This window comes from Lathyrus oleraceus, unplaced genomic scaffold, assembly GCF_024323335.1.
Source record: "Lathyrus oleraceus cultivar Zhongwan6 unplaced genomic scaffold, CAAS_Psat_ZW6_1.0 chrUn0055, whole genome shotgun sequence".
In the NCBI taxonomy this organism is placed as follows: Eukaryota; Viridiplantae; Streptophyta; class Magnoliopsida; order Fabales; family Fabaceae; genus Lathyrus; species Lathyrus oleraceus.
The window spans coordinates 18,423-90,511 of NW_026112446.1; the positions used below are offsets into that span (position 1 = coordinate 18,423).

Sequence of the window (72,089 nt, forward strand, 5' to 3'; positions counted from 1 at the left end):
AACAAGATAGTAAATAGAAAGAAAAAAATTATATATAATTACAAAATGGGTCATCCTAACTAGTGTTATAAAGACACTCTTTAAGAATTTCAAATAAAAAAGTATATTTTATTAAAATTATTTATTTTAATCTCAAATATATACATTTTAAACATTTATATATATATATATATATATATATATATATATAAGTTTTGGGATTTAGAGTGTTACACACAACCCTTAACATAAGAAGAAAGAAGCCAAAAGAAAATTCAAAGGCCTCGTATTACACTTGCAATCCACCTAACAATGAGAAATGTTGTTCCAAAAAGAGTTATACCAATCTCACAAAAGAACGTTGGTCGATCCTCCCAAAAAAACTTACTATAATTAACAACCACGACTCATAGTTGTTAGGATAACAAACATCATTGAATTCTCATTAATAGGATTTACTAATATAAATAAAATTTAAAGAAAAATAAATAAACATTCAGTAGTTCAACCCGAAGAACAGCAAATGCAACCGATTTGACAACTAATAATATCGAAGATTGGTGTTGATAGCATTTTCTTTAAATCTCAAATGATCAAAATCAATACTTTTGATACTGAAGTGGAAGAAACTCTTCCTCATCCTCCAATGGAGTAGATGAAGGACAAGAAATTGTTTATCTTATTTGTTTTAACGGTTGTTCACTCGATCTTAACAATCATCTGTGAGTTCACATCTCAATCTACAGTCAGTTTGTTTTTGTTTTTATGTAAACTATCTATTATTTTTCAGATGTTTATAATGTGAGGTTGCTAGATTAATTTTCTATAATATTGATTATATTGATGGCATAGAAAATAAATTTAATAGATATATTTTATCGCTTGAATAAAATATAGTCATGATTTTAATTTTATTATTTTAACTAAATTTGGAACTCTATTTTAAAATTATAATAATTACAATGTCAAATGTATTATTTTTTTTCCAAAAGTTATATCTATATTAAATATAACAAGATAGTAAATAAAAAGAAAAAATATATAATTACAAAAAGGGTCATCCTAACTAGTTCTATAAAGACACTCTTTAAGAATTTCAAATAAAAAAAATATATTTTTTTTAAATTAATTATTTTAATCTCAAATATATTAAATATATACATTTTAAATATATATATATATATATATATATATTTATATAATATATATATAGATATATATATATATATATATATATATATATATATATAAGTTTTGGGATTTAGAGTGTTACACACAACCCTTAACATAAGAAGAAAGAAGCCAAAAGAAAATTCAAAGGCCTCGTATTACACTTGCAATCCTCCTAACAATGAGAAATGTTGTTCCAAAAAGAGTTATACCAATCTCACAAAAGAACGTTGGTCGATCCTCCCAAAAAAACTTACTATAATTAACAACCACGACTCATAGTTGTTAGGATAACAAACATCATTGAATTCTCATTAATAGGATTTACTAACATAAATAAAATTTAAAAAAAAATAAATAAATATTCAGTAGTTCAAGCCGAAGAACAGCAAATGCAACCGATTTGACAACTAATAATATCGACGATTGGTGTTGATAGCATTTTCTTTAAATCTCAAATGATCATCATCAATGCTTTTGATACTGAAGTGGAAGAAACTCTTCCTCATCCTCCAATGGAGTAGATGAAGGACAAGAAATTGTTTATCTTATTTGTTTTAACGGTTGTTCACTCGATCTTAACAATCATCTGTGAGTTCACATCTCAATCTACAGTCAGTTTGTTTTTGTTTTTATGTAAACTATCTATTATTTTTGAGATTGTTCATAATGTGAGGTTGCTAGATTAATTTTTCTATAATATTGATTATACTTGATGGCATAGAAAATAAATTTAATATATATATTTTATCGCTTGAATAAAATATAGTCATGACTTTTAATTTGATTATTTTAACTAAATTTGGAACTCTTATTTTAAAATTATAATAATTACAATGTCAAATGTATTTTTTTTTCCAAAAGTTATATCTATATTAAATATAACAAGATAGTAAATAAAAAGAAAAAATATATATAATTACAAAAAGGGTCATCCTAACTAGTTCTATAAAGACACTCTTTAAGAATTTCAAATAAAAAAAATATATTTTTTTTAAATTAATTATTTTAATCTAAAATATATTAAAATATATACATTTAATATATATATATATATATATATATATATATATATATATATTATATTATATATATATATAATAAGTTTTGGGATTTAGAGTGTTACACACAACCCTTAACATAAGAAGAAAGAAGTCAAAAGAAAATTCAAAGGCCTCGTATTACACTTGCAATCCTCCTAACAATGAGAAATGTTGTTCCAAAAAGAGTTATACCAATCTCACAAAAGAGCGTTGGTCGATCCTCCCAAAAAAACTTACTATAATTAACAACCACGACTCATAGTTGTTAGGATAACAAACATCATTGAATTCTCATTAATAGGATTTACTAATATAAATAAAATTTAAAGAAAAATAAATAAACATTCAGTAGTTCAACCCGAAGAACAGCAAATGCAACCGATTTGACAACTAATAATATCGAAGATTGGTGTTGATAGCATTTTCTTTAAATCTCAAATGATCAAAATCAATACTTTTGATACTGAAGTGGAAGAAACTCTTCCTCATCCTCCAATGGAGTAGATGAAGGACAAGAAATTGTTTATCTTATTTGTTTTAACGGTTGTTCACTCGATCTTAACAATCATCTGTGAGTTCACATCTCAATCTACAGTCAGTTTGTTTTTGTTTTTATGTAAACTATCTATTATTTTTGAGATTGTTCATAATGTGAGGTTGCTATATTAATTTTTCTATAATATGATTATACTTGATGGCATAGAAAATAAATTTAATATATATATTTATCGCTTGAATAAAATATAGTCATGACTTTTTTTTTGATTATTTTAACTAAATTTGGAACTCTATTTTAAAATTATAATAATTAATGTCAAATGTATTTTTTTTTCCAAAAGTTATATCTATATTAATATAACAAGATAGTAAATAAAAAGAAAAAATATATATAATTACAAAAAGGGTCATCCTAACTAGTTCTATAAAGACACTCTTAAGAATTTCAAATAAAAAAAATATATTTTTTTTAAATTATTATTTTAATCTAAAATATATTAAATATATACATTTTAAAATATATATATATATATATATATTATATATATATATATATATATATATATATATATATATATATATAAGTTTTGGGATTTAGAGTGTTACACACAACCCTTAACATAAGAAGAAAGAAGTCAAAAGAAAATTCAAAGGCCTCGTATTACACTTGCAATCCTCCTAACAATGAGAAATGTTGTTCCAAAAAGAGTTATACCAATCTCACAAAAGAGCGTTGGTCGATCCTCCCAAAAAAACTTACTATAATTAACAACCACGACTCATAGTTGTTAGGATAACAAACATCATTGAATTCTCATTAATAGGATTTACTAATATAAATAAATTTAAAGAAAAAAATAATAAAAACATTCAGTAGTTCAACCCGAAGAACAGCAAATGCAACCGATTTGACAACTAATAATATCGAATCGAGATTGGGTTGATAGCATTTTCTTTAAATCTCAAATGATCAAAATCAATACTTTTGATACTGAAGTGGAAGAAACTCTTCCTCATCCTCCAATGGAGTAGATGAAGGACAAGAAATTGTTTATCTTATTTGTTTTAACGGTTGTTCACTCGATCTTAACAATCATCTGTGAGTTCACATCTCAATCTACAGTCAGTTTGTTTTTGTTTTTATGTAAACTATCTATTATTTTTGAGATTGTTCATAATGTGAGGTTGCTATATTAATTTTTCTATAATATTGATTATACTTGATGGCATAGAAAATAAATTTAATATATATATTTTATCGCTTGAATAAAATATAGTCATGACTTTTAATTTGATTATTTTAACTAAATTTGGAACTCTTATTTTAAAATTATATAATTACAATGTCAAATGTATTTTTTTTTCCAAAAGTTATATCTATATTAAATATAACAAGATAGTAAATAAAAAGAAAAAATATATATAATTACAAAAAGGGTCATCCTAACTAGTTCTATAAAGACACTCTTTAAGAATTTCAAATAAAAAAAATATATTTTTTTTAAATTAATTATTTTAATCTCAAATATATTAAATATATACATTTTAAATATATATATATATATATAAGTTTTGGGATTTAGAGTGTTACACACAACCCTTAACATAAGAAGAAAGAAGCCAAAAGAAAATTCAAAGGCCTCGTATTACACTTGCAATCCTCCTAACAATGAGAAATGTTGTTCCAAAAAGAGTTATACCAATCTCACAAAAGAGCGTTGGTTGATCCTCCCAAAAAAACTTACTATAATTAACAACCACGACTCATAGTTGTTAGGATAACAAACATCATTGAATTCTCATTAATAGGATTTACTAACATAAATAAAATTTAAAGAAAAAATAAATAAATATTCAGTATTTCAACCCGAAGAACAGCAAATGCAACCGATTTGACAACTAATAATATCGACGATTGGTGTTGATAGCATTTTCTTTAAATCTCAAATGATCAGAATCAATACTTTTGATACTGAAGTGGAAGAAACTCTTCCTCATCCTCCAATGGAGTAGATGAAGGACAAGAAATTGTTTATCTTATTTGTTTTAACGGTTGTTCACTCGATCTTAACAATCATCTGTGAGTTCACATCTCAATCTACAGTCAGTTTGTTTTTGTTTTTATGCAAACTATCTATTATTTTTGACACTATTCATAATGTGGGGTTGCTAGATTAATTTTTCTATAATATTGATTATACTTGATGGCATAGAAAATAATTTTAATATATATATTTTATCGCTTGAATAAAATATAGTCATGATTTTTAATTTGATTATTTTAACTGAATTTGGAACTCTTATTTTAAAATTATAATAATTACAATGTTAAATGTATTATTTTTTTCAAAAAGTTATATCTATATTAAATATAAGAAGATAGTAAATAGAAAGAAAAAATTATATATAATTACAAAATGGGTCATCCTAACTAGTGTTATAAAGATACAACCGATTTGACAACCGATAATACCAACGATTGGTGTTTATAGTATTTTTTAGAATTCTCAAATGATCAGAATCAATGCTTTTGATACTGAAGTGCAAGAAACTCTTCCTCGTCCTCCGATGGAGTAGATGAAGGACAATAAATTGTTTGTTTTATTTGTGTTTGATGGTGGTTCAATCGATCTCAACAATCATCGGTGAGTTCACATCACAATCTACCGTTAGTTTATTTTTGTTTTTATGCAAACTATCTATTATTTTTGTTATTTGAAATAAATCGATACCGCCAAAACGATACCCTAATTGAAGATGAGCGTGCGATGACAGATATTGTATGAGGTTAATATTTTTGTTGCGTGTTTGTTAAATTTTTTATTTATTAAAGATTTTGTCGGTGGTGGCACCTTAGATTTTCGTGTAAAGTTTAATATATATAAATATAAGAATTTAGGGTTTTACATACAACCCTTAATACAAGAAGAAAGAAGCCAAAAGAAAATTCAAAGGCCTCAAAAGCAAAAACTCCCAACAATGTTAAATGTTGTTACAAAAAGAGTTATACCAATCTCATAAAAGAGCGTTGAGCCTATAAACTTTCGATCCTAAAAAAAACTTTGTCTAATTAACAACCACGACTCATAGTTGTTAGGATAACAAACATCATTGAATTCTCATTAATAGGATTTATTAACATAAATAAAATTTAAAGAAAAATAAATAAAAATTCCGTAGTTCAACCCGAAAAAAGGCAGATACAACCGATTTGACAACCGATAATACCGACGATTGGTGTTTATAGTATTTTTTAGAATTCTCAAATGATCAGAATCAATGCTTTTGATACTGAAGTGCAAGAAACTCTTCCTCGTCCTCCGATGGAGTAGATGAAGGACAATAAATTGTTTGTTTTATTTGTTTTGATGGTGGTTCACTCGATCTCAACAATCATCGGTGAGTTCACATCACAAACTACTGTTAGTTTATTTTTGTTTTTATGCAAACTATCTATTATTTTTGTTATTTGAAATAAATCGATACCGCCGAAACGATACCCTAATTGAAGATGAGCGTGCGATGACAGATATTGTATGACGTTAATATTTTTGCTGCGTGTTTGTTAAATTTTTTATTTATTAAAGATTTTGTCGGCGGTGGCACCTTAGATTTTCGTGTAAAGTCTAATATATATAAATTTAAGGATTTAGGGTTTTACATACAGCCCTTAATACAAGAAGAAAGAAGCCAAAAGAAAATTCAAAGGCCTCAAAAGCAAAAACTCCCAACAATGTTAAATATTGTTACAAATAGAGTTATACCAATCTCACAAAAGAGCGTTGAGCCTATTAACTTTCGATCCTAAAAAAAACTTAGTCTAATTAACAACCACGACTCACAGTTGTTAGGATAACAAACATCATTGAATTCTCATTAATAGGATTTTTTAAGATAAATAAAATTTAAAGAAAAATAAATAAAAATTCCGTAGTTCAACCCGAAGAAGGGCAGATACAACCGATTTGACAACCGATAATACCGACGATTGGTGTTTATAGTATTTTTTAGAATTCTCAAATGATCAGAATCAATGCTTTTGATACTGAAGTGCAAGAAACTCTTCCTCGTCCTCCGATGGAGTAGATGAAGGACAATAAATTGCTTGTTTTATTTGTTTTGATGGTGGTTCACTCGATCTCAACAATCATCGGTGAGTTCACATCACAATCTACCGTTAGTTTATTTTTGTTTTTATGCAAACTAGCTATTATTTTTGTTATTTGAAATAAATCGATACCGCCAAAACGATACCCTAATTGAAGATGAGCGTGCGATGACAGATATTGTATGACGTTAATATTTTAGTTGCGTGTTTGTTAAATTTTTTATTTATTAAAGATTTTGTCGGTGGTGGCACCTTAGATTTTCGTGTAAAGTTTAATATATATAAATTTAAGGATTTAGGGTTTTACATAAAACCCTTAATACAAGAAGAAAGAAGCCAAAAGAAAATTCAAAGGCCTCAAAAGCAAAAACTCCCAACAATGTTAAATGTTGTTACAAAAAGAGTTATACCAATTTCACAAAAGAGCGTTGAGCCTATAAACTTTCGATCCTAAAAAAAACTTAGTCTAATTAACAACCACGACTCATAGGTGTTAGGATAACAAACATCATTGAATTCTCATTAATAGGATTTATTAACATAAATAAAATTTAAAGAAAAATAAATAAAAATTCCGTAGTTCAACCCGAAGAAGGGCAGATACAACCGATAATACCGACGATTGGTGTTTATAGTATTTTTTAGAATTCTCAAATGATCAGAATCAATGCTTTTGATACCGAAGTGCAAGAAACTCTTCCTCGTCCTCCGATGGAGTAGATGAAGGATAATAAATTGTTTGTTTTATTTGTTTTGATGGTGGTTCACTCGATCTCAACAATCATCGGTGAGTTCACATCACAATCTACCGTTAGTTTATTTTTGTTTTTATGCAAACTATCTATTATTTTTGTTATTTGAAATAAATCGATACCGCCAAAACGATACCCTAATTGAAGATGAGCGTGCGATGACAGATATTGTATGACGTTAATATTTTTGCTGCGTGTTTGTTAAAAATTTTATTTTATAAAGATTTTGTCGGTGGTGGCACCTTAGATTTTCGTGTAAAGTTTAATATATATATAAATTTAAGGATTTAGGGTTTTACACACAACCCATAATACAAGAAGAAAGAAGCCAAAAGAAAATTCAAAGGCCTCAAAAGCAAAAACTCCCAACAATGTTAAATGTTGTTACAAAAAGAGTTATACCAATCTCACAAAAGAGCATTGAGCCTATAAACTTTCGATCCTAAAAAAAACTTAGTCTAATTAACGACCACGACTCATAGTTGTTAGGATAACAAACATCATTGAATTCTCATTAATAGGATTTATTAACATAAATAAAATTTAAAGAAAAATAAATAAAAATTCCGTAGTTCAACCCGAAGAAGGGCAGATACAACCGATTTGACAACCGATAATTTCGACGATTTGTGTTTATAGTATTTTTTAGAATTCTCAAATGATCAGAATCAATGCTTTTGATACTGAAGTGCAAGAAACTCTTCCTCGTCCTCCGATGGAGTAGATGAAGGACAATAAATTGTTTGTTTTATTTGTTTTGATGGTGGTTCACTCGATCTCAACAATCATCGGTGAGTTCACATCACAATCTACCGTTAGTTTATATTTGTTTTTATGCAAACTAGCTATTATTTTTGTTAGTTGAAATAAATCGATACCGCCAAAACGATACCCTAATTGAAGATGAGCGTGCGATGACAGATATTGTATGACGTTAATATTTTTGCTGCGTGTTTGTTAAATTTTTTATTTATTAAAGATTTTGTCGGTGGTGGCACCTTAGATTTTCGTGTAAAGTTTAATATATATAAATTTAAGGATTTAGGGTTTTACATACAACCCTTAATACAAGAAGAAAGAAGCCAAAAGAAAATTCAAAGGCCTCAAAAGCAAAAACTCCCATCAATGTTAAATGTTGTTACAAAAAGAGTTATACCAATCTCACAAAAGAGTGTTGAGCCTATAAACTTTCGATCCTAAAAAAAACTTAGTCTAATTAACAACCACGACTCATAGTTGTTAGGATAACAAACATCATTGAATTCTCATTAATAAGATTTATTAACATAAATAAAATTTAAAGAAAAATAAATAAAAATTCCGTAGTTCAACCAGAAGAAGGGCAGATACAACCGATTTGACAACCGATAATACCAACAATGGGTGTTTATAGTATTTTTTAGAATTATCAAATGATCAGAATCAATGCTTTTGATACTGAAGTGCAAGAAACTCTTTCTCGTCCTCCGATGGAGTAGATGAAGGACAATAAATTGTTTGTTTTATTTGTTTTGATGGTGGTTCACTCGATCTCAACAATCATCGGTGAGTTCACATCACAATCTACCGTTAGTTTATTTTTGTTTTTATGCAAACTAGCTATTATTTTTGTTATTTGAAATAAATCGATACCGCCAAAACGATACCCTAATTGAAGATGAGCGTGTGATGACAGATATTGTATGACGTTAATATTTTTGCTGCATGTTTGTTAAATTTTTTATTTATTAAAGATTTTGTCGGTGGTGGCACCTTAGATTTTCGTGTAAAGTTTAATATATATAAATTTAAGGATTTAGAGTTTTACATACAACCCTTAATACAAGAAGAAAGAAGCCAAAAGAAAATTCAAAGGCCTCAAAAGCAAAAATTCCCAACAATGTTAAATGTTGTTACAAAAAGAGTTATACCAATCTCACAAAAGAGCGTTGAGCCTATAAACTTTCGATCCTAAAAAAAACTTAGTCTAATTAACAACCACGACTCATAGTTGTTAGGATAACAAACATCATTGAATTCTTATTAATAGGATTTATTAACATAAATAAAATTTAAAGAAAAATAAATAAGAATTTCGTAGTTCAACCCGAAGATGGGCAGATACAACCGATTTGACAACCGATAATACCAACGATTGGTGTTTATAGTATTTTTTAGAATTCTCAAATGATCAGAATCAATGCTTTTGATACTGAAGTGCAAGAAACTCTTCCTCGTCCTCCGATGGAGTAGATGAAGGACAATAAATTGTTTGTTTTATTTGTTTTGATGGTGGTTCACTCGATCTCAACAATCATCGGTGAGTTCACATCACAATCTACCGTTAGTTTATTTTTGTTTTTATGCAAACTAGCTATTATTTTTGTTATTTGAAATAAATCGATACCGCCAAAATGATACCCTAATTGAAGATGAGCGTGCGATGACAGATATTGTATGACGTTAATATTTTTGCTGCGTGTTTGTTAAATTTTTTATTTATTAAAGATTTTGTCGGTGGTGGCACCTTAGATTTTCGTGTAAAGTTTAATATATATAAATTCAAAGGCCTCAAAAGCAAACGCAACCGATTTGACGACTAATAATATCGACGATTGGTGTTGATACCATTTTTTTTAAATATGAAATGATCAGAATCAATGCTTTTGATACGGAAGTGGAAAAAAATCTTCCTCATCCACCAATGGAGTAGATGAAAGACAAGAAATTGTTTATCTTATTTGTTTTAACGGTGGTTCACTCGATCTTAACAATCATCTGTGAGTTCACATCTCAATCTACAGTCAGTTTGTTTTTGTTTTTATGTAAACTATCTATTATTTTTGAGACTGTTCATAATGTGAGGTTGCTAGATTAATTTTTCTATAATATTGATTATACTTGATGGCATAGAAAATAAATTTAATACATATATTTTATCCCTTGAATAAAATATAGTCATGATTTTAATTGGATTATTTTAACTGAATTTTGAACTTTATTTTAAAATTATAATAATTACAATGTCAAATGTATTATTTTTTCCAAAATTTATATCTATAATAAATATAACGATAGTAAAGAAAATGAAAAAAAAATATATATAAATATTTTAATCTCATATATATTAAATATATACATTTAAAATATATATATATTATATATATATATATATATATAATATATATTATATAATATATATATAATATAATATATACAATATATATATATATATACAACCCTTAACATAAGAAGAAAGAAGCCAAAAGAAAATTCAAAGGCCTCGTATTACACTTGCAATCCTCCTAACAATGAGAAATGTTGTTCCAAAATGAGTTATACCAATCTCACAAAAGAGCGTTGGTCGATCCTCCCAAAAAAACTTACTATAATTAACAACCACGACTCATAGTTGTTAGGATAACAAACATCATTGAATTCTCATTAATAGGATTTACTAACATAAATAAAATTTAGAGAAAAATAAATAAATATTCAGTAATTCAACCCGAAGAACAGCAAATGCAACCGATTTGACAACTAGTAATATCGACGATTGGTGTTGATAGCATTTTTTTTAAATCTCAAATGATCAGAATCAATGCTTTTGATACTGAAGTGGAAGAAACTCTTCCTCATTCTCCAATGGAGTAGATGAAGGACAAGAAATTGTTTATCTTATTTGTTTTAACGGTGGTTCACTCGATCTTAACAATCATCTGTGAGTTCACATCTCAATATACAGTGAGTTTTTTTTTGTTTTTATGCAAACTATCTATTATTTTTTAGACGGTTTATAATGTGAGGTTGCTAGATTAATTTTTCTATAATATTGATTATGTTTGATGGCATAGAAAATAAATTTAATAGATATATTTTATCGCTTGAATAAAATATAGTCATGATTTTTAATTTGATTATTTTAACTGAATTTGGAACTCTTATTTTAAAATTATAATACTTACAATGTCAAATGTATTATTTTTTTCCAAAAGTTATATCTATATTAAATATAACAAGATAGTAAATAGAAAGAAAAAATTATATATAATTACAAAATGGGTCATCCTAACTAGAGCTATAAAGACACTCTTTAAGAATTTCAAATAAAAAAGTATATTTTATTAAAATTATTTATTTTAATCTCAAATATATAAAATATATACATTTTAAACATATATATATATAAATATATATATATATATATATATATATATACATATATATATATATATATATATATATATATATACATATATATATATATATATATATATATATATATATATATATATAAGTTTTGGGATTTAGAGTGTTACACACAACCCTTAACATAAGAAGAAAGAAGCCAAAAGAAAATTCAAAGGCCTCGTATTACACTTGGAATCCTCCTAACAATGAGAAATGTTGTTCCAAAATGAGTTATACCAATCTCACAAAAGAGCGTTGGTCGATCCTCCCAAAAAAAACTTACTATAATTAACAAACACGACTCATAGTTGTTAGGATAACAAACATCATTGAATTCTCATTAATAGGATTTACTAACATAAATAAAATTTAGAGAAAAATAAATAAATATTCAGTAGTTCAACCCAAAGAACAGCAAATGCAACCGATTTGACAACTAGTAATATCGACGATTGGTGTTTATAGCATTTTTTTTAAATCTCAAATGATCAGAATCAATGCTTTTGATACTGAAGTGGAAGAAACTCTTCCTCATTCTCCAATGGAGTAGATGAAGGACAAGAAATTGTTTATCTTATTTGTTTTAACGGTGGTTCACTCGATCTTAACAATCATCTGTGAGTTCACATCTAAATATACAGTGAGTTTTTTTTGTTTTTATGCAAACTATCTATTATTTTTTAGACGGTTTATAATGTGAGGTTGCTAGATTAATTTTTCTATAATATTGATTATATTTGATGGCATAGAAAATAAATTTAATACATATATTTTATCGCTTGAATAAAATATAGTCATGATTTTTAATTTGATTATTTTAACTGAATTTGGAACTCTTATTTTAAAATTATTTTAATTACAATGTCAAATGTATTATTTTTTTTTCCAAAACTTATATCTATATTAAATATAACAAGATAGTAAATAGAAAGAAAAAATTATACATAATTACAAAATGGGTCATCCTAACTAGTGCTATAAAGACACTCTTTAAGAATTTCAAATAAAAAAGTATATTTTTTTAAAATTATTTATTTTAATCTCAAATATATTAAATATATACATTTTAAATATATATATATATATATATATATATATATATTTATATATATATATATATATATATATATATATATATATATATATATATATAAGTATTGGGATTTAGAGTGTTACACACAACCCTTAACATAAGAAGAAAGAAGCCAAAAGAAAATTCAAAGGCCTCGTATTACACTTGCAATCCTCCTAACAATGAGAAATGTTGTTCCAAAAAGAGTTATACCAATCTCACAAAAGAGCGTTGGTTGATCCTCCCAAAAAAACTTACTATAATTAACAACCACGACTCATAGTTGTTAGGATAACAAACATCATTGAATTCTCATTAATAGGATTTACTAACATAAATAAAATTTAAAGAAAAAATAAATAAATATTCAGTATTTCAACCCGAAGAACAGCAAATGCAACCAATTTGACAACTAATAATATCGACGATTGGTGTTGATAGCATTTTCTTTAAATCTCAAATGATCAGAATGAATACTTTTGATACTGAAGTGGAAGAAACTCTTCCTCATCCTCCAATGGAGTAGATGAAGGACAAGAAATTGTTTATCTTATTTGTTTTAACGGTTGTTCACTCGATCTTAACAATCATCTGTGAGTTCACATCTCAATCTACAGTCAGTTTGTTTTTGTTTTTATGCAAACTATCTATTGTTTTTGACACTATTCATAATGTGGGGTTGCTAGATTAATTTTTCTATAATATTGATTATGTTTGATGGCATAGAAAATAAATTTAATAGATATATTTTATCGCACGAATAAAATATAGTCATTATTTTAAATTTTATTATTTTCAACTGAATTTTGAACTCTTATTTTCAAATTATAATAATTACAATGTCAAATGTATTATTTTTTTCCAAAAGTTATATCTATATTAAATATAACAAGATAGTAAATAGAAAGAAAAAATTATATATAATTACAAAATGGGTCATCCTAACTAGTGCTATAAAGACACTCTTTAAGAATTTCAAATAAAAAAGTATATTTTTTTAAAATTATTTATTTTAATCTCAAATATATTAAATATATACATTTTGAATATATATATATATATATATATATATATATATATATATATATATATACATATATATATATATATATATACATATATATATATATATATATATATATATATATATATATATATATATATATAGTTTTGGGATTTAGAGTGTTACACACAACCCTTAACATAAGAAGAAAGAAGCCAAAAGAAAATTCAAAGGCCTCGTATTACACTTGCAATCCTCCTAACAATGAGAAATGTTGTTCCAAACAGAGTTATACTAATCTCACAAAAGAGCGTTGGTCGATCCTCCCAAAAAACTTACTATAATTAACAACCACGACTCATAGTTGTTAGGATAACAAACATCATTGAATTCTAATTAATAGGATTTACTAACATAAATAAAATTTAAAGAAAAATAAAAAATATTCAGTAGTTCAACCCGAAGAACAGCAAATGCAACCGATTTGACAACTAATAATATCGACGATTGGTGATGATAACATTTTCTTTAAATCTCAAATGATCAGAATCAATGCTTTTGATACTGAAGTGGAAGAAACTCTTCCGCATCCTCCAATGGAGTAGATGAAGGACAAGAAATTGTTTATCTTATTTGTTTTAACGGTGGTTCACTCGATCTTAACAATCATCTGTGAGTTCACATCTTAATCTACCGTTAGTTTATTTTTGTTTTTATGCAAACTATCTATTATTTTTAGAAGGTTTATAATGTGAGGTTTCTAGATTAATTTTTCTATAATATTGATTATATTTGATGGCATAGAAAATAAATTTAATAGATATATTTTATCGCTTGAATAAAATATAATCATGATTTTAAATTTTATTATTTTAACTGAATTTTGAACTCTTATTTTAAAATTATAATAATTACAATGTCAAATGTATTATTTTTTTCCAAAAGTTATATCTATATTAATATAACAAGAAGGTAAATAGAAAGAAAAAATTATATATAATTACAAAATGGGTCATCCTAACTAGTGCTATAAAGACACTCTTTAAGAATTTCAAATAAAAAGTATATTTTTTTAAAATTATTTATTTTAATCTCAAATATATTAAATATATACATTTTAAATATATATATATATATATATATATATATATATATATATATATATATATATATATATATATATAAGTTTTGGGATTTAGAGTGTTACACACAACCCTTAACATAGGAAGAAAGAAGCCAAAAGAAAATTCAAAGGCCTCGTATTACACTTGCAATCCTCCTAACAATGAGAAATGTTGTTCCAAACAGAGTTATACTAATCTCACAAAAGAGCGTTGGTCGATCCTCCCAAAAAAACTTACTATAATTAACAACCACGACTCATAGTTGTTAGGATAACAAACATCATTGAATTCTAATTAATAGGATTTACTAACATAAATAAAATTTAAAGAAAAATAAATAAATATTCAGTAGTTCAACCCGAAGAACAGCAAATGCAACCGATTTGACAACTAATAATATCGACGATTGGTGATGATAACATTTTCTTTAAATCTCAAATGATCAGAATCAATGCTTTTGATACTGAAGTGGAAGAAACTCTTCCGCATCCTCCAATGGAGTAGATGAAGGACAAGAAATTGTTTATCTTATTTGTTTTAACGGTGGTTCACTCGATCTTAACAATCATCTGTGAGTTCACATCTTAATCTACCGTTAGTTTATTTTTGTTTTATGCAAACTATCTATTATTTTTTAGAAGGTTTATAATGTGAGGTTTCTAGATTAATTTTTCTATAATATTGATTATATTTGATGGCATAGAAAATAAATTTAATAGATATATTTTATCGCTTGAATAAAATATAATCATGATTTTAAATTTTATTATTTAACTGAATTTTGAACTCTTATTTTAAAATTATAATAATTACAATGTCAAATGTATTATTTTTTTCCAAAAGTTATATCTATATTAAATATAACAAGAAGGTAAATAGAAAGAAAAAATTATATATAATTACAAAATGGGTCATCCTAACTAGTGCTATAAAGACACTCTTTAAGAATTTCAAATAAAAAAGTATATTTTTTAAAATTATTTATTTTAATCTCAAATATATTAAATATATACATTTTAAATATATATATATATATATATATATATATTATATATATATATTATATATATATATATATATATATATATATATATATATATATATATATATATATATATATAATATATATATATATATATATATATATATATATATATATATATATATATATATATATATATATATATATATATAAGTTTTGGGATTTAGAGTGTTACACACAACCCTTAACATAGGAAGAAAGAAGCCAAAAGAAAATTCAAAGGCCTCATATTACACTTGCAATCCTCCTAACAATGAGAAATGTTGTTCCAAAAAGAATTATACTAATCTCACAAAAGAGCGTTGGTCGATCCTCCCAAAAAACCTTACTATAATTAACAACCACGACTCATAGTTGTTAGGATAACAAACATCATTGAATTCTAATTAATAGGATTTACTAACATAAATAAAATTTAAAGAAAAATAAATAAATATTCAGTAGTTCAACCCGAAGAACAGCAAATGCAACCGATTTGACAACTAATAATATCGATAATTGGTGATTATAGCATTTTCCAAAAATCTCAAATGATCAGAATCAATGCTTTTGATACTAAAGTGGAAGAAACTCTTCCTCATCCCCCAATGGAGTAGATGAAGGACAAGAAAGTGTTTATCTTATTTGTTTTAACGGTGGTTCACTCGATCTTAACAATCATCTGTGAGTTCACATCTCAATCTACCGTTAGTTTATTTTTGTTTTTATGCAAACTATCTATTATTTTTTAGAAGGTTTATAATGTGAGGTTTCTAGATTAATTTTTCTATAATATTGATTATATTTGATGGCATAGAAAATAAATTTAATAGATATATTTTATCGCTTGAATAAAATATAATCATGATTTTAAATTTTATTATTTTAACTGAATTTTGAACTCTTATTTTAAAATTATAATAATTACAATGTCAAATGTATTATTTTTTTCCAAAAGTTATATCTATATTAAATATAACAAGAAGGTAAATAGAAAGAAAAAATTATATATAATTACAAAATGGGTCATCCTAACTAGTGCTATAAAGACACTCTTTAAGAATTTCAAATAAAAAAGTATATTTTTTTAAATTATTTATTTTAATCTCAAATATATTAAATATATACATTTTAAATATATATATATATATAAGTTTTGGGATTTAGAGTGTTACACACAACCCTTAACATAGGAAGAAAGAAGCCAAAAGAAAATTCAAAGGCCTCGTATTACACTTGCAATCCTCCTAACAATGAGAAATGTTGTTCCAAACAGAGTTATACTAATCTCACAAAAGAGCGTTGGTCGATCCTCCCAAAAAAACTTACTATAATTAACAACCACGACTCATAGTTGTTAGGATAACAAACATCATTGAATTCTAATTAATAGGATTTACTAACATAAATAAAATTTAAAGAAAAATAAATAAATATTCAGTAGTTCAACCCGAAGAACAGCAAATGCAACCGATTTGACAACTAATAATATCGACGATTGGTGATGATAACATTTTCTTTAAATCTCAAATGATCAGAATCAATGCTTTTGATACTGAAGTGGAAGAAACTCTTCCGCATCCTCCAATGGAGTAGATGAAGGACAAGAAATTGTTTATCTTATTTGTTTTAACGGTGGTTCACTCGATCTTAACAATCATCTGTGAGTTCACATCTTAATCTACCGTTAGTTTATTTTTGTTTTTATGCAAACTATCTATTATTTTTTAGAAGGTTTATAATGTGAGGTTTCTAGATTAATTTTTCTATAATATTGATTATATTTGATGGCATAGAAAATAAATTTAATAGATATATTTTATCGCTTGAATAAAATATAATCATGATTTTAAATTTTATTATTTTAACTGAATTTTGAACTCTTATTTTAAAATTATAATAATTACAATGTCAAATGTATTATTTTTTTCCAAAAGTTATATCTATATTAAATATAACAAGAAGGTAAATAGAAAGAAAAAATTATATATAATTACAAAATGGGTCATCCTAACTAGTGCTATAAAGACACTCTTTAAGAATTTCAAATAAAAAAGTATATTTTTTTAAAATTATTTATTTTAATCTCAAATATATTAAATATATACATTTTAAATATATATATATATATATATATATATATATATATATATATATATAATATATATATATATATATATATATATATATATATATATATATATATATATATATATATATATATATATATATATATATATATATATATATATATATATATATATATATATATATATAAGTTTTGGGATTTAGAGTGTTACACACAACCCTTAACATAGGAAGAAAGAAGCCAAAAGAAAATTCAAAGGCCTCATATTACACTTGCAATCCTCCTAACAATGAGAAATGTTGTTCCAAAAGAATTATACTAATCTCACAAAAGAGCGTTGGTCGATCCTCCCAAAAAACCTTACTATAATTAACAACCACGACTCATAGTTGTTAGGATAACAAACATCATTGAATTCTAATTAATAGGATTTACTAACATAAATAAAATTTAAAGAAAAATAAATAAATATTCAGTAGTTCAACCCGAAGAACAGCAAATGCAACCGATTTGACAACTAATAATATCGATAATTGGTGATTATAGCATTTTCCAAAAATCTCAAATGATCAGAATCAATGCTTTTGATACTAAAGTGGAAGAAACTCTTCCTCATCCCCCAATGGAGTAGATGAAGGACAAGAAAGTGTTTATCTTATTTGTTTTAACGGTGGTTCACTCGATCTTAACAATCATCTGTGAGTTCACATCTCAATCTACCGTTAGTTTATTTTTGTTTTTATGCAAACTATCTATTATTTTTTAGACGGTTTATAATGTGAGGTTTCTAGATTAATTTTTCTATAATATTGATTATATTTGATGGCATAGAAAATAAATTTAATAGATATATTTTATCGCTTGAATAAAATATAATCATGATTTTAAATTTTATTATTTTAACTGAATTTTGAACTCTTATTTTAAAATTATAATAATTACAATGTCAAATGTATTTTTTTTTCCAAAAGTTATATCTATATAAAATATAACAAGATAGTAAATAGAAAGAAAAAATTATATATAATTACAAAATGGGTCATCCTAACTAGTGCTATAAAGACACTCTTTAAGAATTTCAAATAAAAAAGTATATTTTTTTAAAATTATTTATTTTAATCTCAAATATATTAAATATATACATTTTAAATATATATATATATATATATATATATATATATATATATATATATATATATATATATATATATATATATATATATATATATATATATATATATAAGTTTTGGGATTTAGAGTGTTACACACAACCCTTAACATAAGAAGAAAGAAGCCAAAAGAAAATTCAAAGGCCTCGTATTACACTTGCAATCCTCCTAACAATGAGAAATGTTGTTCCAAAAAGAGTTATACCAATCTCACAAAAGAGCGTTGGTCGATCCTCCCATAGAAAACTTACTATAATTAACAACCACGACTCATAGTTGTTAGGATAACAAACATCATTGAATTCTCATTAATAGGATTTACTAACATAAATAAAATTTAAAGAAAAAAAAATAAATATTCAGTAGTTCAACCCGAAGAACAGCAAATGCAACCGATTTGACAACTAATAATATCGATGATTGGTGTTGATAGCATTTTTTTAAAATCTCAAATGATCAGAATCAATGCTTTTGATACTGAAGTGGAAGAAACTCTTCCTCATCCTCCAACGGAGTAGATGAAGGACAAGAAATTGTTTATCTTATTTGTTTTAATGGTGGCTCACTCGATCTTAACAATCATCTGTGAGTTCTAATAACATGAAACTATATCACATTTTTAGACTTGATTTAACTAAATTATATCGTTATTTGAGTCAATTTATTTTATATTATTCGATATTACTCGGTAGTTTCTTATTATTTATTTCAGGTATCATTATTTAAAGCACGTGTGAAAAAGAAAGAAGAGGGGTGCAAAAAAGAGGATTTTCTAGGAAAAGCAGCAAGCTGAAGCACCAAAGCCCAGCCCACGTTTGGAACAAAGGAAATGGCTGTCACGACCGCCACACTCACGTGTCGAGCGTCACATCCCAAAACCTAGTGTTACGACCGTAACACATAGTGTGACGGACGTCACACATTTCATCCTATATTCTAGGCTTGACGTGCGTAACAGAGTGGACAGTTTCCCCTAAATTTCCTCCTGCACTCGTTGACGCTTTGAACCACACTGAAGACCAATTCAAGGAAACGGTTATTTGGAGAGGTGAATATAAATAGACCTCACAAAATCCAATTGAAGGGCTCTCTTCTCCGTAGAATTTTTCCAGCACTCTAAATTTTCAAGCATTTTATTTTCTTTTCTTTTCTAGTTTAATTTCCGAAGCATACAATTTATTTTCTCACGATAGTTTCTACACCGGAAACTATTGTGTAATTTTTGCTAGATCTAACCTTACGTCAGATCATAGTATTTTATTTCCTTGTTTTTACTTTCCTATCTGATCGAGAATTGTGAAGAACAAATCCAACCGACTTGTGGTGGAGTGTTCGAGCACCGAAGTGTAGGAGATAAAATCCAGAATTCTAGTATTTTTCCAGGTTCATTAATTAATTGATTTATAGTTTTAATTTACATATGCTTTGTTCCGCTGTTTATATATATTGTTTGTTTGATATGGCCGTATTTATGCATGATTATTGTTTATGCATGTTTAGCATGTCCGGCTAATTAATTTAGATATCGGTATGTAAAGTAAGCGGAATAAAGGAATCAAAATTGAGTTGGTTTAAATTTATTTCAAAATATAGTCACTCTTTTTCTGGTCTCAATTTACAAAGTTAATACCAAGGTTTTCGTACGAGAATAAAAGACATACAGAAGTTAAAATCAATAGAACGACGGTTTGAGTTTTTAACTGGACAGTGTAAATTGAACATTAACTTTAAATCAGGGCGAAAGCAATTTTTAAGGTTAATTGAATTCTAATTATTTTCAAAAATTATTTTTAAAAGTTAAATGTGAGGACGAGAGTTAAGCATTTAAGTTTAATCATATAGTCTAAGTCAACAGAGCGAGAGTTTGAGATGAGGGCGTTTAAACGGTTAGTATTTTCTCAAAAAGAGTTTCTATAGATTCTATTATTTTCAAAAGTGATTTTAGATTTAACGAGATAGTGAGAGCGTACGTTAAAATATAAAGTCATAGTCTAATTCAACAGAGCGAGAGTTTGAGGAAAAGACTTTTAATTAATAGTGTCTACTAAAAAGACTTATTTTAAAATTAAGAAAAAGACCAACGAAGATTTGATTCCCTAATTACGACGAACTACATACTGATATCTATATTATTTGATATTTTATCTAGATCCAAATTTAGTTTTACTTTTCCCCTAATCATTAAAGTATCATCCGCCTTAGCTTTACGCAGTAACCCTAGAAAAATGGTAGATCGATTCATTAAGTCCCTGTGGGATCGATATCTTCTAAAAACTACGCGATTAGACTGTGCACTTGTAGTCAGTACCACCGTTAGACTCATAAAGCCAGCGATCAAGTTTTTGGCGTCGTTGCCGGGGACTTTTATTTAGTCGATATCGTATCTCTTCTGTTACGCTGTAGAGACTAAGGCAATTTTTAATTTTTTCCCTTCTTTTTCGTTGATTTGTATGCCACACACTCGCTCACAAGGCGAGCCGTACTACTTACGAATCAACGATGTTGAACGATATCTCCGATTATTACGACGAATTTGGGAGTATCGTGTTAGAAACAATCTTCCTCCAATCGAAATTCCTGATCTCAAAAATCTCCTTCCTTCGGCGATACCAGCGATGGCCGAACCAGCTCGTGCTCTTCGAGATTACGCTGCTCCATTGCAGGATGAGCCGCATTCGTGTATTTCTCCACCCGCAATCGAAGCAAACAACTTCGAACTTAAACCTTCGCTGTTGCAGGCAGTGCAACAGAATCAATTTTCTGGAAATCCTACCGAGGATCCAAACCTTCATTTATCCGTATTTGTCCAATACGCTGACACTGTTAAAGCTAATGGTGTCACTTCAGAGGCAATTCGACTTCGTCTCTTTCCTTTCTCGTTAAGAGATAAAGCTAGAAGATGGCTTCAGTCTCTTCCTTCCAACTCAGTCACCACATGGAATGAATTGAAGAAAGTCTTTCTTGCCCAATATTTTCCTCCAAGCAAAACAGCTATGTTGAGAGTCCAGATAAATGGATTTAAGCAAAAAGATAACGAGTCTCTTTTCGAAGCATGGGAAAGATACAAGGACATGATGAGACTCTGCCCACACCATGGTTTAGAGGACTGGTTAGTAATTCACACCTTCTACAATGGTCTCTTGTACAACACAAGGTTAACAATAGACGTCGCCGCCGGTGGTGCGCTTATGGATAAACCTTACACCGACGCTTATCAACTTATCGAGAGCATGGCCCAAAATCATTATCAGTGGGGAAGCGACCGAACAATGGTAGAAAAACCTCAAACGAAAGGTTACACTCCTACAAATTGTCAACTCCTAACAGGAATTCAAACAGAGCAGGTGAACTATGCTCAAGGAAATCCTTACTCGCATACCTATAACTCAAACTGGAAGAACCATCCTAATTTTTCATATAAAAGTAACAACGCTTTATACGCACCAGGTCAAGCTCCCAGTCAAGCTCCAGCTATACCTCTTGCATATCAAAAGCCGACCCCATCTACACCTAACAATAACGTTCCTAGGAAATCCAACTTGGAAATCATGATGGAGAACTTCATAGCTTCTCAACAGCAAACCAATAAAGAGTTCTTAAACCAGAATGTACACACTAGCGAACAGATTAAACAACTAGCAAGTAAAGTAGATGCCCTGGCTACCCATAACAAAATGCTGGAAACACAAATCTCGCAAGTAGCTCAAAAACAAGCGCATACTGCTGCCCCAACTGGTACATTTCCTGGGCAGCCCCAACCTAATCCGAAAGGCCACGCTCATGCAATTATATTACGAAGTGGTACAGAGGTAGAAGGACCATCTGACCCAAGGATTGAGAACCAAAACTCTTAAAAGTCAACTGAGGAAGAAGGTAAACCTAAGGAAAAGGAAGAGTGTAATAAGGAAACCGTAGAGAAAAAAGAACCTTATGTACCTCCACCGCCTTACAAACCACATACCCCTTATCCTCAAAGGCTAATTAAAACCAAAGACGCGGGCCAATTTAAAAAATTTGTTGACCTACTGAAACAATTAAACGTCACAATTCCTTTTACAGAAGCTATTACACAGATGCCCTCATATGCTAAGTTCTTAAAATAAATTTTATCTAATAAAAGGAAACTTGAAGATAGCGAAACCGTTACACTCACTGCTGAGTGTAGCGCAATAATCCAAAATATGCCTCTTAAACTTAAAGATCCTGGTAGTTTTTCTATACCCTGTCATATAGGAAAATTTGTCATAGACAAAGCTTTATGCGATTTAGGAGCCGGTATCAGTGTTATGCCCTTGTCCATATGAAAGAAACTTGAAATGGGAGAATTAAGACCAACTAAAATGTATGTGCAATTAGCAGATCGTTCCGTTAGATATTCCGTAGGAATTCTTGAAAACGTTCCCGTGCGCATAGGTCAATTCTACATCCCCACCGATTTTATAATTATGTACATAAGAGAAGATGAAGTTACCCCCATTATATTGGGAAGACCCTTCTTAGCAACCGCCGGTGCTATCATACACGTAAAACGAGGACGACTCACTTTCGAAGTAGGAGAAGAGAAAATTGAGTTTATTCTTTCCAAATTTTTGAAAGCACCTGCAATAGAAGACACATGTTACTTCATGGATATCATCGATGAATGCATAAAAGAAACAGAATTCGAAAATGACGATTTGTCTGACTATCATGTAGAAGACAGACTGAACCAATGTTTAGCAATAACATCAGATCCTACGCAATGCCTTAAGAAACCAACCCTCGACCTGAAAACACTTCCCAAAAATCTGAGATATGAATTCCTAGACCTAGAACTTGAACGACCAATAATAGTCAATGCAGACCTAGGAAAACTCGAAACCGAAAAACTCCTACATATCTTAAGAAAATATCCAACCGCATTAGGATACAACATCACCGATCTTAAAGGGATAAGTCCTTCTATTTGTATGCACCGCATCATGCTAGAAGAAGACTATAAAACTTCTAGGGAACATCAGAGGAGACTAAACCTGATCATGAGTGAGGTAGTGAAGAAGGAAGTAACGAAGTTATTAGAGGCAGGTATCATATATCCTATATCCAATAGCAAATGGGTTAGTCCTATACACGTAGTACCAAAGAAAGGAGGTATAACAGTGATCGAAAATGAAAAAGGAGAAACTATAACCAAACGAATTGAATCGGGATGGAGAATGTGCATTGACTACAGAAAGCTAAACAAAGCGACCCGAAAAGATCATTTTCCTTTACCATTCATAGACCAGATGTTAGAACGACTAGCCAAGCATTCTCATTTCTGCTGTCTAGACGGTTACTCAGGTTTCTTTCAAATACCGATTCATCCTGATGACCAAGAAAAGACAACGTTCACGTGTCCTTTTGGTATCTTCGCTTATCGACGAATGTCGTTTGGCTTGTGCAATGCTCCTGCAACCTTCCAAAGGTGCATGATGGCAATATTCGCCGATTTTCTCGAAAACATCATGGAAGTCTTTATGGATGACTTTTCCGTATGCGGGCAAAGTTTCGAAGAATGTCTTGAAAACCTAGAAAGAGTTCTAGAACGATGTGTAAAAGTGAACCTAGTACTTAATTGGGAAAAATGTCACTTTATGGTACAAGAAGGAATTGTTTTAGGACACATCATATCAAATAGAGGAATTGAAGTAGACAAAGCCAAAATAGAAGTAAACGAAAACCTTCAACCTCCGAAAACTGTGAGGGAAATACGAAGCTTCTTAGGACATGCCGGTTTTTACCAACGATTCATTAAAGATTTCTCTAAAATAACTAAACCTTTAACCGAATTATTAATGAAAGACGCCGAATTCATCTTCGACAATAAATGTTTAGAAGCATTCCAAACACTTAAACAAGCCTTGATCTTCGCGCCCATAATGCAGACCCCGGATTGGAATGAACCTTTCGAAATAATGTGTGACGCAAGTGACTACGCCGTAGGCGCTGTTTTAGGACAACGAAAGGATAAAAAACTTCACGTCATATATTATGCGAGTAGAACTCTAGATGAAGCGCAAATGAATTACGCCACGACCGAGAAAGAACTTTTAGCAGTAGTATTTACACTAGATAAATTTTGTTCCTACTTGGTCGGAGCTAAAATAATCGTTTACACTGATCACGCTGCCATTAAGTACCTTTTAACAAAAAAGGACGCTAAACCTAGACTCCTAAGGTGGATCTTGTTGCTACAAGAATTTGATTTGGAAATCAAAGATAAAAAAGGAACTGAAAACGTAGTAGCAGATCACCTCTCTAGACTTGAAAACCTGGAACCGGAAAGAACATTGATCAACGATGATTTCTCGTACGATAAACTTATAGCTAATTTGGAAGAAAATAGAGCTGACTGGCAGGTAGAGACCTCCTTGGTTGTATGCGTTACACCATGGTACGCTTATTTTGTCAATTATTTAGCCGCCGGAGTGGTTCCACTTGATATATCCTACCAACAAAAGAAACGATTCTTCCATGACATAAAACATTATTACTGGGACGACCCTTTACTTTTCAAAAGAGGCCCTGATGGTATTTTCCGTCGTTGTATACCTGAAGAAGAGGTAGAAAGTATAATCCAACATTGTCATTCCGCTCCTTATGGTGGACATGCAAGTACATCCAAAACCTGCTCTAAAATCCTACAAGCCGGTCTTTATTGGCCAAACATATGGAAGGATGTACATACCACTGTCAAGAAATGCGGTAGGTGTCAACGCACAGGAAACATATCTAGACGTGACGAAATGCCACAAAAAGGCATTTTGGAAGTAGAAATTTTCGATGTGTGGGGAATAGATTTCATGGGATGTTTCCCACTTTCTTTTGGTAACAAGTACATACTCGTAGCAGTTGACTACGTATCAAAATGGATTGAGGCTATAGCTTCTCCAACAAACGACACACGAGTAGTAATTAAACTCTTTAAGAATATAATCTTTCCAAGATTTGGTGTCCCAAGAGTAGTTATCAGTGACGGTGGATCTCATTTCATATCTAAGATACTCGAAAAATTATTGTTTAAGTATGGTGTAAAACATCGAGTAGCAACACCTTACCATCCTCAAACTAGTGGACAAGTGGAAGTGTCTAACAGAGAAATTAAACAGATATTGGAAAAAACAGTCGCTACATCGAGGAAAGACTGGTCATCAAAATTACCCGAAGCTTTATGGGCATATCGAACCGCTTACAAAACTCCCATAGGAACAACCCCATTTAAGCTTATTTATGGTAAATCTTGCCACCTCCCAGTGGAGTTAGAATATAAGGCCTATTGGGCTATTAAAAATTTAAATTTAAACTATAAGCCCGCCGGTGAAAAGCGAATTCTAGATATAAACGAATTAGAGGAACTTAGACAAGACGGATACGAAAATGCCAGAATCTACAAGGAAAGAACGAAAAAATGGCATGATAAACGTATATCAAGGAAAACTTTCAAACAAGGCGATGTAGTCCTATTGTTTAACTCTAGACTTAAGTTATTCCCAGGAAAACTACGCTCTAGGTGCTCTAGCCCTTTCCAAGTCACTAATGTCTTTACTAGTGGGGCTATAGAAATTAAAGGAAAATCTATTGAATCATTTATCGTAAACGGACAGCGTCTAAAGCATTATCATTATGCTGAGAACAATGAAGACTCGCAAGTCCTGCACTTAGACGTATTGTCTCCAAAATTAATAGATTAACATTTAATAGTTTTATGTCGAGCTTGCGACATTAAACAAAGCGCTTCGTGGGAGACAACCCACAAATTTTTATTTTTCTTTGATTATTCTTTTGAGTTTATTCAGTTTTCATTCTTCATTTTCTTTATATTATTGAATTTTTCTTCTTCTCTTCTTTCGGCATCTGGCCAAATCCTGACTAAAATTCTTGTTTTTCTTTTCTTTAGTTAACACTAACCTGATGGGACATATTGATCGCATGGGTATCAAATTCCGAGGGAGAGCTCAGAGACAAAAATTTGAAGAACTTGCTGAGAGAGAGATGCACCCAAATTTTTATGCTGATGATTGTGCAATGACCGTTCTTGGGCTAAGAGATAGTGTCCTATATCTGCTGAGTCAAATGGGGTGGGAAACCACTCCTATTCGGAGATAATTTGTTACTTACCGAAGGCTAACTCTAGAATTTCTTAGCTCCCTGATTTATTTACCGAACCATGGAAAAGGAATAAACCGAGGTTTCATTCAATTCAGGATGTTCAATATGGAGTATCAATAAAACATTAGAGAATTTACCAACCTCTTAGGGTTCTTTACTTCTTTTGACACATTCACCATGAGCCAAGAAGACCTCTTTGAATATAGAGAGCTTGAGCATTTTTGGGGAAGTTTGACGGGAAATGACGACCCTGAGGAACATGAGTTTCTTTCTGGAAACATACATAACCCAACTTTTCGTTATTTCCACAAGATCCTAGCACACACTCTTTTTGGGAAAAGATCAAACATTACCACAGTATCACGTGATGAACTTTTCATAATATTTTATGCTTCCCAGAATCGTCCAGTGAATGGTGCCACTTATATGTTGGCGAGTTTTGACCTCCTTATTCAAGATGACCGTGCACCGATTCAAATAGGAGGATTGATAACTATGATTGCTAATGCTATTGGATTGCGCCAACCCATGCTTGATTTGAACCCTTTTGTGGTATTTAGCCTATGAATATACTTTTCCTTTTCAACACTATGTTTATAGGAAACCTTGGACCTGAAGAGTTTGAACTATTAATTAACAACCAAGCTTTTTACCTATTCACCATGCCTAGCCCGATGACTAGTGTCCATAACCGAAATAATTGGCTCTACAACCTGGATGGAATACCTTCTCCTATTAGATATGTTGAAACCATCCAAGATTATGAGATTCTTGACAACCAGATTCCTAATGCTGAGTCTGATCCGCAGACACCAACTGGTTACCATGATGCTGCCTCTCCACCTCATTCTATCCCGTCCGCAGAATCAGCAGTACCTGATCTTAGACATCATATGCCTGGGACTGATTATAATACCGCTATTCAAGCTTTGATGTCAGATCAAGATGCCATTAGAGAAGAGTTAACTAAGATGGGACATGAATTAATGGAATACATGAGTAGAATGACAAATCAATTTCACGAGTTGCTACACCGTGTCAATTCCTTTGCTCCTCCGACGAGAGATTCTACAAGTGGCTAGAAGAATTGGAGTTAACTAGTTTTAGTCTTACGAAATTTATAGTTTCGTTTGACAATATTTTTAATCTTAGTGTAAGACCCCAATTTTGTCCCTAAGATCCCTCATGGCATCATATCATACCATATCATTGCCTCAAGGATCTTTGTGCACCTTTGCTTCCCTCCTAGTGGGTGGGTTATCTTGTGAGTGTGGTTCTTGATCACCAAGCATGTATTACATTTGTATATCATTGCTTTTCATTTGTCTATTAACCAAAAGTACAAAAATATTGTCATCTAACCATGTTACTTGCAGATGAAGCAAGCTAGGTCAAATCAGTCAAAACAGTCATTGGGCAATAGATGGTGGCCATTCTTGAAGAATTTGGGCACCATGATCATTCATCAAGAGTTCATATGAGTTGTGACATCATTTTGAATCAAGATATCAAGTGGTAGGGGCTTGGAATTCATCAGAACATGGTTCAGTCAACCAAAACCCTAGCAAAGTCAACTGTGGTCAACTGTGCATTTAATCAGTGATTTGATGGTGGGAATTGGTTTGAGAGGTCTCATTCATGTCCATATAAGCCTCATATAACATGTCAAACATCCACAGTGAAGAATTTGAGGTCAGACAAAAAGTTTCCAAAAATAGTAAGTTGACCTGTAATTGGAATTTGCCAAAAATGGAAAGTTCTTCTCCTCAAAATTACATCATCATACAAGCTTCAAATGAATTTTTGTCCAACATGAAAGTTGAAGATCTTGTTCTCCCATTTCCAAAAAGTCCAAGAACACTCATTTCTCATGTGTGGTTGGCAAGTTATGATCAAATCATTCTCAAGCATTTTTGAACTTCAAAGTGAGATAACTTCCAAACCATTTGGCCAAATTGAGTGAGGTTTTTTGCTACAAGTCACATTTGACATGCTCTATCCAAATCCTTCATCACATTTCACCAAAGATCTTCCAATCAAAATGGCCTTTTTCAAGTACATTGAATTAAAAATGGGAGGGGTGAAAAATTGACTTTCAAATTAATCATTGTTTATGCTTTCTACCACTTGCAATTGATCAAAAACCACATTTGGAGATTGTTTAGGCCCATTTTCGCACTGTAGCATGCCATGCACATGCAACATAAGTGGATTTCACCAATTAACCAAAACACTTCATTAAGCAAAATTCCATTACCATTCCACTAACCAAGCTTATGCATTGTTAATCAAGGGTATATATTGCACATTTCTGACTGAAAAACCCTAGCCACTATTCACAAATCAGATCTGAAATTCATTTCCTCTCAAAAACTCTCATTCTTCACTTGGAACTTTTCTGGAAAATTGTCAAAGAACTCGTGCCTTGGTCCATTGATTCACCATCTACTATCATTGTTGAGGTCTTTGCAAGCATCATCTCCCAACTGTAGAGCCATTTCCAACACTGTACCATTGAAGCTCTTCCATGGCAGTTGGACTTTGGAGCACGATTGAGTAAGAGTGAGCTAGAACCCTTCTTCCATTCACCTCCTGAAGCATCAAGGCACTGCTGTTTCAACTCAACACAACCAAAGAACCACGAATCAACACAGTTCTGCAAATCTGGTAAAAAATTCGAACCTAGCCATTGTTAAAATCATGATATGCTTGTTAAAGATCTTTCCATGCTGATTGCAATGAACTTTGAATCATGAAAAACCATTGAGAATTGAGAGAGAAATATGGATTTAATGTTTGGTTGTTAGTTTTTACTTTGCTCGATTCTTTCATAACAGCATGAGTTAGTGTAAATGAATGTTGGGATGTTGATGTACTCGGTGAGATGAGTCGAATGGTGTGTCCATTTCCCAAATCTGGAACAAAAATTTCATCACGATGATGAACAAGATGAACAGTGCTATAAACCCTAATTTTGAAAACCCAGAAATCGTGTTTGATCCGCTGGCTTTTTGTTTTGCATGAGATTCATTGTTTCATTGCCATGTACCAATCAGCACGCGACACACCCTTAAGTGAAACGCGGCGTTTCACTTAAGGGACCGGTTATTTACAGTTTTTCCATTGCTGTTTATTTAATTCAATTAAATCATTTCATTTTTCAATTATTATTTCACTTGGCATGGCAAACTTAGGAAATTCATAACTCTTCCAATTTTAATCCAAATTTGATGGGATTTTTTGTGAATTGCTCCACATGATCTCTAGTTTATTATGGTGATTTTTCCAGAATTTTTGCACGTGTGGATTTTTTAAATGTGCTAGGGTTTGTTCATGTGTGTCCATTTTGTGTATGCCATGCCATTTTGCTTGTGAAATGATGATACTTAATCCAATGCCTCTCAAATTTTTTGTGCCTAAACTAGACATGTTCATGGTGATTTTGGTGTAGAGTTTGTGAATTTATCATTGCTGGCTGATGAGATATGATTTTTTGAATAGAGGTGTGACAATTTGTGTCACACCATTCATGTCCAACTTCATGATTTTAATTACCATGCTTATTGAACTCAAAATGGTCTGGATTTTTGCATGAATATACTTATGGATGTTGAGAACACATGTGAGTTTTTCTGGAATTAATGATGGCATTTCCAATTTGATTAGAAGTTTCTCCCCTGTTTGGTCATTTGGTGATTGTTTGTGATACATGATGTTATTTGATTTGTGAAATTCTAATGCTTAATGGGATGGACTTGAAATTTGACATGTGAATTATAGACATCTTGAAGTTCATCATGGCTTTGGTCCCATTCATTTATCATGTTTTGTTTCTGTTTTATGATTAATTGAAGTTGGTGCATGTTTTGATGCTTTGTATGAGTTTGCTTGAACTTGCTTTGACTTTCTGATTTTCATTGACCTACTTCCTTTGATCCAAATGAGCTGAAATTTGGTATGCTTAACATGTTATGGATGATGTTTGATCATGAATTATTTGAGGATTTATTGAAATGTTTGTGATTGGATTTGACTTGAATCTTTCTGTTGACTTCTTTGAGGTTCTATATGACATGTTTTGACCTAATTTGTTTGTGAAATGATAATGATGAATGATATGAATGTGAAACCACTTGGGTTTGTTTCTTAATTGTTTGAACTTGATTTTGGATAGCTTTCACTTGCTGTTTTGGATTTTTTATCTCCCTTTGACCCTAGGCTTGTCCTAGTGGTCTTGTTTCTCATGTTTGAGTTTGCTTTTCAGGTTAAGAAGCAAATGCTTTAAGGAAATTAATGCAAGTTCCTTGAGTTTGATTTATTATCATGAACTAACTTGTTTTGTTTTGTAGGATGCTTAGCTCATATGCTTTGAGCTTTGTGCATTGCATATTTGACTGATTGTGTTGATCCTTATCTTATATTGGTTTTGAATTTGAGTTGTATACTGATTTTACTTGATTGATTTCAGGTACCTTTAGTTGCTATTAGTTCTTTGAGAACTTGCATTGCTTTGCTTGATAGCATTTGCATTGAGGTAGAATCTCTTGTCTTCATGTAGTCTGGAAGACCTGGCCTGTTACTTGGCCAGGCAACTGTCTGAAGTCCTCCTTAAGAGGCGATGTTTGTGCTTGTTTACTTTTGTCCCAAGCAGGAAAAGTCCTTTAAATAAGGCAATTGGTAGAATCCAAGAGATATGTAACCTATCTCCTACTATTCTGTGAGTCACTCACCTTGCTCACACCACATGTGTTGATGCATAGTGAGTAAAAACCCAAGATCTATCGAGTCTAACTTGTGGAGAGAGTTCCTACCTTCTGAACTCCCACACCTTCTATCATTTGAAGCTCTCCCAGACCAGGGATAAGAGCATGAGGCACACCCCTCCTATTCTTTCATCTGCTTCACCTTGGCTCTCAATGTCAAGGTTAAGAGCACCATTAACCCTATTCCAGTTGGCTTCAATGCCCACCCTTTGTATGAGCCTAATTGTTTGGTTATAGAGTGTGCTGAATGACTTTGGTTGATTGATTACTTAGTTCATTTGTACATGTCTGTTTGCATGCTTTGTGCATTTATCATCATTAATTGCTCATTAGTGCATGATCATTTCATTTGTGTTTGTGACATATCTTTGATGTTTGCTCATTGAGGACAATTGTAAGACCATTCATTGGCCATTGTTCCTATGATATGGAAGTGAGTATAAGACCATTTAATTGGCCACTCATCATCTCTTTGCTTGATGCATTTGTTTGTTGTATGTGAGGATGCAATTGTAAGTCCGTGTAATTTGGCATTTGTTTTCCCATGATCATATGTTGGAGGTTGGTATAAGCCCAGATAGATTGGCATCTGACATCCAAATGTCTTGTTTTGCTTTGTTGGAGATTGGTATAAGTCCAGATAGATTGGCATCCGGTATCCACTTTTTATTTCTTTGTTGAGGAGATTGGTATAAGTCCATAGAGTGGCCTCTGATATCCAGTTTTGCTTTAGGAGATTGGTATAAGTCCAATGATTGGCATCCGGTATCCGCTTTTGTTGACTTTCTTCCTTTGCTTTGCTTGTTTATTATTGCTCATTGCCTATTCCAAAGGACACACTTGAACCATCTTCTATATGATCTCAAGAGGTGAACCTTCTAGGAAGTTTTACACTCCATCTTCATCCGTTCACCCATTTTGTCCTAGACCTTTTCACACATTGCTTTCAAAACTTGAGATAAATATTGTGCAAACATCTTCATGCTTTCAAATTAGAAACCTGGACCCTAAGTCCTTGACTTTTCAAACTCCATTTCATAAAACTTCTTTCGAATCAATCTTAATCATACTTTGACCCTACTTTCATGAATAATCATAATCAATTAACTTCACCCATTCAATTGTTTTGTGGCTTTGTCCATTCTTGTTAAGTTTTCACACATTAGCCATAGGTTTGATTTATCCTAGTTGGTTGATGTTAATCTCACCTATTTGTCCTTAGTTGATTGAATTGTAAGTCTTCCTTGCTTATTATAGGGTTAACCCCTCACTAGCAAGTTGAAGCTTTTCTCACATGGTGGACTCGTTGTTTGTATAAGGTTGAGTTTTCTCCCGTGGATAACGTAAGACCTTAGGGCTTGTGTTTAAAATTGAATCCACTAACTTTTGGAAATCTTTTAGCCGAACTACGGCGTTTTGATCCTTACCTTTGATGGAAGGTACGTAGGCAACGACTTCATCCGTTCAAACACAAAAATAATTAACTTGTATATTCTTTCCTCATCATCCCAATCATGTTTGCACAATAAAGATTTCATAACAAATAAACATTTTTATACAACAAGTGTGAAAAGGGCTCCCTAGGAGTGCCTAGGACGTTTTGGGTGCCTAACACCTTCCCATTGCGTAATTTACCCCTTACCCAGACTCTCTGATCTTTTTATTAGTTTTCTATGTGTAAAACTTCTTAGGCTTTTGTTCGCTTTTTAGCCAGTCCTTTGGATAAATAAAATTGCGGTGGCGACTCGATTTCTTTGTATACTTTGCTTATGGTTTAATCAATAAATCATATAGCGACGAATACACCGCTACAGAAAAGTGGCGACTCTGCTGGGGAAAATTTCCTTGGTGGTATTGCCTACTTTTCACCCTTGTTGTGCTATATTGTTATTTGTTATATGACATATTTTTGTACCATTTGGGATTACTGTATTGATTGTAATGTTTGAATTGCTTGATATACATTGCTGTTTGCTTTGGTGATCTGTGAGATGAGTTCTGTACCCGAACTCGAGTGCACTCTAAGATAGGAGAATGGCATAGTCTTGTTGACTGGTGTGGAGTATTCCTTAGCCAGTTGACTTGCGAGTCCATTCACTTGGTGGAGGTCATGTTGGATTAATAATGTCACACAAGTTATTTGTGGTTAGGCATTATTCTTTCAATCATGTGCCGCAGAAGCCAAGGACCGTAGTTTACCAAACCCATCTTGGCCTATTTTTTAGGACGTAGTGCGGAGGTCGTTCAGATGTAAATTCTGACGCGATTGTCACGCGATACTACACTCATAAGAGTTTCTCTTGAGAATATTCTTGGAATACGAGTATTCGTTCCTCCGATAATATTCGAAAGATGGAACGATGATTATGGGAACCTCTGGTAGAACATGTCTGGCAGGTTTAAACCCTAGTACACTCCCTTTGGGTGGTTCTTAACCGAGACTCCATGCTCGTGACTCTCAACAAACCCGTGATTCGTGGTTGAGTCGTTCAGACAACCTTAATATCAATGGAACCTGGGCGTTGATCAGGTATAAAACCTAAATCCCCCAAAACGGATGGTTGATATTAAGGATGTTCGAGCCGGCTCACGTACCGTTAATATCAATGGAACTTGGGTGTCGATAAGGTGAAAACCTAAATCCACCAAAATGGATGATTGATATTAGGGATACAATGAGCTTTCCCATGACCTTTGTTTGGTGTGACTTGTTTGATCCTTGAGTGTGATTGTTGCATTCATGCATTCATGCATTCATCTGCACTTCATGTCATCAGAAAAAGAAAATTTTCAAGGAACTTAAAAGGGTTTATTTGCAAAATTTTCAGACATGGAAAGACCAAAAAGGCATACAAAGAAGTACAGCTTTAGACAGCCCGATGCGTAATTTACCCCTTACCCAGACTCTCTGATCTTTTTATTAGTTTTCTATGTGTAAAACTTCTTAGGCTTTTGTTCGCTTTTTAGCCAGTCCTTTGGATAAATAAAAGTGCGGTGGAGACTCGATTTCTTTGTATACTTTGCTTATGGTTTAATCAATAAATCATATAGCGACGAATACACCGATACACTTAGGATTTATTTTTTTCGCATGTTTTATTTTATCTTTAGTCGAATATTACATTATGTTTATTTTTCTTATGAAGCTACTGGCATTATTAGTTAATTTAAATTTCATTTTGATTTATGCACTGTGTAAAATTACCAATGCTGATATATATTGTATGCTACTACTTACATGGCTATTTAGAGAAAAATATATATATTCTATGGTAGCATCCATGACACAAATTTGTAAAGTCAAAGTAGCATTGATATTTATAGTCATGGCAACTCAAAATGAAATAATAAAAAAAAATAATAAAATGAAAGAACAAAAAAAAATAATAATAATAAAACAAAACTTGTCACAAATTTTAGCCAATGCATGCTGCCACCATGATGTCACGACCGTTGCAAAACTCAGAAGTGTGACGATCGTCACACATGCTGTCACGATCGCCACGCACCCCATGACGCCCGTAACGCATGCTGTCACGAGCGTGACAACTTGTTTCCTCGTAACATGTTGTTGACCGTTATGTCATGACCGTTGCTCCCCATTATGATTCATCTTTATCCCCATTCAACTCACCTCTTTACTCCATTCCACTCACCTTCATCCCCATTAATTTTTTCTCACCCACTCCTCTTCCCAATTTCAAAACTCTTCCTATAAATACCTTCTCTACATTTCTTCCTACACCACATCATTCCATTCTATACATAAAAAAATATATATATTTCATCCTCTTTTCCTTCTTTCTACCTACCAATCAAAATGGCGGAGAACCAACATCAAGAGGTGCAATTCGGAAATATTATTTTCCGATCTGAAGATAGTAACTATCAACGGGAGCAATTCGTTCGGTTCCAGCAACGCGGTGTCATATCTACCAGGTACCCAGATTTCAATTGCTTACAAGAATTAGGATTACTTCAAGGTGTGCAATGGCTACTTAGGCTTTCCGATTTAACTTTTCTGTGCACACAAAATCACCCAACATACCCATCACTCACCTTGGAGTTTTTAAGCTCCTATTCATACACCACTCCAACCGGTGAGGACGAGTACTTAACCGGTGTCGCAAAATTTCGTATGTTCAACACTGAGTACGCACTATCTCAAGAACAGTTGAGTGCCATGCTACATTTTCCTGAAGGAGACGACGTCCACCCAAGAATCCCTCCAAACTCAGAATGGAACACGAACGCATTCGACCTTTTTGGAAAAATATCCGGTGTGGAAACCACCAATTGGGATGCATTACTTGCTTCGCACATACACAACCCCACTATCCGGTATTTTATCCGTATTTTGCAAAACACCATCTTTGGAAGAGCCAACAATAGCAAAGTCAACGCGAAAGAATTATTCTTCTTACACTGCATCTTTTCAGCAGATACAAAGGTAAACGCCGCCTCTTTCTTACTTCACCATATCCGTACCCTTTGTGCTCGAGGCAGTCAACCTTTTGTGATTGGAGGATTAATAACCACCATCGCACTCAGTTTAAATCTAGGGGACCAACTTCAGAATTTGCAATCTTTGCCACCCCTGTTTATGGATATCAGCTATTGTCGCTCCTGCCGCTTAATCAAAAATAGGGTAGGCGGGAAGTATTATCTTATGGTGAATAGCCAAGAAGTCCCAAGCGTCATTATGCCCAACATTGCGCTCATCGATGTCACTAACCCCAACAGATTCATCTACGATCTGAATGCTCCCGAACCTACCATGCCTACACAAGCAAACCCGCCCCCAGACGAGTTTGATGAAATGGAGCAAGGTGATCAAGGTCCTGAACAACATTCGGTCCCACATAATCCTTCCGATAATGTGCCTGGTCCATCCTCTCGACGTCGTCGAAGAAGAAGGCCTGCAACAAATGATGACATCATGGATGCTATTGAACATCAAGCCCAACGGCTTGATGCCATGCATGCGCAGAATAACGAAGTAATGCAACTGATGCGCCAAATGCAACAACAACAACAAGAGAGGAATGCAATAACCGACCAGAGGTTCACTGACTTGCTTAACCGGTTTGATGACTTGGCAGTACGTGAACGATCACCGGGCCCGAGAACAAGAGGACGCAGGCAGAATTGAGTTTGGGTTCCATTTTTTTTTTCCTTTTCTTCGTTTTTTTTGAAACATTGGGGACAATGTTTTATTTAAGTGTAGGGGGGGAAAACTTTGTTTCAAGTACGTTATTTCCCTTTCAATATTTCCCTTTCAAGTATGTCATTTCCCTTTCATTAATAAAAAAAAATTATTTTAAGTCAAGTCCCTAGTGTGAAATTTTTTTATTATCTATTCTCCTCAATTTTCTTGAGCCATAACAAAATTCAACACACTCAATAAGTATAAAGGTTGCCTATTTTATAAAACTTGAGTGAAATTAAGACAAAATTATTACCGCCCCAACACTCTAAAAACCTCAGCATGTTAGATCAGGCTAAGTACCTATTATACCAATTCCTTGAACTTTTAGTTCTATAGTAACCCCGAGTAGTTTATACGAGAAGTCGTCACCATCTTAATAGCAAACTACGTGGAGAGCCGATGAATACAAGTGAATGATTCCCAAAACAACATATTAAAAATTAGGAAATGCACTAATAAAGTTAGGTGATTCTTACCCGATCATTTAATCTAAAGGTTTCGGACCCTACAAAAACATAGTATGAACGATCCATTGTGAGTTGGTTCAGCGGTTTCTGGTGCTGAACTTGGTAGGGCGGACTACGGCCAGATCCCCCGCAATTTGCAATAGACTAAATAAAGAAGTTATCCAACTTATGTACCAGAACTTCTAACTAAAAGGGGATCAGAATCGCTAACCGGTTACTCCACTATGTGCGCAAAAAGATAAAGGGCTTAATGTGATTTCGCTCGAATGAAAACGGGTGAAATAAGAGTAAAAGAACTAGGCTGAGCTATAATAGCATGACTCGAACTGGTTTGCATAAGGTGGGGTTATCTAGTGTTGTTACGGTAGTTTCTGATGTTAAGATTAAACTCAGGTTATTTCTAAACGAGATTTACTTGCAACCTATTACGAATTGATGTGTGTTTGGAAATTTCATCTTGCTTTAGGACAAGCAAAAGTCTAAGTGTGGGGGAGTTTGATAACATGAAACTATATCACATTTTTAGACTTGATTTAATTAAATTATATCGTTATTTGAGTCAATTTATTTTATATTATTTGATATTACTCGGTATTTTCTTATTATTTATTTCAGGTATCATTATTTAAAGCACGTGTGAAAAAGAAAAAAGAGGGGTGCAAAAAAGAGGATTTTCTAGGAAAAGCAGCAAGCTGAAGCACCAAAGCCCAGCCCACGTTTGGAACAAAGGAAATGGCTGTCACGACCGCCACACTCACGTGTCGAGCGTCACGTCCCAAAACCTAGTGTTACGACCGTAACACATAGTGTGACGGACGTCACACATTTCATCCTATATTCTAGGCTTGACGTGCGTAACAGAGTGGACGGTTTCCCCTAAATTTCCTCCTGCACTCGTTGACGCTTTCAACCACACTGAAGACCAATTCAAGGAAACAGTTATTTGGAGAGGTGAATATAAATAGACCTCACAAAAGCCAATTGAAGGGCTCTCTTCTCCGTACAATTTTTCCAGCAATATTTTCCAGCACTCTAAATTTTCAAGCATTTTATTTTCTTTTCTTTTCTAGTTTAATTTCCGAAGCATACAATTTATTTTCTCACGATAGTTTCTACACCAGAAATTATTGTGTAATTTTTACTGGATCTAACCTTACGTCAGATCATAGTATTTTATTTCCTTGTTTTTACTTTCCTATCTGATCGAGAATTGTGAAGAACAAATCCAACCGACTTGTGGTGGAGTGTGTCGCAACCTGAAAAATACAGTGTGCGAAAAAACAACCGGCGAAAGAAAATGACAGAAGAGTCGCCACTGTGCGTTATTTATCCCAAAGGAGGGAAAGGAAACGCTCGAAGTAAACCTGAAAAGAGGAAAGGAAAAGACAAGGTCTCGCAACCAAATCTTCGGTTCGGGAGTCGATTATGCGAAAGGAAGGTATTAGCACCCCTACGCATCCGTAGTACTCTACGGGATCCACTTTTGTAGTTCTTGTCTAAAGGGTCTGAGTTTATCTTGTGTTGTTTACTAAAAAAGGGGTTAAATGAAAATGACTCGCACGGATGTCGCATCCACTGCATACGTATCTCATCTGAATATGAGAATCAGAGTCTTCGTAGCTCGGCTGACCTATGGGTTTGGGGGATGTGTGCTCGCTAAGACATCGCGTCTTATGCCTACGTATCTCATCTGGAATGAGAATCAGAGCAAGCCGTAGTTCGGCTAACTGCGGGGTTATGGATTGGGTTTTGGACGAACGACGTTACTACGCAATCTACCGGATGCTCGACCTTTGGAGACTTACTCGCCTGTAGTAGAAGGAGTAAACGTGTGTTTAGGAGAAGAAAAATTAATGAAGGGTTAGGGTTTGGGATGCTCATGCAAAAAGGCAGTCCTTGACGAAGGAACCTGCATAAAGTAAACACACAAAACATTGCCTCCTATCGAGGTCTTCCAGCTAGGAAAGCAGTAAAATGCGGGAAAAATGTAAAAGGTACCACAGGGATGAAGATCCGAGGTAACAACAATTAAAGGAATGATAAACCCTGAGATCCTTCCAAGCTAACATCATCAAAGAAAGTGGGTCAGTACAGGTAATCAGAATGAAACCTCCAGGTGGTATCTGTAAGACCCCAATTTTGTCCCTAAGATCCCTCATGGCATCATATCATACCATATCATTGCCTCAAGGATCTTTGTGCACCTTTGCTTCCCTCCTAGTGGGTGGGTTATCTTGTGAGTGTGGTTCTTGATCACCAAGCATGTCTAGCATTTGTATACCATTTCTTTTCATTTGTTTACTAACCCAAAAGTACAAAAATATTGTCATCTAACCATGTTACTTGCAGATGAAGCAAGCTAGGTCAAATCAGTCAAATTATCCATTGAACAGTGGATGATGGCCATTCTTGAAGAATTTGGGCACCATGATCGTTCATCAAGGGTTCATATGAGTTGTGACATCATTTAGAATCAAGATCTCAAGTGGTAGGGGCTTGGAATTCATCAGAACATGGTTCAGTCAACCAAAACCCTAGCAAGGTCAACTGTGGTCAACTGTGCATTTAATCAGTGATTTGATGGTGGGAATTGGTTTGAGAGGTCTCATTCATGTCCATATAAGCCTCATATAACATGTCAAACATCCTCATTGAAGAATTTGAAGTCAGACAAAAAGTTTCCAAAAATAGTAAGTTGACCTGTAATTGGAATTTGCCAAAAATGGAAAGTTCTTCTCCTCAAAACTACATCATCATATAAGCTTCAAATGAATTTTTGTCCAACATGAAAGTTGAAGATCTTGTTCTCCCATTTCCAAAAAGTCTAAGAACACTCATTTCTCATGTGTGGTTGGCAAGTTATTATTAAATCATTCTCATGATTTTTTGAACTTCAAAGTGAGATAACTTTCAAACCATTTGGCCAAATTGAGTGGGGTTTTTTTGCTACAAGTCACATTTGATATGCTCTATCCAAATCCTTCATCACATTTCACCAAAAATCTTCCAATCAAAATGGCCTTTTCCAAGTGCATTGAATTAAAATGGGAGGGGTGAAAAATGGACTTTCAAATTAAGCCTTGCCTACACTTTCTACCAATTACATCTGATCAAAAACCACATTTGGAGATTGTTTAGGCCCATTTTCGCACTGTAGCATGCTATGCACATGCAATTTGAGTGGATTTCACTAATTGACCAAAACACTTCATTAAGCTAAATTCAATTACCATTCCACTAACCAAGCTTAAGCATTACTAATCAGAGTATATATGACTCATTTCAGACTGCAAACCCTAGCCACAATACACAAAACTCAGATCCAAATTTTTGCTCTCAAATTTCTCTCATTTCTTTCCAAAAAATTTCTCAAATTTCTTCAAGTATTTGGTTCGTTCTTGCTCTATTCATCATCAATCTTCATCACTGAGCAATTTTTGAGCCACAATCCACTGGAATTCGTGTTACTACAAGTTGTACCAAGCAAGTGTTCTTCAATGGTGAAAATTGAAATTTGCTGATTCGAGCTCAATTAAGTATCAAGGATCCTTCCATTCACTCATTCAAGGTTGCTAGAACACGATTGGAACCATTTCAGGACTTGAAGCACACGAAATCACGAACTGCTCATCAAGAGGTAAAAAATTCGACCCTCTCTTTTCTCAAATCCATCATGTGATACTTGTAGATCTTTCTTTTGTGGTGATTCTGAGCTAAACATCGATTGAAACCATGCTATAATGAGAGAGAACGAGGGATTTGAAGTTTCATGTTCATGGCTAGATTCGCTCAATTCGTGCTTGATTTGTTGTTGTTTGATGAATTGATTGTTGTTTATTGATGCCTGTTGATGGATCTACACGGGGTAATTCCTGATTTTCATTACTGGAGCTTTTCATTTTTTCTGGAAAAATCACGTTTCGAGAAGACGATGACCATCTTGCTGTTATTCGTTTCTGGAAATTTTCCTGCGGATTTAGCCGCAACCTTCATGCTGTTTCCTGCGTTTTTTCCTGCGGATCCTGGACATTACCTGCGGATTATGGCTGCATGGGATTTGGGTTAAGGGCGCGCGTTTCCAATGTTCAGAATATTTACAAAAATGCCATTCGCTCATTTTAATTCATTTAAATTGTGAAATATTTATTTCATTTCATCATCAAACTTCAAAAATCATAGAATATTCATCCTTGATCCAAATTGTGTGAGGATTTTTGCATTCATCTCCATTTTTCCTCTAGTTTTTTATAGGCATGATAACAAAAGTTGTGCACGGCCTGTTTTTATTTTGGTCTAATGTCTTTGATCATGTATGCTTTTGCCTATGTCATGCCATTTTGCTTGTGAAATGATGATACTTAATCCAATGCCTCTCAAATTTTTTGTGCTTAAACTAGACATGTTCATGTTGATTTTGGTGTAGAGTTTGTGGTTTTATCATTGCTGGTTGATGAGATATGATTTTTTGAATAGAGGTGTGACAATTTGTGTCACACCATTCATGTCCAACTTCATGATTTTAATTACCATGCTTATTGAACTCAAAATGGTCTGGGTTTTTGCATGGATATACTTATGGATGTTGAGAATACATGTGAATTTTTTTGGAATTATTGATGGCATTTCCTATTTGATTGGAATTTTCTCCCCTGTTTGGTCATTTGTTGATTTTTTGTGATACATGTTTGTATTTGGTTTGTGAAATTCTGGTTATTAATTGGATGGGTCTAAAATTTGGCATGTGCAATGTAAACTTCTTGAAGTTTATCATGGATTTGGTTCCATTCATTTATCATGTTTTGTTTCTGTTTTATGATTAATTGAAGTTGGTGCATGTTTTGATGCTTTGTATGAGTTTGCTTGAACTTGCTTTGACTTTCTGATTTTCATTGACCTACTTCCCTTGATCCAAATGAGCTGAAATTTGGTATGCTTATCATGTTATAGATGGTGTTTGATCATGAATTATTTGAGGATTTATTGAAATGTTTGTGACTGGATTTGAGTGAAGTCTTTCTGTTGACTTCTTTGAGGTGCTATATGACATGCTTTGACCTAATTTGTTTGTAAAATGATAATGATGAATGATATGAATGTGAAACCACTTGGGTTTGTTTCTTAATTGTTTGAACTTGATTTTGGATAGCTTTCACTTGCTGTTTTGGATTTTTTATCTCCTTTTGACCCTAGGCTTGTCCTAGTGGTCTTGTTGCTCATGTTTAAGTTTGGTTTTTTAGGTTAAGAAGCAAATGCTTCAAGGAGATTAATGCAAGTTGATTGAGTTTGATTGATTGTTATGAACTAACTTGTTTGTTTTGTAGGATGCTTAGCTCATATGCTTTGAGCTTTGTGCTTTGCACATGGGATTGATTGTGTTGACTGTTGATCCTTATCTTATATTGGTTTTGAATTTGAGTTGTATACTGATTTTATTTGATTGATTTCAGGTACCTTTAGTTGCTAATAGTTCTTTGAGAACTTGCATTGCTTTGCTTGATAGCATTTGCATTGAGGTAGAATCTCTTATCTTCATGTAGTCTAGAAGACCTGGCCTGTTACTTGGCCAGGCAACTGTCTGAAGTCCTCCTTAAGAGGCGATGTTTGTGCTTGTTTACTATTGTCCCAAGCAGGAAAAGTCCTTTGAATAAGGCAATTGGTAGACAAAAGAGATATGTAGCCTATCTCCTACTATTCTGTGTGTCACTCACCTTTCTCACACCACATGTGTTGATGCATAGTGAGTAAAAGCCCAAGATCTATCGAGTCTAACTTGTGGAGAGAGTTCCTACTTTCTGAACTCCCACACCTTTTATCATTTGAAGCTCTCCCTGACCAGGGATAAGAGCATGAGGTACACCCTTCATATCCTTTCATCTGCTTCACCTTGGCTCTCAATGTCAAGGTTAAGAGCACCATTAACCCTATTCCAGTTGGCTCCGATGCCTAACCCTTTGTATGAGCCTAATTGTTTGGTTATAGAGTGTGCTGAATGACTTTGGTTGATTGATTACTTAGTTCATTTGTACATGTTTGCTTGTATGTTTTGTGCATTTATCATCATTAATTGCTCATTAGTGCATGATCATTTCATTTGTCTTTGTGACATATCTTTGTTGTTTGCCCATTGAGGACAATTGTAAGACCATTCATTGGCCATTGTTCCTATGATATGGAAGTGAGTATAAGACCATTGCATTGGCCACTCATCTTCTCTTTGCTTGATACATTTGTTGGTTGTATGTGAGGATGCAATTGTAAGTCCATGTAATTTGGCATTTGTTTTCCTATGATCATATGTTGGAGGTTAGAGTAAGCCCAGATAGTTTGGCATCTGACATCCAAGTGTTTGCTTTGTTGTTGGAGATTGGTATAAGCCCAGATAGATTGGCATCCGGTATCCACTTTTTATTTCTTTGTTGAGGAGATTGGTATAAGTCCATAGAGTGGCCTCTGATATCCAGTTTTGTTTTAGGAGATTGGTATAAGTCCAGTGATTGGCATCCGGTATCCGCTTTTGTTGACTTTCCTCTTTTGCTTTGCTTGTTTGTTATTGCTCATTGCCTATTCCAAAGGACACACTTGAGTCATCTTCTATATGATTTCAAGAGGTGAACCTTCTAGGAAGTTTTACACTCCATCTTTATCCATTCATCCATGTCGTCCTAAACCTTTTCACACATTGATTTCAAAACTTGAGATAAATATTGTGCAAACATCTTCATGCTTTCAAATTAGAAACCTGGACCCTAAGTCCTTGATTTTTCAAACTCCATTTCATAATACTTCTTTTGAATCAATCTTAATCATACTTTGACCCTCCTTTTGTGAATAATCATAATCAATTAATTTCACCCATTCAATTGTTTTGTGGCTTTGCCCATTCTTGTTAAGTTTTCATACATTAGCCATAGGTTTGATTTATCCTAGTTGGTTGATGTTAATCTCGCCTATTTGTCCTTAGTTGATTGAATTGTAAGTCTTCCTTGCTTATTATAGGGTTAACCCCTCACTAGCAAGTTGAAGCTTTTCTCACATGGTGGACTTGTTGTTTGTGTAAGGTTGAGTTTTCTCCCGTGGATAACGTAAGACCTTAAGGCTTGTGTTTAAAATTGAATCCACTAACTTTTGGAAATCTTTTAGCCGAACTACGGCGTTTTGATCCTTACCTTTGATGGAAGGTACGTAGGCAACGGGTTCATCCGTTCGAACACAAAAACAATAAAAATTGTATATTCTTTCCTCATCATCCCAATCATGTTTGCACAATAAATATTTCATAACAAATAACAATTTTATACAACAAGTGTGAAAAGGGCTCCCTAGGAGTACCTAGGACGTAGTGGGTGCCTAACACCTTCCCATTGCGTAATTTACCCCTTACCCAGACTCTCTGATCTTTTCATTAGTTTTCTACGCGTAAAACTTCTTAGGCTTTTGTTCGCTTTTTAGCCAGTCCTTTGGATAAATAAAAGTGCGGTGGCGACTCGATTCATTGTATGCTTTGATTTTGATTTAATCAATAAATCATATAGCGACGAATACACCGCTACAGAAAAGTGGCGACTTCGCTGGGGACAAAAGAATCCTTGGTGGTATTGCCTACTTTTTACCCTTGTTGTGTGATATATTGTTATTTGACATATTTTTGTACCATTTGGGATAACTGTATTGATTGTAATGTTTGAATTGCTTGATATATAATTGCTGTTTTCTTTGGTGATCTGTGAGATGAGTTCTATACCCGAACTCGAGTGCACTCTAGGATAGGAGAATGGCATAGTCTTGTTGACTGGTGTGGAGTATTCCTTAGCCAGTTGACTTGCGAGTCCATTCACTTGGTGGAGGTCATGTTGGATTAATAATGTCACACAAGTTATTTGTGGTTAGGCATTATTCTTTCAATCATGTGCCGCAGAAGCCAAGGACCTTAGTTTACCAAGCCCATCTTGGCCTATTTTTAGGACGTAGTGCGGAGGTCGTTCAGATGTAAGTTCTGATGCGATTGTTACGCGATACTACACTCATAACAGTTTCTCTTGAGGATATTTTTGGAACACGAGTATTCGTTCCTCCGATAATATTCGAAAGATGGAACGATGATTATGGGAACCTCTGGTAGAACATGTCTGGCAGGGTTAAACCCTAGTACACTCCCTTTTGGTGGTTCTTAACCGAAACTCCATGCTCGTGACTCTCAGCAAACCCGTGATTCGTGGTTGAGTCGTTCAGACAACCTTAATATCAATGGAACCTGGGCGTTGATCAGGTATAAAACCTAAATCCCCCAAAACGGATGGTTGATATTAAGGATGTTCGAGCCGGTTCATGTACCGTTAATATCAATGGAACTTGGGTGTCGATAAGGTGAAAACCTCAATCCACCAAAATGGATGATTGATATTAGGGATACAATGAGCTTTCCCATGACCTTTGTTTGGTGTGACTTGTTTGATCCTTGAGTGTGATTCTTGCATTCATGCATTCATGCATTCATCTGCACTTCATGTCATCAGAAAAAAGAAAATTTTTAAGGAACTTAAAAGGGTTTATTTGCAAAATTTTCAGACATGGAAAGACCAAAAAGGCATACAAAGAAGTACAGCTTTAGACAGCCCGATGTAAAAGAGTTAAGGAATCTGACATCTTATGTATTAGATCCCTTGGGTTTCAAAGCTCGCTATGGGAAGCTTCTACCTCTGCTGACTACTCAGGTTGATGAAGGGTTGATGAGTACTTTGGCTCAGTTTTATGATCCGCTGTATCACTGCTTCTCATTTCCGGATTTCCAGTTGTTGCCATCTTTGGAGGAGTATTCTCATCTTATTGGGATCTCGATTCTGGATCAAGTGCCGTTCAGTGGCCTAGAGAGTATTCCGACTGCTCGAGAGATTGCCAACTTGTTGCACATAGATGAAGATCTGATTAGGGCTAATCTGACTACCAAAGGCGGAAATCAGGGTTTTCCTTCCGAGTTCCTCGTTGCTCAAGCTACCTTTTATGGGAAGGCCATGAGTGAGGATGCCTTTGAGGCTTTGTTTGTGCTGCTCATCTATGGATTGGTGTTGTTTCCCAACTTCGACAAGTTCGTGGACATGAACGCCATTAGGATCTTCTCAGTTCTTAATCCCGTGCCGACTTTGTTGGGCGATGCCTATGTCTCTTTGCATCTGAGGAACGCAAAGGGTGGAGGAGTTATTGTCTGCTGTCTACCTTTGCTATACAAGTGGTTTACTTCGCACTTGCCGCAGACAGTTGCTTTCAAGGAGAACAAGGGATGTCTACGGTGGTCTCAGAGACTTATGTCTCTCACTAATGATGATATCACTTGGTATGATCGCGTGTATGATACCGTCCAGATCATTGACTATTGTGGTGAATTCCCTAATGTGCCTCTTCTTGGCACATGTGGTGGGATCAGCTACAATCCCATTCTCGCACGACGTCAACTTGGGTTCCCCCTAAAGGATAAACCTCATAAAATTCCGTTAGAAGGCGTGTTCTTCCAGGAGGGTAAAGATCCCCAAGGCCTGAAAGCCAGATTTGTCCGTGCTTGGTGCAGTATTCACAAGAAGAGTAGGAACGAGTTGGGTCCAAAGAACTGCATTGCTTTGGAGCCATACACCTCTTGGGTCAGACAGAGAGCTGCCGTGTACTTGATGCCATATGATCATCCGAGACCTATACCGTTGGATGTGGCTGGGCCTTCAACCCTCCCTACCCAACGTGTAGAGGAGTCGAGAGAAGAAGACCTTTCACGTGCTTGGATCCGTGAAAGAGAAGAATTGCTTCAGCAGCTTAAGGAGAAGGACGCTATGATTGAATTCCTCGAGCATCGAGTGATCGACGATCCGAACGACACTTGGACCTCTCTGCTTCCTCAGTCTTCCAAATTCTGGAAGAGGAGGTATGATCGACTTGCAAAGGAGAAAGCAGACATGGAAGCGGCCTATGAGAGAGAGATCAAGAAGCTGTGCACTTCTCGTCTTCCAGCATCCCGAGCTTCTAGGGATCCATAGGATGTTTATTTCCCTTTTCTCTTTGTAATAATCAAAAAATGTTGTACTTCTTTGTCTCGATATATTGAATGAAATATTTTCCGTGAGAAATTAAAATGCTTTAACTATTCAAAATATTGCAAATAATACCCTAAGGGTTCCTTGAAAATAAACAAAGCATCTGCACAAGCATTTCATGCATCATTTTTGCATAAGCAGGTACCCTTTGTTTCTGGTCTTCTTGTCCTAACTCTGTGTTCTTCATTTATTTTGAAGACAAGCTGACTCACCGGTATTATACTCGAGTCAATTCTGCGAGAGTTATGGAGCAGCTAGAACAAGAGAACAGAGAACTGAAAGAAGAGGTCGCCAGACTTGGCGCTTTGATGGAGCAACTCCTCGCTGCTCAAAATTAACCTGCTCAATCGCCTGCAACTCCTGCCCAGAGGACGGTCATCTCAGAGGTCGTCACTTCGACTGTGCCAGTAAGTGCTCATCAGGTGCCCAATGCTATGCCAGCCGGGTTCCCTTGGGGGATGCCTCCAGGTTTTATGCCTGATCGGCCTGCTCCAACTTTTGCTCATATGCCGGCATCTAGCCCGGTCCCTGTTGCTGCTCCTCCTGTCGTGCATACCATGCCAAGGGTAGACGACACCATCTATCACTCCGAGCCGTCTGAGGGCCCGGACTTTTATGAAAAGATGGACGCCATGAACGACCAATTCCTTGAGCTGAGAAAGGAATTGAAGACTCTTCGAGGTAAAGATTTGTTCGGCAAGTCTGCTGCCGAGTTGTGCCTTGTTCCCGGTGTGAAGATACCGATTAAATTCAAAGTACCTGACTTTGAAAAGTATAAAGGGAACACCTGTCCACTCGCTCACCTGGTCATGTACGCCAGGAAGATGTCTACCCAGACTGATAATGATCAGCTTCTGATTCATTATTTCCAAGACAGTTTGTCCGGTGCTGCGCTCAGATGGTACATGAGCTTAGACAGTGCCAATATCAGATCCTTCAACGACCTTGGCGAAGCCTTCGTCAAGCAGTATAAGTATAACGTCGATATGGCGCCTGACCGAGATCAACTCAGGTCCATGTCGCAGAAGGACAAGGAAACTTTCAAGGAGTACGCCCAGAGATGGCGAGAGCTGGCAGCTCAGATTACTCCACCGCTGGAGGAGAAAGAAATGACCAAGATCTTTTTGAAGACTCTTGGCTCATTCTATTATGAGCGGATGGTAGCAAGCGCTCCCTCTGATTTCACCGAGATGGTGAACATGGGGATGCGTCTTGAGGAAGGTGTCCGTGAAGGACGATTGGCGAAAGATGAGAGCTCTTCTTCTAAACGATATGGGGCGTTTAAGAGGAAGGATGGGGAAGCACATGTTGTGCAATCCCATCCCAAGCACAGAAGACCCTCTGCTCAGAGGAAGCCTGCACGTCGTGCCGGTCATCAGCACCAGGTGGCTCATATAGCACCTGTCTTTAAAGACAATGCTCAGCAACATCAGCAATATCAACATCAGCAACAATATCAACAGCCTCAGTACCAACAACAACATCGTCCATAGCAACAGGCTTACCAGCCTCGTGGAAGTACAACCAATCAAGCCAACCTGAGTTATGATAGGAAGAAGATCAGCTTCGATCCAATTCCTATGTCATATGCAGAGCTTTATCCTTCCTTGTTGGAAAAGAAATTTGGTTTCTCCCAGGGATCCTCCTGCCATTCCTGCAAATCCACAATGGTGGTATAAACCAGATCAGCATTGTGTTTACCATTCCGGTGCCCCAGGCCATAACATCGAGAATTGCTACCCACTCAAGACTAAGGTTCAAGACCTTATGAGATGTGGAATCTTGAGTTTTGAAGATTCAGGCCCGAATGTCACCAAGAACCCATTGCCTGCGCATGGGAAATCAGTTAATATGGTTCAGGAATGCCTTGGGAAGTACAAGGTCAGATATGTAAGCCACATTAGACAGTCGTTGGTTGAATTACATCGTTTGCTGTGTTAGTACAGCTACTTAGAGCATAACCACAACAAGTGCCGCGTCTGCTCGGTTAACCGCTTGGGTTGTAACCAGGTACGCCGAGAACTTCAAGAGCTGTTGGATGAGGGTACCATTGAGATTCTGCAGAATCGCAACGTTGATAAAGACGAGCCTGAGGTGAATGTGATTTCACCAGTGTTCAAATTACCTGAGCCTGTTGTTATCCGCTATGATAGCAGCAAGCCGAAGGCTTCCCCTTCTTTGGTCATTAAACCTGCAGACCCAGTGCCTTACTCTTCAGACAGAGCCGTACCGTTCAGATATAACCCTGTTGCTGTGCAAGATGGGGTAGAAGTGCCTTTGCCTTCAACTTCCGTGACCAACGTCGCTGATGTAAGTGGGTTGACCCGAAGTGGTCGTGTGTTTTCTGCGCCTCCTAAGGCTGTTGCTTCTGATACGGTTGAGCGTCCGGTTGGGACCGCTGTGAATATTCAGAATCAGGCACGTGATGTTGCCAAACCATCCTCCTCTGTACAAAAAACTCCTGTTTCTTCAGTTGGCCCGAATGGCATTGTAGATGAAGAATCTGATGAGATGCTGAGGCTCATCAGAAAGAGTGAGTACAACGTTGTAGACCAGCTTCTACAAACGCCATTCAAGATTTTCATTCTATCTCTGCTGCTGAATTCAGAACCCCATAGGGAGGCTCTGCAGAAAGTCTTGGATCTGGCGTATGTTGATCACGACGTCACCATTGAGCAATTTGATAATATTGTTGCAAACATCACCGCTTGCAACACTTTGAGCTTTTGTGACGCTGATCTCCCTGAGGAGGGAAGAGACCACAACATGGCTTTACATATCTCCATGAATTGCAAATCTGATGCAATGTCCAATGTGTTGGTGGACACTGGATCTTCTTTAAATGTATTGCCAAAAACCACACTCTCCAGATTGTCATATCAAGGTCCTCCTATGAGGCAGAGTGGGGTTGTTGTAAAAGCATTCGATGGGTCGCGTAAGACAGTGATTGGGGAAGTTGATCTCCCTATCAAAATCGGACCAAGTGACTTCCAAGTTACCTTCCAGGTAATGGATATCCACCCATCTTATAGCTGTCTCTTAGGCAGACCATGGATTCACGAGGCTGGCGCCGTGACGTCCACCCTACACCAGAAGCTGAAATTTGTCAAAAATAAGAAACTGGTCGTAGTAGGGGGAGAAAAAGCTCTCCTGGTTAGCCATTTATCTTCTTTCTCGTACATTGACGCTGAAGATGAAGTTGGAACGCCATTCCAGGCTTTATCTATTGATGAACCAATCGAGAAGAAGTCTCCTTCATTCACTTCCTACCGTGATGCGAAGCTGGCCATTGAATATGGTGCAGTTGCTGGATTAGGGAAGGTGATTGAACTTGAAGACAATAGATCCCGGGCTGGCATTGGCTACTGTTCTGGGGCATGTAATGAGCAAGGTTTGTTCACAAGTGGAGGATTCATCCATGATGATCAACCTAAGGAGGAAGCTGCTGCTATCTTGGAAGAGGATGCAGAAGACGTGAACAATTTCGTCGTTCCTGGTGGTGTCTGCCACAATTGGGTCGCTGTAGATGTTCCTACGGTCATCCATAGATCAGAGTAATTGTTCACTTTGTTTAAAACCCTTCTCCCATGCCAAAAGGAGAAGTGATGACATTGTTGGCAAAGTATATATACAATGATGTTTTCATTCAATTAATGCATTGTTAAACATTTGTTTTTCCTTTGTTTTCACTTTTTGCTTTTGCATGAAATCAGTGATCACAAAAAACCCATAAAAACAAGAATAAAAGCAATCTTTTTTTCATCTTCATAATGGTTTGCTTGTTTAAATTCTAAAAGTTTTTCATTAACCAAAATCATTATGCAGGTTGATCCTTAAACCCATTGAACATAATGATCCAACGCCATCTCCCAATTTTGAATCCCCTGTATTCGAGGCAGAGGAAGCTGACGTTGAAGAGATTCCTGACGAGATCACCCGTCTCCTTGAGCACGAAGAGAAGATCATTCAACCGCATCTCGAAGACTTGGAAACAGTCAACTTGGGGTCTGAGGATTGTGTTCGTCTGGTGAAGATTGGGGCACTTCTTGAAGGGTCTGTCAAGGAAGATTTGATCAGTTTGCTACGAGAATATTCAGATATCTTTGCTTGGTCCTATGAAGACATGCCGGGTTTAGATACAGATATTGTGCAACATTTCCTGCCTTTAAAGCCTGAGTGCGTGCCTGTGAAGCAGAAGCTCAGAAGAACTCATCCAGATATGGCAGTGAAGATCAAAGAGGAAGTTCAGAAGCAAATTGATGCGGGGTTTCTGGTGACTTCTACATATCCTCAATGGGTGGCCAATATTGTGCCTGTTCCTAAGAAGGACGGAAAAGTCCGTATGTGCGTTGATTATAGAGATTTGAATAAGGCTAGCCCGAAAGATGATTTTCCTCTACCACACATTGACATGTTGGTAGACAATACAGCTAAATTCAAAGTCTTTTCCTTTATGGACGGATTTTCCGGATATAATCAAATCAAGATGGCACCAGAGGATATGGAGAAGACAACATTCATCACACCTTGGGGAACATTCTGTTATCGAGTGATTCCCTTCGGTTTGAAGAACGCCGGAGCCACGTATCAACGAGCTATGACTACCTTGTTTCATGATATGATGCACAAGGAGATAGAGGTCTATGTTGATGATATGATTGCTAAGTCCCGAACGGAAGTTGAACATGTCGAGCATTTGTTGAAGCTTTTTCAGCGTTTGAGGAAGTTTAAACTTCGCCTGAATCCGAACAAATGTACATTTGGAGTCCGTTCCGGCAAATTGTTGGGTTTCGTTGTCAGCGAGAGAGGTATTGAAGTTGATCCTGCAAAGGTCAAAGCAATACAAGAGATGCCTGCACCCAAAACTGAGAAGCAAGTCCGAGGTTTTCTTGGCCGCTTGAATTACATTTCCAGATTTATATCCCACATGACTGCCACATGTGCGCCGATATTCAAGCTCCTCCGGAAAGATCAGTCTCATGATTGGACCGAGGATTGCCAGAAAGCTTTCGACAGTATCAAAGAATATCTGTCTGAACCTCCGATCTTGTCTCCGCCTGTGGAAGGAAGACCTCTGATCATGTATTTGACAGTTCTTGAAGACTCGATGGGTTGTGTACTCGGTCAACAAGATGAATCAGGGAAGAAGGAATTTGCTATATACTACCTCAGTAAGAAGTTTACTGATTGTGAGTCTCGGTACTCTATGCTTGAGAAGACGTGCTGTGCTTTGGCTTGGGCTGCTAAGCGTTTGCGCCAGTACATGATAAATCATACAACTTGGTTGATATCCAGAATGGATCCAATTAAGTATATCTTCGAGAAGCCTGCTTTAACTGGGAGGATTGCCCGTTGGCAGATGTTGTTGTCTGAGTATGATATTGAGTATCGAGCTCAAAAAGCTATCAAAGGTAGTATCTTGGCTGACCATTTAGCGCACCAGCCGATCGAAGATCATCAGTCTGTCCAGTATGACTTCCCTGATGAGGAAATTCTGTATTTGAAGATGAAAGATTGCGATGAGCCTACACTTGATGAAGGTCCGGAACCTGGTTCCAGATGGACGATGGTGTTTGATGGCGCTGTTAATCAATATGGAAATGGAATTGGGGCAGTGATCATTACTCCTCAAGGTTCACACATTCCGTTTACAGCAAGGCTAACTTTCAAATGCACGAATAATATGGCGGAGTATGAAGCCTGTATCATGGGACTTGAAGAATGCATTGATTTGAGAATCAAGTATCTTGATGTGTATGGTGATTCGGCCCTGGTTGTTAATCAGATCAAGGGAGAATGGGAGACGAATCAGCCAGGTCTCATCCCATACAGAGATTATGCAAGGAGAATTTCAACATTCTTCACAGAAGTTGAATTTTATCACATTCCTCGAGAGGATAATCGGATGGCAGATGCTCTTGCTACGCTTGCCTTCATGATTGTGGTCAGATGGTGGAATGATGTCCCCAACATTACTGTGATGCACTTGGACAGACCAGCTCACATATTTGCAATCGAAGAAGTGAAAGATGACAAGCCTTGGTATTTTGATATCAAGAATTTCCTCCAGAATCAGGTCTACCCGCCTGGGGCATCTGTGAAAGATAGGAAAACTTTGAGAAGGTTGTCAGGCAGTTTCTACCTCAGTGGTGAAGTGCTGTATAAAAGGAATTTCGATATGGTTTTGCTCAGATGCGTGGATAGACACGAAGCAAACCTGTTGATGACTGAGGTCCATGAGGGTTCATTTGGTACTCATTCCAATGGACATGCCATGGCTAAGAAGATGTTGAGAGCAGGCTACTATTGGCTGACAATGGAGTCTGACTGTTGCAAGTATGTGAAGAAATGTCACAAGTGTCAAATTTATGCGGATAAGATTCATATTCCTCTGACACTTCTGAATGTGATTTCATCACCATGGCCTTTCTCTATGTGGGGAATCGACATGATCGGCATGATTGAGCCGAAAGCGTCCAACGGACACCGGTTTATTCTCGTAGCAATTGATTACTTCACCAAATGGGTTGAAGCTGCTTCGTATGCGAATGTAACCAGGCAGGTGGTTGTGAAGTTTATCAAAAACCAGTTGATTTGCCGTTATGGTGTGCCAGAGAGGATCATTACTGATAATGGATCTAATCTGAATAACAAGATGATGGATGAGTTGTGCGCTGAATTCAAGATTGCACACCATAATTCCTCTCCCTACAGACCTAAGATGAATGGGGTTGTTGAAGCTGCTAATAAGAATATCAAGAAGATTATCCAGAAGATGACTGTCACGTACAAAGATTGGCATGAGATGCTGCCATTTGCTTTGCATGGATATCGTACGTCTGTACGCACTTCAACAGGGGCAACCCCTTTCTCTCTTGTTTACGGCATGGAAGCTGTTCTCCCAGTAGAGGTGGAGATCCCATCAATGAGAGTCTTGATGGAAGCCAAGTTGACTGATGCTGAATGGATTCAGAGTCGTTATGACCAATTGAATTTGATCGAAGAGAAGCGGTTAACTGCCATGTGTCATGGTCAATTATATCAGCAGAGAATGAAGAAAGCATTCGATAAGAAGGTCAAGCCTCGTGTGTTCCGAGAAGGTGACCTCGTGCTCAAGAAAGTCTTGTCTTTCGCGCCCGATTCCAGGGGCAAGTGGACTCCAAACTACGAGGGTCCATATGTTGTTAAGAGAGCCTTTTCAGGCGGAGCATTGATGCTTACAACAATGGATGGGGAGGATTTCACTCGTCCTGTGAATTCAGACGCAGTCAAGAGATACTTTGCCTAAAAAAAAGGAATATGCAAAAGAAAAAACAGAATAGCTCGCTAAGTTGAAAACCCGAAAGGGCGGCTTAGGCAAAAATGAGCGTCTCGGTGGAGAACCCGCAAGGGTAATCCAGGCAAAAATTAGAGACTTGAAAAAAAAAAGGAAGAATATTTGCATCCCGCTAGATTGAGTACCTCACCCTGGGGCAATCTAGGCAAAAATTAGGGATTTGGCAAGTAACTGCATCCTGACAAGACTTTCTGTTCCACAGCTGTCATTTCGTCAGAGGATTCTCGATTCGTTGTCAAACTGAAGCTTCGAATACATCGAGATTCAAATTGGTAGAGAAAGGATCATTATGTTCAATGTAGCCCTCTTCCAATATATATCACTGATTTCAAATTTGTACAGATCTATGGAGTCTTGCCATTTGCAGGCTACCATTCCATCAAATGAATTTGAGCTTTTATCCAATTATTTGCACTCTTATTTGTTTCAATTCAACAAATGTTTTGCATGTTTTAATTGATAAAATATCATTGTTTTTAACCAAATAAATTTTTCAAAAATTGTTGTTTTAAACAAATTGAATATTCACAAGGTTGAAAGGATACTCAAAGATATCTCAGTGCTCTCCCAAGGGTGCCATGATCTCCAACAGGTAAGACACTTGGTTCATATTCCTGGTTTGGTTGTATCTTCTTTCTCCAGATCTTGTGATGGGGTTGTTCCCCAGCATAGTTGCAAGCAGAGTGTTGTTGAAGACTCAGTTTTCTCCAGCAGCAGTTTTCCCCAGTAGAGTTGCTCATGCAGTTGGATTCTACTTGGATGATGTTATTCTCCTTCAATGGGTTGTTCCCCGGAGTTGTTTGGAGTTACAAAGCTCTTTGTTTCTCAGTTGATGCTGAGATCCCCTGCGGATCTTCGAGATTTTCTCTTGTTCCCCAACAGATTCGTCTTGGTGGCTGTTTTGCCCGTTGTGACTTTCTGTACCCTAGTTGGGTTGTTTGCTGATCCAGCATTCAGAGATTTGGTGTACCCTGATATCTCTAAGCCTCTGCTTCCCCAGCAGTACCCGCAGATCTATGCTTTATAGCATGTAGATCTCCGCAGATTGACTTTCCAGTTGGTCTTTCTCTGGAAGTATAGTACCGGGCGTTTGATTCCTGGACCTGTTTGTGTTAGATATTGTCTGTTTTGTCAGCATTCATCAAACATAAATCACGCATATTCATGCATATTCATAAACATTCAGATATTCATGTTGCATTTCTCGCCATATATCTTTTGTTGATTGTTCCTTGCTATGGTGGTGCAGATCCCTAATAGATCCCCCCTAGCAGATGTCGGGTGTTAAATCTCTCCATATAGAGTCAGCCCCATAAGCAGAAAATGTTGTCTTTCCTTCTGCGGTTCCCCACTGAGATATATCCTCATGGATGACGGTTTCTTCCGTTTCCTCCCAACATATATATTGGGATGGATTTTCCTATTTGAGTTACATCCTCATTAGGACGTGTCCTGATTCAGTCTGTCTTTTCAGATTATTCCCGAATTGGCTATTTGTCAACTGTCTTGTGCTTCCCAGTGGGTTGTTCCCCAGCGGAGTTTTTCGGGCCTCTACCCTTATACCGGTAGTTGTAAGTCCTATTTTTCTTTGCCCTTTCAGCGGAATTGGTTGTTATATACCTTTTATTCCTCGGCAAGTTTGGTTTTCTACCCCGTATTCGGTAGATGTAAACCCTAATTCATGGTTATCCCCACCCGAGTATGGCTATTATCCCGTATTCGGTAGTTGTAAATCCTATCTCTTTTTCCCTAACAGAGATAACCTTTGTGGTTCGTTCTGGTTGTTGGTGGATTGTGTGCTGTTCTGGCCCCATCCCCAGTTGAGTCTGTGGTCTTCTACCCCGTATTTGGTAGCTGTAAATCCCAGGTGTTGATTCTTTCTCCTCAACGGAGTTTGTGCCTTGTGGTACAGTTGTGGATAATTGTCGGATGCTTGCAATTTATCCCCAGCGGGTCTCCTTTCATTTACCCTTGTGTTGGTAATGTTGTTGTTCCCTTTGATCGGTCATCATTATATACCTAGTTTGGTATCCCGATACCTTTCTTTTCGGTTGATTTATCCTTTATTAACCCAGTAACCGGTTATGGATAATCTTCCATGCGAGTATATTATTCACGGTCTGCCGGTAATGAATAATATATCTCATGCACTCTTCAGTCGAAGCCTTTTGTGTTTCCCTGGTCGAGTAAGTTTTGTACTTCCTTTTTGCGGAGTCAAATGTTCTTTGTTGTTGGATAATTGCCGGATGCTTGCAGTTTGTCCCTTTGAGTTGTCTTTCGTTTACCCGGATGCTTGGTATCGATTGTCTCTCTTCTTGGTTAGTCACCTATTATATACTTCGGTATCTCTGGTGCCTTTTCCTTTCTAGTATATTATTCACGGTCTGCTAATGAATAATATGTCTCGAGCGCTCTTTAGTTGGAATCCTTTGTTGATTTTCCCCAGCTAAGCAAGATTCGTATTCTTTGTAGAATCGAATATCCATCCTTAAACCAGTTTGTGTTTTGGATGATGAGTGTTTTGGCATATATACCAATCCACGTTTTCGGTAGATCACCTATTATATGCTTCGGTATCTCTGGTGTTTCCTACCATGCGAGTTTATTATCTATGTTCTGACGGTAATAGATAATATATCTCATGCGAGTATTCTTATTCACGGTCTGCCGGTAATGGATATTATATCTCATGCACTCTTTGGGTTTGTGTCCCCAGTTGAGTAAGGTTCGTTTTCCCGTTGTGGATTCGAATGTCCATCCTGTAAGTCGATTTGCTTTTTCAAACCCTCCTTTCGGATGATGAGTGTTTTGGCATATATACCAATTCACGCTTTGGTCGGTCACCTATTATATACCTCGGTATCCCTGGTGTTCCTTCCTTTCTACTCCCTATTATGACTTTGGTCCCTTGTGGAGTCAGATTTTCCTGAGTTTATGTACCTTTTCCAGGTCTTTCTCAGATACTTGGTTGATTGATATCTCTCACCCTTATACCGGTCTTAGATATCATTCTTCCTGAGTTTGTTACCCTTATACCGGTAACATCTCATTCTTTGGTGCTTCCCCAGTGGAGTTTCCTGTTGCTTCTCCCCAGGAGTCAGCTTGTGTCTTTCCGATGGATGTGTTCTCTTTTGGAATTTTCTTTTCCCCAGTGTGAGTCCTTCACTTCCTAGTGAGGTCTCCAGTCTGATTTCTGTTATTACCCTAATTAGAGTCGTGTCTTGTTCACGCTGTGTCAGTTTTATTTTTCCCCAACTTGAAGTCGTGTCCTGCTCACGCATTCTATTTCTTTATATCCCCAACAAGAGTCTTGTTAGAGTCTCTGTTCCTGGTGAGTGTATTACTCCGATGGATCGTCTTTTCTTTTGTGTGAACTGTATCCCCACAGAGTTTGTGTCTTTTGCATACATACATTTGCATCATGAGGTCTCTTAGGGACCAAAATTTGTCTCATTACTGTTATTTAAGCCCATTCTATCGCGTCGAGATGAAGATTTTTAAACTTCACTTCTCCGGCTAGAATGACCTTAAATAGGGGCATCTGTAAGACCCCAATTTTGTCCCTAAGATCCCTCATGGCATCATATCATACCATATCATTGCCTCAAGGATCTTTGTGCACCTTTGCTTCCCTCCTAGTGGGTGGGTTATCTTGTGAGTGTGGTTCTTGATCACCAAGCATGTCTAGAATTTGTATACCATTGCTTTTCATTTGTTTACTAACCCAAAAGTACAAAAATATTGTCATCTAACCATGTTACTTGCAGATGAAGCAAGCTAGGTCAAATCAGTCAAATTATCCATTGAACGGTGGATGGTGGCCATTCTTGAAGAATTTGGGCACCATGATCGTTCATCAAGGGTTCATATGAGTTGTGACATCATTTTGAATCAAGATCTCAAGTGGTAGGGGCTTGGAATTCATCAGAACATGGTTCAGTCAACCAAAACCCTAGCAAGGTCAACTGTGGTCAACTGTGCATTTAATCAGTGATTTGATGGTGGGAATTGGTTTGAGAGGTCTCATTCATGTCCATATAAGCCTCATATAACATGTCAAACATCCTCATTGAAGAATTTGAAGTCCGACAAAAAGTTTCCAAAAATAGTAAGTTGACTTGTAATTGGAATTTGCCAAAAATGGAAAGTTCTTCTCCTCAAAACTACATCATCATATAAGCTTCAAATGAATTTTTGTCCAACATGAAAGTTGAAGATCTTGTTCTCCCATTTCTAAAAAGTCTAAGAACACTCATTTCTCATGTGTGGTTGGCAAGTTATTATTAAATCATTCTCATGATTTTTTGAACTTCAAAGTGAGATAACTTTCAAACCATTTGGCTAAATTGAGTGAGGTTTTTTTGCTACAAGTCACATTTGATATGCTCTATCCAAATCCTTCATCATATTTCACCAAAAATCTTCCAATCAAAATGGCCTTTTCCAAGTGCATTGAATTAAAATGGGAGGGGTGAAAAATGGACTTTCAAATTAAGCCTTGCCTACACTTTCTACCAATTACATCTGATCAAAAACCACATTTGGAGATTGTTTAGGCCCATTTTCGCACTGTAGCATGCTATGCACATGCAATTTGAGTGGATTTCACTAATTGACCAAAACACTTCATTAAGCTAAATTCAATTACCATTCCACTAACCAAGCTTAAGCATTACTAATCAGAGTATGTATGACTCATTTCAGACTGCAAACCCTAGCCACAATACACAAAACTCAGATCCAAATTTTTGCTCTCAAATTTCTCTCATTTCTTTCCAAAAAATTTCTCAAATTTCTTCAAGTATTTGGTTCGTTCTTACTCTATTCATCATCAATCTTCATCACTGAGCAATTTTTGAGCCACAATCCACTGGAATTCGTGTTACTACAAGTTGTACCAAGCAAGTGTTCTTCAATGGTGAAAATTGAAATTTGCTGATTCGAGCTCAATTAAGTATCAAGGATCCTTCCATTCACTCATTCAAGGTTGCTAGAACACGATTGGAACCATTTCAGGACTTGAAGCACACGAAATCACGAACTGCTCATCAAGAGGTAAAAAATTCGACCCTCTCTTTTCTCAAATCCATCATGTGATACTTGTAGATCTTTCTTTTGTGGTGATTCTGAGCTAAACATCGATTGAAACCATGCTATAATGAGAGAGAACGAGGGATTTGAAGTTTCATGTTCATGGCTAGATTCGCTCAATTCGTGCTTGATTTGTTGTTGTTTGATGAATTGATTGTTGTTTATTGATGCCTGTTGATGGATCTACACGGGGTAATTCCTGATTTTCATTACTGGAGCTTTTCATTTTTTCTGGAAAAATCACGTTTGGAGAAGACGATGACCATCTTGCTGTTATTCGTTTCTGGAAATTTTCCTGCGGATTTAGCCGCAACCTTCATGCTGTTTCCTGCGTTTTTTCCTGCGGATCCTGGACATTACCTACGGATTATGGCTGCATGGGATTAGGGTTAAGGGCGCGCGTTTCCAATGTTCAGAATATTTACAAAAATGCCATTCGCTCATTTTAATTCATTTAAATTGTGAAATATTTATTTCATTTCATCATCAAACTTCAAAAATCATAGAATATTCATCCTTGATCCAAATTGTGTGAGGATTTTTGAATTCATCTCCATTTTTCCTCTAGTTTTTTATAGGCATGATAACAAAAGTTGTGCACGGCCTGTTTTTATTTTGGTCTAATGTCTTTGATCATGTATGCTTTTGCCTATGTCATGCCATTTTGCTTGTGAAATGATGATACTTAATCCAATGCCTCTCAAATTTTTTGTGCTTAAACTAGACATGTTCATGTTGATTTTGGTGTAGAGTTTGTGGTTTTATCATTGCTGGTTGATGAGATATGATTTTTTGAATAGAGGTGTGACAATTTGTGTCACACCATTCATGTCCAACTTCATGATTTTAATTACCATGCTTATTGAACTCAAAATGGTCTGGATTTTTGCATGGATATACATATGGATGTTGAGAATACATGTGAATTTTTCTGGAATTATTGATGGCATTTCCTATTTGATTGGAATTTTCTCCCCTGTTTGGTCATTTGTTGATTTTTTGTGATACATGTTTGTATTTGGTTTGTGAAATTCTGGTTATTAATTGGATGGGTCTAAAATTTGGCATGTGCAATGTAGACATCTTGAAGTTTATCATGGCTTTGATTCAATTCATTTATCATGCTTTGTTTCTGTTTTATGATTAATTGAAGTTGGTGCATGTTTTGATGCTTTGTATGAGTTTGCTTGAACTTGCTTTGACTTTCTGATTTTCATTGACCTATTTCCCTTGATCCAAATGAGCTGAAATTTGGTATGCTTATCATGTTATAGATGGTGTTTGATCGTGAATTATTTGAGGATTTATTGAAATGTTTGTGACTGGATTTGAGTGAACTCTTTCTGTTGACTTCTTTGAGGTGCTATATGACATGCTTTGACCTAATTTGTTTGTAAAATGATAATGATGAATGATATGAATGTGAAACCACTTGGGTTTGTTTCTTAATTGTTTGAACTTGATTTTGGATAGCTTTCACTTGCTGTTTTGGATTTTTTATCTCCTTTTGACCCTAGGCTTGTCCTAGTGGTCTTGTTGCTCATGTTTAAGTTTGGTTTTTCAGGTTAAGAAGCAAATGCTTCAAGGAGATTAATGCAAGTTGATTGAGTTTGATTGATTGTTATGAACTAACTTTTTTGTTTTGTAGGATGCTTAGCTCATATGCTTTGAGCTTTGTGCTTTGCACATGGGATTGATTGTGTTGACTGTTGATCCTTATCTTATATTGGTTTTGAATTTGAGTTGTATACTGATTTTATTTGATTGATTTCAGGTACCTTTAGTTGCTAATAGTTCTTTGAGAACTTGAATTGCTTTGCTTGATAGCATTTGCATTGAGGTAGAATCTCTTGTCTTCATGTAGTCTGGAAGACTTGGCCTGTTACTTGGCCAGGCAACTGTCTGAAGTCCTCCTTAAGAGGGATGTTTGTGCTTGTTTACTTTTGTCCCAAGCAGGAAAAGTCCTTTGAATAAGGCAATTGGTAGACAAAAGAGATATGTAGCCTATCTCCTACTATTTTGTGTGTCACTCACCTTGCTCACACCACATGTGTTGATGCATAGTGAGTAAAAGCCCAAGATCTATCGAGTCTAACTTGTGGAGAGAGTTCCTACTTTCTGAACTCCCACACCTTCTATCATTTGAAGCTCTCCCTGACCAGAGATAAGAGCATGAGGTACACCCCTCATATCCTTTCATCTGCTTCACCTTGGCTCTTAATGTCAAGGTTAAGAGCACCATTAACCCTATTCCAGTTGGCTCCGATGCCTAACCCTTTGTATGAGCCTAATTGTTTGGTTATAGAGTGTGCTGAATGACTTTGGTTGATTGATTACTTAGTTCATTTGTACATGTTTGCTTGTATGTTTTGTGCATTTATCATCATTAATTGCTCATTAGTGCATGATCATTTCATTTGTCTTTGTGACATATCTTTGTTGTTTGCCCATTGAGGACAATTGTAAGACCATTCATTGGCCATTGTTCCTATGATATGGAAGTGAGTATAAGACCATTGCATTGGCCACTCATCTTCTCTTTGCTTGATACATTTGTTGGTTGTATGTGAGGATGCAATTGTAAGTCCATGTAATTTGGCATTTGTTTTCCTATGATCATATGTTGGAGGTTAGAGTAAGCCCAGATAGTTTGGCATCTGACATCCAAGTGTTTGCTTTGTTGTTGGAGATTGGTATAAGCCCAGATAGATTGGCATCCGGTATCCACTTTTTATTTCTTTGTTGAGGAGATTGGTATAAGTCCATAGAGTGGCCTCTGATATCCAGTTTTGTTTTAGGAGATTGGTATAAGTCCAGTGATTGGCATCCGGTATCCGCTTTTGTTGACTTTCCTCTTTTGCTTTGCTTGTTTGTTATTGCTCATTGCCTATTCCAAAGGACACACTTGAGTCATCTTCTATATGATTTCAAGAGGTGAACCTTCTAGGAAGTTTTACACTCCATCTTTATCCATTCATCCATTTCTTCCTAAACCTTTTCACACATTGCTTTCAAAACTTGAGATAAATATTGTGCAAACATCTTCATGCTTTCAAATTAGAAACCTGGACCCTAAGTCCTTGATTTTTCAAACTCCATTTCATAATACTTCTTTTGAATCAATCTTAATCATACTTTGACCCTCCTTTCGTGAATAATCATAATCAATTAATTTCACCCATTCAATTGTTTTGTGGCTTTGCCCATTCTTGTTAAGTTTTCATACATTAGCCATAGGTTTGATTTATCCTAGTTGGTTGATGTTAATCTCGCCTATTTGTCCTTAGTTGATTGAATTGTAAGTCTTCCTTGCTTATTATAGGGTTAACCCCTCACTAGCAAGTTGAAGCTTTTCTCACATGGTGGACTTGTTGTTTGTGTAAGGTTGAGTTTTCTCCCGTGGATAACGTAAGACCTTAAGGCTTGTGTTTAAAGTTGAATCCACTAACTTTTGGAAATCTTTTAGCCGAACTACGGCGTTTTGATCCTTACCTTTGATGGAAGGTACGTAGGCAACGGGTTCATCCGTTCGAACACAAAAACAATAAAAATTGTATATTCTTTCCTCATCATCCCAATCATGTTTGCACAATAAATATTTCATAACAAATAACAATTTTATACAACAAGTGTGAAAAGGGCTCCCTAGGAGTACCTAGGACGTAGTGGGTGCCTAACACCTTCCCATTGCGTAATTTACCCCTTACCCAGACTCTCTGATCTTTTCATTAGTTTTCTACGCGTAAAACTTCTTAGGCTTTTGTTCGCTTTTTAGCCAGTCCTTTGGATAAATAAAAGTGCGGTGGCGACTCGATTCATTGTATGCTTTGCTTTTGATTTAATCAATAAATCATATAGCGACGAATACACCGCTACAGTATCCCACAAATAAAGTGGAACACCAAGCAAACCATCTCTGCAAGAGTCATATTAGCCCTCACAAAACAAAACTCAACAAACAGGTTAGAGAAACAAAATAGGGTAACCAAGAGTTGCCCCCAAATCAAAATGTAACCACACGAATCCTACCATTAAAATTCACAAAAAGCTCACAAAAAGCAACCAAGGGTAGGAGGCCTAAACCTCTTGTCAAACACATGCATCAAAAGGGTATCAAATTCACCCATAATACCTCATACATTTAGAGCATTCAAATTAAAGGCATAAAGATGATGGATATAGGGCAAACCTGATTGGAGAGATCGATTGAAATCAAATGGCACAGTTGGATTTGCAAACCAATGTGAGGGTTTGCTTGAGCTGAAAGTGTGTGAGTCAGAATGAACCTTTCAGAGTTGCCTGGAGGTTGCTCTGAACTCTGTTTTCTCTTCTCTCACTATCTTTTCCCCCAGGGTTCTTCTCTCACTATCTTTTTCCCAGACAGGGTAATAGGAATAGAATTTCCTTTTGTTTCACTGAAACTCTGAATTTATAACCTGATTTTTGTGTACCTGTGGGCTCAAATGAGAGAGCTCCAAGCCCAAGATTTTTTATTTTATTTATTTATTTATTTATTTTTTATTTATTTTTTTTCGTTTTTCGTTTTTCGTTTTTTTTTTTTGAAAAAATATTCCGATTGCCATGATGAAATGCAAATGCTAAATGACCTAAAAATGAATACATGCATGAGGTGTAAAGCGTATGCTTCCAGGAAAAATGAAGGGTAAATTTTGGGGTATTACAGCTGCCCTTATTCAATCAACTGGAGGCCTGGAAAGAAGATAGCAGCGGCTTTCGTGCTTTCGAGGTATCAAGGGATTGAATACAATAAAAGCCCGAAAATTTGCAACTGAAGTGAAGTGAAGTAACAATGCCTGTCAGAATCGGCAAAGAGGTGGTCTTGAAAGAAGAATCCGTCTGGTACGGTGAGAGTCAGTCTGAATATCAAAAAAGAATGTTAACCTGGATACCAAAATAAATGGTAACACAGAAATAACCATGGCCTGAATGCCGCTCATCAGTCTGAATATTGGAAATGACTCCGATCTGAACATCGGGAGATATGAGATTATTAATATCGGTCTGAACACCGAGAGGGTGGTCTGAATGCCACAAGTTGCGTCGACCTGAACGTCGGAAAATTCTTCGATTTGAACGTCGGAGAATTGGCCTGAATGCCACAAGTTGTATCGACCTGAACGTCGGAAACTTCTTCGATCTGAACATCGGAAAACTGGCCTGAACGCCACAAGTTGCATCGACCTGAACGTCGGAAACCTCTTCGATCTGAACATCGGAAAACTAGCCTGAACGCCACAAGTTGCATCGACCTGAATGTCGGAAAATTCTTCGATCTGAACATCGGAAAACTGGCCTGAACGCCACTTCGGTCTGAATACCGGAAACTTCATGCCTGTTAGCATCGGCAGAAATAGGGAACGATAATAGAGGCGGCGCATGGGCCAATGACACTTGCTGGGGATAACAAAGGTAAGTCATGAACAATCTTCAGTCTGAGTACTAGAAACAACTTCTGGCTTATCACTTGGGATACCGAGAATGCTTTATGCTTACATGCGTATGTTTGAATTTTTCAATGGCGTAATGCTCCATGAAAATGGAAATGCTACGCGATTTGGGAGGATGCAATGCAATATGATTCTACATGCAGGGATGCGAAATGCTGGGTAGAATGCCAAGCTAAGGCAACGGGATCTGCTGGGGAAATGATCACTATCTTCTGGACCCTGGCAAGGCTGCTGGAGATGCACAACGCAAAGAATTCTGTGGGGAAATGACCCGCCACACGGTGTTCTAGCAATGACAAAATACCGAGATTCTGTCTGGGGAGAGAACGGTACTGAAAACCTGCTGTTGGGGAAAGCGATAGTGGTTATGGCAACCACGATCTGCGAGAGATGACTCAGCAGGGGAAGCAAACACCGATACGGTACCGAGGTTCTGCTTCAAGGAAAGAAACCATGGATCTGGAATTGGGATTATGGATCTGGTATAAGTCCATAGAGTGGCCTCTGATATCCAGTTTTGTTTTAGGAGATTGGTATAAGTCCAGTGATTGGCATCTGGTATCCGCTTTTGTTGACTTTCCTCTTTTGCTTTGCTTGTTTGTTATTGCTCATTGCCTATTCCAAAGGACACACTTGAGTCATCTTCTATATGATTTCAAGAGGTGAACCTTCTAGGAAGTTTTACACTCCATCTTTATCCATTCATCCATTTCGTCCTAAACCTTTTCACACATTGCTTTCAAAACTTGAGATAAATATTGTGCAAACATCTTCATGCTTTCAAATTAGAAACCTGGACCCTAAGTCCTTGATTTTTCAAACTCCATTTCATAATACTTCTTTTGAATCAATCTTAATCATACTTTGACCCTCCTTTTGTGAATAATCATAATCAATTAATTTCACCCATTCAATTGTTTTGTGGCTTTGCCCATTCTTGTTAAGTTTTCATACATTAGCCATAGGTTTGATTTATCCTAGTTGGTTGATGTTAATCTCGCCTATTTGTCCTTAGTTGATTGAATTGTAAGTCTTCCTTGCTTATTATAGGGTTAACCCCTCACTAGCAAGTTGAAGCTTTTCTCACATGGTGGACTTGTTGTTTGTGTAAGGTTGAGTTTTCTCCCGTGGATAACGTAAGACCTTAAGGCTTGTGTTTAAAGTTGAATCCACTAACTTTTGGAAATCTTTTAGCCGAACTATGGCGTTTTGATCCTTACCTTTGATGGAAGGTACGTAGGCAACGGGTTCATCCGTTCGAACACAAAAACAATAAAAATTGTATATTCTTTCCTCATCATCCCAATCATGTTTGCACAATAAATATTTCATAACAAATAACAATTTTATACAACAAGTGTGAAAAGGGCTCCCTAGGAGTACCTAGGACGTAGTGGGTGCCTAACACCTTCCCATTGCGTAATTTACCCCTTACCCAGACTCTCTGATCTTTTCATTAGTTTTCTACGCGTAAAACTTCTTAGGCTTTTGTTTGCTTTTTAGCCAGTCCTTTGGATAAATAAAAGTGCGGTGGCGACTCGATTCATTGTATGCTTTGCTTTTGATTTAATCAATAAATCATATAGCGACGAATACACCGCTACAGTATCCCACAAATAAAGTGGAACACCAAGCAAACCATCTCTGCAAGAGTCATATGAGCCCTCACAAAACAAAACTCAACAAACAGGTTAGAGAAACAAAATAGGGTAACCAAGAGTTGCCCCCAAATCAAAATGTAACCACACGAATCCTGCCATTAAAATTCACAAAAAGCTCACAAAAAGCAACCAAGGGTAGGAGGCCTAAACCTCTTGTCAAACACATGCATCAAAAGGGTATCAAATTCACCCATAATACCTCATATATTTAGAGCATTCAAATTAAAGGCATAAAGATGATGGATATAGGGCAAACCTGATTGGAGAGATCGGTTGAAATCAAATGGCACGGTTGGATTTGCAAACCAGTGTGAGGGTTTGCTTGAGCTGAAAGTGTGTGAGTCAGAATGAACCTTTCAGAGTTGCCTGGATGTTGCTCTGAACTCTGTTTTCTCTTCTCTCACTATCTTTTCCCCAGGGTTCTTCTCTCACTATCTTTTTCCCAGACAGGGTAATAGGAATAGAATTTCCTTTTGTTTCACTGAAACTCTGAATTTATAACCTGATTTTTGTGTACCTGTGGGCTCAAATGAGAGAGGTCCAAGCCCAAGATTTTTTATTTTATTTATTTATTTATTTATTTTTTATTTATTTTTTTTCGTTTTTCGTTTTTTGTTTTTTTTTTGAAAAAATATTCCGATTGCCATGATGAAATGCAAATGCTAAATGACCTAAAAATGAATGCATGCATGAGGTGTAAAGCGTATGCTTCCAGGAAAAATGAAGGGTAAATTTTGGGGTTCTACAGCTGCCCTTATTCAATCAACTGGAGGCCTGGAAAGAAGATAGCAGCGACTTTCGTGCTTTCGAGGTATCAAGGGATTGAATACAATAAAAGCCCGAAAATTTGCAACTGAAGTGAAGTGAAGTAACAATGCCTGTCAGAATCGGCAAAGAGGTGGTCTTGAAAGAAGAATCCGTCTGGTACGGTGAGAGTCAGTCTGAATATCGAAAAAGAATGTTAACCTGGATACCAAAATAAATGGTAACACAGAAATAACTATGGCCTGAATGCCGCTCATCAGTCTGAATATTGGAAATGACTCCGATCTGAACATCGGGAGATATGAGATTATTAATATCGGTCTGAACACCGAGAGGGTGGCCTGAATGCCACAAGTTGCGTCGACCTGAACGTCGGAAAATTCTTCGATTTGAACGTCGGAGAATTGGCCTGAATGCCACAAGTTGCATCGACCTGAACGTCGGAAACTTCTTCGATCTGAACATCGGAAAACTGGCCTGAACGCCAAATGTTGCAACGACCTGAACGTCGGAAACCTTATCGATCTGAACATCGGAAAACTAGCCTGAACGCCACAAGTTGCATCGACCTGAATGTCGGAAAATTCTTCGATCTGAACATCGGAAAACTGGCCTGAACGCCACTTCGGTCTGAATACCGGAAACTTCATGCCTGTTAGCATCGACAGAAATAGGGAACGATAATAGAGGCGGCGCATGGGCCAATGACACTTGCTGGGGATAACAAAGGTAAGTCATGAACAATCTTCAGTCTAAGTACTAGAAACAACTTCTGGCTTATCACTTGGGATACCGAGAATGCTTTATGCTTACATGCGTATGTTTGAATTTTTCAATGGCGTAATGCTCCATGAAAATGGAAATGCTACGCGATTTGGGAGGATGCAATGCAATATGATTCTACATGCAGGGATGCGAAATGCTGGGTAGGATGCCAAGCTAAGGCAACGGGATCTGCTGGGGAAATGATCACTATCTTCTGGACCCTGGCAAGGCTGCTGGAGATGCACAGCGCAAAGAATTCTGTGGGGAAATGACCCGCCACACGGTGTTCTAGCAATGACAAAATACCGAGATTCTGACTGGGGAGAGAACGGTACTGAAAACCTGCTGTTGGGGAAAGCGATAGTGGTTCTGGCAACCACGATCTGCGAGAGATGACTCAGCAGGGGAAGCAAACACCGATACGGTACCGAGGTTCTGCTTCAAGGAAAGAAACCATGGATCTGGAATTGGGATTATCGATCTGGTATAAGTCCATAGAGTGGCCTCTGATATCCAGTTTTGTTTAGGAGATTGGTATAAGTCCAGTGATTGGCATCCGGTATCCGCTTTTGTTGACTTTCCTCTTTTGCTTTGCTTGTTTGTTATTGCTCATTGCCTATTCCAAAGGACACACTTGAGTCATCTTCTATATGATTTCAAGAGGTGAACCTTCTAGGAAGTTTTACACTCCATCTTTATCCATTCATCCATTTCGTCCTAAACCTTTTCACACATTGCTTTCAAAACTTGAGATAAATATTGTGCAAATATCTTCATGCTTTCAAATTAGAAACCTGGACCCTAAATCCTTGATTTTTCAAACTCCATTTCATAATACTTCTTTTGAATCAATCTTAATCATACTTTGACCCTCCTTTTGTGAATAATCATAATCAATTAATTTCACCCATTTAATTGTTTTGTGGCTTTGCCCATTCTTGTTAAGTTTTCATACATTAGCCATAGGTTTGATTTATCCTAGTTGGTTGATGTTAATCTCGCCTATTTGTCCTTAGTTGATTGAATTGTAAGTCTTCCTTGCTTATTATAGGGTTAACCCCTCACTAGCAAGTTGAAGCTTTTCTCACATGGTGGACTTGTTGTTTGTGTAAGGTTGAGTTTTCTCCCGTGGATAACGTAAGACCTTAAGGCTTGTGTTTAAAGTTGAATCCACTAACTTTTGGAAATCTTTTAGCCGAACTACGGCGTTTTGATCCTTACCTTTGATGGAAGGTACGTAGGCAACGGGTTCATCCGTTCGAACACAAAAACAATAAAAATTGTATATTCTTTCCTCATCATCCCAATCATGTTTGCACAATAAATATTTCATAACAAATAACAATTTTATACAACAAGTGTGAAAAGGGCTCCCTAGGAGTACCTAGGACGTAGTGGGTGCCTAACACCTTCCCATTGCGTAATTTACCCCTTACCCAGACTCTCTGATCTTTTCATTAGTTTTCTACGCGTAAAACTTCTTAGGCTTTTGTTCGCTTTTTAGCCAGTCCTTTGGATAAATAAAAGTGCGGTGGCGACTCGATTCATTGTATGCTTTGCTTTTGATTTAATCAATAAATCATATAGCGACGAATACACCGCTACAGTATCCCACAAATAAAGTGGAACACCAAGCAAACCATCTCTGCAAGAGTCATATGAGCCCTCACAAAACAAAACTCAACAAACAGGTTAGAGAAACAAAATAGGGTAACCAAGAGTTGCCCCCAAATCAAAATGTAACCACACGAATCCTGCCATTAAAATTCACAAAAAGCTCACAAAAAGCAACCAAGGGTAGGAGGCCTAAACCTCTTGTCAAACACATGCATCAAAAGGGTATCAAATTCACCCATAATACCTCATACATTTAGAGCATTCAAATTAAAGGCATAAAGATGATGGATATAGGGCAAACCTGATTGGAGAGATCGGTTGAAATCAAATGGCACGGTTGGATTTGCAAACCAATGTGAGGGTTTGCTTGAGCTGAAAGTGTGTGAGTCAGAATGAACCTTTCAGAGTTGCCTGGAGGTTGCTCTGAACTCTGTTCTCTCTTCTCTCACTATCTTTTCCCCCAGGGTTCTTCTCTCACTATCTTTTTCCCAGACAGGGTAATAGGAATAGAATTTCCTTTTGTTTCACTGAAACTCTGAATTTATAACCTGATTTTTGTGTACCTGTGGGCTCAAATGAGAGAGGTCCAAGCCCAAGATTTTTTATTTTATTTATTTATTTATTTATTTTTTATTTATTTTTTTTCGTTTTTCGTTTTTCGTTTTTTTTTTTGAAAAAATATTCCGATTGCCATGATGAAATGCAAATGCTAAATGACCTAAAAATGAATGCATGCATGAGGTGTAAAGTGTATGCTTCCAGGAAAAATGAAGGGTAAATTTTGGGGTATTACAGCTGCCCTTATTCAATCAACTGGAGGCCTGGAAAGAAGATAGCAGCGACTTTCGTGCTTTCGAGGTATCAAGGGATTGAATACAATAAAAGCCCGAAAATTTGCAACTGAAGTGAAGTGAAGTAACAATGCCTGTCAGAATCGGCAAAGAGGTGGTCTTGAAAGAAGAATCCGTCTGGTACGGTGAGAGTCAGTCTGAATATCGAAAAAGAATGTTAACCTGGATACCAAAATAAATGGTAACACAGAAATAACCATGGCCTGAATGCCGCTCATCAGTCTGAATATTGGAAATGACTCCGATCTGAACATCGGGAGATATGAGATTATTAATATCGGTCTGAACACCGAGAGGGTGGCCTGAATGCCACAAGTTGCGTCGACCTGAACGTCGGAAAATTCTTCGATTTGAACGTCGGAGAATTGGCCTGAATGCCACAAGTTGCATCGACCTGAACGTCGGAAACTTCTTCGATCTGAACATCGGAAAACTGGCCTGAACGCCACAAGTTGCATCGACCTGAACGTCGGAAACCTCTTCGATCTGAACATCGGAAAACTAGCCTGAACGCCACAAGTTGCATCGACCTGAATGTCGGAAAATTCTTCGATCTGAACATCGGAAAACTGGCCTGAACGCCACTTCGGTCTGAATACCGGAAACTTCATGCCTGTTAGCATCGGCAGAAATAGGGAACGATAATAGAGGCGGCGCATGGGCCAATGACACTTGCTGGGGATAACAAAGGTAAG

The 72,089-nt window shown here is 35.7% G+C and overlaps 1 non-coding gene across 1 annotated transcript; it reads right to left on the reverse strand.

The window, feature by feature from the left end:
- Window positions 1–22,191: 22,191 nt before the first annotated feature.
- Window positions 22,192–22,298, reverse strand: LOC127112207 (small nucleolar RNA R71). The gene has a single exon (XR_007798649.1). It is a non-coding gene; the product is annotated as a small nucleolar RNA R71 (small nucleolar RNA).
- Between the last annotated feature and the right edge of the window lie 49,791 nt (window positions 22,299–72,089).